Raw genomic sequence first — 60,948 nt, forward strand, 5'->3', positions numbered from 1 at the left:
AAATATATTACCACAAGCAACAACTCAAAAATGCCATTTAAACTGAGAAAAAATACATTGCTCAGAACAACAGCAGTTTTGTTATCCTCGGGCCCTGTTTCTAAAAAACTTGTTTCCTTTTGCCATTCCTCTCCTAAGAAGAGAAATGTGCCCCTGTTGAGTAGAAAAGACGAATGTGTTGGAAGAGCAGCTTCAGTGTGTGAGACAGTGGCGCCTTTTTGTTTGTCTCCCCTCTGGAGCCAAGCTTACCCTGGGAGCCCTGCAGGCCAGGGAACAAACAGAGCTTTGTGAGCACTGACCCGCTGTGCCCAGCAGCCAGACTGCAAACCTCCACTCCTGTGCTAATGGGAAACCACAGACGAGGAGTCCACAGCAGCCAAGGGAGGGAAGCTCTGCCCGGTTTTCTCGCATCCACCTGTGCTTTCATCATTGCCCATCAAAACAAGGAGGCAGGCAGGGTGCAGTGGAGCTCTGGTGAATTTGCAAGACCACAAAATCAAAAGGTTTTTCACCAACATTCTCTTGGCACCAGCTCTCACAACACAATACAATACAGATACCTTAGTTGGTGATTTATTTTCAGACATGGAGTTCTGCTAATCAAGCCTCTGCATTCACTGGAGCGCCCTATGAATACATGGATGGCCTGTCAAAATCTGCCCGTTGTTGCCTGGGAGGCATTAGAAGTGTGAAGTGAACCACTCTAGAAAGCACGCCCTACATTTGATTGCATGTTTGCCATTACATTCAGACATGAATCGAATAAGCAGTAGTGACAGTCCGTTTTGCACCTTAACCAGAACACAGAAACCCTTTTAGGCCAGCTCATTATGTTTTTCTGCAAGAGAGCACTGAAATACTTCTATTGTTGCTGGCATCGAGAAAAACCTGTAACCCACTGAGTTTTGCACTGGCAATATCAACACAGGCACCGAACATTTGTCTTTTCTTTTCTCCAGAATGGTCAGAAAGAGCATGGGTGGGGGAGGGGGGGGAGGGGTGTTGGGGGGGTGGGGGGTGGGGGGCTTTGGTACAAGGCTTAAATGCTTTTTAATCCCATGGTTGAGTGACCACTTGCAGCTCTGCCCAGTAGTCTGACTCTGCCTGCTGTTTGCAGGTCTCCCTGCCCGTCTCTCTTGCAGTTTCCCTGCCATAGGCTGGAGTGGCTTCTCTCTCTCTCTCTCTCTCTCTCTCTCTCTCTCTCTCTCTCTCTCTCTCTCTCTCTCTCTCTCTCTCTCTCTTATTTAGTATGCAAGAGCCCCAAATGGCCATTAATTAAATGCCTGCTGGTTTTTGTACAAGGAAGTTTGCCTTGTTTATTTCATTAAGTTAAAACTGTAAATATTTTCTATAGACCTGCTTGCATTCAGCGAAATACACTTATATCTAATGAAACATAGTGCCAATTCTCCTGGGTGTCACTATTATTGCTCTGCATGCACTGCAGGTTGTATGCTACTTTTTCTTTCCTTGTATTGCACTTGGTTGCATAGTGTCCTCATTTCTCTTGAATATGAAACCTGTGTAGGCTGCAGCGTAGGTGAAAACTGGACACAATAGTGGACTTTACAGTATGATTGCTTTCACGGTGACATGCATGTAGAGAGTTACTGTGGTGGGTGTTTCCAAACTGCAGTGGACGCCAGGGAATGCCTCACTAGAGCAGGGCGGTTATCTTTACAACACAGCAGGCATGGATTTTCTTAGAGGACGTTTTGGATAATCACCCTCATGGACAAACATAAATGATACACTACTTCATCCATACCACACATTTCTTACCCTGTTGGTGAAATTTAATTAGGATGCCCATGCCAGCAGGATCAATATGATAAGGTTGTCTATCAAAAGCCTGCATTTGTCAGAACTTCACTCACCATAGCATGCACACCTGAATGTACACATCCTGTAGTGGGGTGTGCCTAAGCAGAGCTATAGATAGCTCATAGCAGAATCAGAATCAAGACTTCACATCTACAAGCTGGGAAAAACTAGCTTCTCCATCGTGCAGAAATGTCAAGAAGCTTGCAACATGAAAGCAGAAGTTGTCCAAAGAGTTGCTGGAAGTACTGACAAAGTTTATGGAGAATAAAGTAAATGTGTTTTTAATCCTCAGCAGCACGTGCAACAATGAGGGAGCCTGAGCGCTTAGATATGCCACCCCGGGGGCAGGCTCTATACTTAAGGCTTACAACAGCCTCATTATCTCCCTCAACTCACATCAGATCCTAGCAGCAGTTTGTCACAGGCAGACTCCTCTCTGCCAGTAGGCATCAGACCAATCCTCCTGCAACACTACTGTACATAATTGCCATATGGACAGCATTTTGAGCCAGACTGAAGACTAAAAAGCCCTCCAGGCAGATTCCCCAGATAACTAAATGAATATTTTATCTCATTTCCATCTAATTTGCACCACATTATAATACAGAACTGAAATTTTTAATTAATTGATAGAACAGATCAAACACAGGTTTACACTTTGATTTTCGGGAGCTGTTATTTTGATAATTTGCATGACTTTTTTCCCATGCCAAGCCTTTTAATCTCCCAGAATTTCTGCATCTCTATATAGAATCACACACTATAATAAAACATACAGCAAATTAATAACTGTCAGCACACATGAAATGCTTGTCTTGGTCGTGTGAGCAGTTCCAGTGAAAAGTCCTTTTACCTGCCACCCTACTGATTAATTAATTTCACACTGTTTAATTAAATCCACAGTCTGGGGAGTCTGGGCAGCACCGTGGGGAGCCCTATCTGAGCCTTGTGTGTACAGAGATTACTAAGAAGGTCTCAGACACCCGCTCTCTCACTGATGTTGACACTGACGTCACCCTCTCTAGGGACCAAAGACCATGATTGTCTCAATGTCATCTGCCAGTTGTGAGCACTCACTACAGGGGACATGATAGCACTGCGCCATTTGTTGGTTATCTGCTGGCATTTGCAGTGACAAAAGACAGTCTAGCATTTGACAACATTCGACACAAAACAAATTTCTGTTTGACAGAAACATCTGACAATAGCAGAATGCTGCTGCGGTATGAAAACCTTCCATCTTCAAAAAGGCGGTTTATTGTAAGAATAAAATTTGGTTTTGCCATACAAAGCACCACATGAAATTCAACTTAGAATAAAAAAAAAATGTCCTGAGCTGCCATAACATAGACACACACAAAGAGTAAGACCCGAGTCAAAATGTATCCAACAGCAGAATCCAACAGGATCGGTTCCAAAATATGATGCAATGCTCTTATTAACTGGAGGAATAAGTAACCTTATATATGATCACAACAAAGGTGCACATTTTATATTTTAGGGAATAGATCCATTGTCTGTTTGCATAAGATGCTCTTATCCATGGAGCATGTTCTGCTAGATCAAAAGCACCACAAATTGGCTGTGTTGTAAATGAGCGTATCCAACCCCAGTATCTTGTCCAACCTTGTTGTACCCAACTGTCAAAGCCTTGGAGACACAGCAAAGTGAGAAGAGAGAGAGAGAGGTGCAGGAGTCTGTAGCACAGCAGGCAATAAAATTGTGTGGGCTGGAAAGCACACATTTCACTTCCTCTGTTCTCCTGAAACATATTTTTGGCAACTCTAATCACAAACAAACACGTTTTGAGTGAGATGCTCAATTTGCCTTTACAGTACAAGTAGTAATTGCATGATTGTGAATTAGATGACACACTTAAATGGTACATGATTTACTGACTAAATATACAATTTGGAAGATTACAATGTAAGTATGTACTAATGTTTAAAAGGATTACATTGATACTTGTTTCTTACTCTGTCATAGTAATAAACCTGATTTAACTGTCTTTAGCTCAATCTAATGTTTTATGTCGAGGAAAGCAAAGAGAATTGATTAGGTACATAAAGATGGTAGCTTGCTGGTTTGATGTGATTTTGGATCCTCTCATTCCATTCGATATGGAACCAGAATCTCCTCTCCGATTAAAATGGCAAGAGCAGTTACTGATATGGACACTTTACACAGTGGCATTGCTATGAAAAATGTCACGATGCAAAACAATCTTGGCCATGCATGTGTACTCATTTCATGCAGTGTGAAAAGAATATCTGAGTGCTATACTAGAAAATTAAATTAGTTTAAGAAAATATTGTGGTCATGCCCTCTCATTCTGTGTAATTATCTCTTCTACATCGAACGTAACAACCAGTCATAATACAATTGACGTGAGTGTTCCAACACTGACATTACAATATATAACCGACTCTTGGTAGAAAGTTGTATTCTTTATTTAGACAAGAGAAACTTTTAATAAGCATTCCAACATACAGCATTAAGACAGTTTTGCCGACTGATACAGCTTGAGCTGGAGAAACAGCGCTCTATTTGTGCTTGCCTTGTCCTGTGACAGGAAGACCTATCAGGTGCTCATCTCTCCCCCCTCCCGTCCCTCTCTCCTCCTGACCTCATTCTGTCATCTTCGTTTTCCTTCTTTCCCACTCTCAGGTCTTTTATAAAGTGTCTCCATGCATTACACATTTAACAATGCATTAAAAATAGGCCACCATCAATCAGTCATTCAGTGGTGGAGACAGAATCTACTTGTGGCTCCAATTTGCTATGTTTCTCAAGGTTCAAGAACGAAAGGAACGCTATAAACACTTTGGTTGCTGTGTGTGGGGAACTTAACAGAGATGAAAACACACGTTTATGTTCTAATAATATGCCGTACCCCTTAAAACCACCGTAATAAATTCAAATTCCAATTTGCTTGATTTCCTGCGGCGGAGTATCTTTCCAGAATCCAGAAACAGAATCAAAATAATAGATTTGCAGGCGGTAAACCATGATGAGATTTGTGCTGATGTGTGCCAGGTTAACATTGTGCCCAAAACAGTGATTTGAGAACTGTGATGCATGATACAGGATAGGTAGTAGGTAAAATCTGATGTAATGGTTGGGAGTGAGTCAAGCCCTGGGGGCAAGTAGTCTGAACAGTCTGACTCTCCAGGTTGCTCATGCCAAAGCAGATGTTCGACTGACGACAATAGTACAATAGACAGTGCCGCATGTTATTCACAAGGTATTCCATATTATTAGGAACGGCTGCCAAGTCTGGTGGGGTCAGACTTTGCTGAGCTACCAAGAGTGCTACTTTGATAGCTAAATCCCATATACTACGCATAATAAATCACAATCTACAGTCTATTATTTTCACAGTTCAGTCCACATCTGTTTTATTAACGTAGTTAGGTGTCCTCCTGCTCAGGTAGAGGTGTGGAAGTGTGTTTATGAGCTTTGATGTTGCTGTGCTCTGAGGCTTGCTCCTGCATTTTGGACTTCAAAACAGACTGTACCTCATCATGGGCAACAGCTTGAAGAGGTAGACACCAACTGCACAGACATGCCTGAAGGACCACACACAAAGACATTTGGTCAGAAGACAAAAACACCCACCATCCCCTTCACATGGAAAAAATGGCTACTAAGAAGGTTTATTTAGCTGACCGGTGATAATGTTATAATCCCAGTGGATACGCAGTCTTGCCTGTGTAGTATTTCTTTGAATAATTACCTACAGTGAAAGATTAATACTGAATTCTTAGTTTGGAGAGGAGAGAATAGAGGGTGCTTCTATTCAATTTGTGTGTGTGTGTATGTGTGTGTGTGTGTGTGTGTGTGTGGAGACATGTGTTGAAGGTGATCTTTGGTTTGAGGTTGCTGCTTTTCATGAAAAAGGAATTCCAAGCACTCTTGAAGCAAAAAAGAAAAAAGAAAAAAAAGAAACATGAACATTAAAAGCCTTTACTGCCGAGGAACAGGAAGAACAGAATAGTTCTTCATGCAGTTTGGTGTGCAACTCTAACGATGACGGCCATGGCACGGCAGAAACACAGTGGAGTATTTTTTGAGCTGTTCTTTTGAACTAGCCATGCAATTAAGGCTTTTGTAATTTTTTTTGCTTGAAGAGTGCCTTGAAACTCCTTTTTCATTAGACTGAATCATTGCCTGACTTCACTCTGATTCAGTGATGAACTTTCTGGTAGATTGTCTGGTGTCTGACTATGCTTTCGCAGACCATTCTCACTATTCACCACCTCAGGTTATTGCTTGCTGCGGGCCATTTTAAAGACAAATGACTCCGACATGACCTTGATGACACAGTATGGTTCATCCAACATGGATCAAGGTGTTTTCTGTCCCTGTATCCCATCAGCTTTCTCTTAAAAGGGATTGCATCATGTATAAGAACAAACAGTAAAAAAAATAAGTATATCTTACCTTGAAACATCTCTTGAATCTTTTGCTGACTATGTACAATGCAATAGGGTTGATGCACGAGTTGAGTGATGCCATATTAATGCCAAAATAGTCCAGGACCAGAAAGACACTAAGAAAGGAGGTAAAGAGTAGGTTAAGTCACACAAAGGCAAGTGGAACAGATACAGAACAATGCAGGTCCTGTATTCTCCAGGCTTACCTGAGCAGCTGGCACCTGTTAGGATCTTTCTCATCATATATGGTTGATTTCAAGATTCTGCTGAGGTAAAGAGGCAGCCAGCAGAGTGCGAACACAATCACCAAACAGAAGACGGTTTTTGCCACTTCTCGTCTCTAGTATGAAAAGAAGAGATAGGATAAATAGTACAGTTGATGTTAAACTCGAAATAGGACACATGGTAGCAAGTGATTAAATATCACAAAATGTCCTTAAGCAAATGGACTGGGTAATTAATAACCTGTTTGGTGTGGTCGCTTAATGTATTCTCAGTATTCCTCAGCATCTTCCTGGTCATTAGTGTGTAGAAGACAGCAGTCCAAGCCAGCGGCATGCAAAAGTAGAAGCCAAAGAGCCACCAGTCTTTCACTGATTTATAAAACTGTTGATTAAACATGACAAAGATGCACAATCAGTCACTGTTGCAGATGACATTATGTTCAATGGCTGCTATGATATAGCATCCTGTGCATATAACAATGGTTTATAGTAAGATCCATGTCTACGTTAACAAGGACATTTTTTATGAGATGATATTGTATAAGCATGTGTTCAACATCAGTTATTGGACCAAACACATGATATAACATGAGAGGTTTTCTTTGTTATGCGTCCTATCAGCAGTTACATATTTTATATTTGACATGAAAAGAGAATCAAATCAAAGACATGTTGATCTGTTTGTTTTATCCTGTTGCATTGTGTGGGGGCTATTACATTACCTGCATGAACTGTGTTGTTTGCATGGGATGAAGTAGGCATATTCTCAGATGCTTTTCTTTATAGTCCATTGTTATCATATCAAAGCCAACAACTTCAGGCACAGCCAGCATGGTGGAAATAACCCATATCAAAGTTATTTCGATTGCTGTCCACATTGACACTCCGATGCCTTTGATTCGATTCCAGGATACAACAGCTCGATATCTGAAAAATCAATGGGGAAATGATATGGCTTGGGGGACTTTTGTCCATAACAATGAAACATTCCTTGATTAAAGAACATTTCAAGGGCTGATACAAAACAAATCTATCTGCTTGATGAAATATAGATAGTAGCCAACAGACACCATTACTTTTAGAGCACAGGACAGTATTGCTTATCAGAGCAGTGAAAAGATTCAGTGTTCGGGGAAATGAGATGTTCCTTTGACATTCCCTTACCTGTCAACACTCAAGGCACATAAACTCAGCACAGTAATTCCAACAGAGGTTTTCTGTATGAAGGGGACTAGTTTACACAATACCAAACCAAATGGCCAATCTTCTGCCATGAGCTGCAAAGAAAACAGAGGGATGTTTTGTAACTAGCAGCATTAAAAAAGGCCCACAGTCGATTCAAGGCAGAATTATAAGATTGAAGTTCTACAATGGATAGAAACAGCAGAGTAACAGGATAAGGCGACACATTATTTTCTCATTGTAATTGCACACCTTGTGGCAAATAACTCACCCTGTACGCGTTGATTGGAATGTCTATCACAATATGTATTAGATCCCCCAAAGCAAGGCTGGCAATAAGAATGTTAGGTCCGCTTCTCATGCATTTGTTTACATATATGATTTTCAACAAGGCTGAATTCCCCACTATTCCAGCGACGAACACGAGGAGAGAGACGACAGTATTGATATATTTGAACGTGTCTCTGATCCCAGCTGACTCTAAGCACATGGGAGGGGGTGGTGTTTTTGGTTCTGATACTCGGGGTGGATGAATTGAGCTGTTGGATTTGTGCTTCTCCAGTATCAAAAGACCAGGGGACGCCGTTTCGGAGAGTTCAATTACAGGGAATGGCTCTGAATGCTGATCACTGGTCTCTGCGCTGACTGGAATATTTCCCTCCAGCAGTAGGCAAAGAACAAGAGCCACGAGCCACATGGTTGATGATTTCCTCAAAAGGCCCTGAAATGTTTTGGCTGGCATTTGGCTGAAAAACAAGAATGAAAATCATTACCACACCATCCTAGCCTTGAGGTTTACTACAAACTGATCAAGGTATAGTGCTTCAGTTATTGATCACAACAAAAGGCAAAACATGTGTGTCTATATAACATTGATATAATACAGTGAATTATGCCAGTTTACCTTCAGATGTACACATGCACACTCTGCATCAAAGGAGTCTCTGTAATCCCCACAAAACAGGCTGTATGTTCAACACACAGGACGTCTATATGCTGATGTGCCTGCTATAAATGTTAAAACCCAGCAGAGGAAAATCAGGGTTTTATAGTCTAAGGTATCACTGTCAACATTAGTCATCAGTCTGTCACTACTGTTACTTACCTTGATGCATCACCCTGAGTGGATAGTGTTGAGGTTTATTGTCTGTTAGTGCAGAATTAGATCATTCTAGGCTACATGTTTCAGCAGGGATAGTATGTCACATTTTCCCCTTTTTGTTTTACATTTAGAAAGTTTGCTATTTGCCTGTTCCACATAAAAGTTGAACAAATCTCAAAATCTGAATAACTGTAGCCAAATGTCTATCTTACTTTTGATGATTTTATTTTAATTTAAGCAGATAGGTTCTCTCATGTAACCTCTATCACTGAACTTATAATCATCATTAATGATTGTAATGGGAATAGAAATATTTTCTTGTACAATGGTGTAGTGAGTATAGAGATAAAACAACAACAGACAACAACAACAAAACAACAAACAAACTGTCATATCTCTATGGTAGTGAGGTCCATAAATAGAGATAAAACAATTATCTATATCTTTATATTTATGTATCTTTATCTATATATCTATCTATATATCTCTATGGGCCCATATGTCATTTGTCGCTATGGCATTCTGGATGGACCTGATGCAAAACTATTGCCATATAACTGACGAAGAACCCCACTTGAACAATAACAAAAAATAATACAAATGGAACCGTGCCATGTTCAGTGAGTCGTGCCCCTCCAGAGGGTTTGCTTCAGTTGTCATATCGTTTTCAAAATGAGTCAGTCTCCGTCATACGGGAGATGTACTGCCTCTGCATCCTCAGAGAGTCCTAAAGAAGGTGACTTTTCCCCTCGACAGCTTCATGACAACCTGCAGAGCCTGGAGGAGCAGCAGACACGTGACGAGCAGAGAGATCTCATTGTTAATATTGTGCCCGACGAGCATCGCGCGTCTCCTTTGAACGCTGAAATTTGCGCTCCGCTGGCGACAAATGACCTTGGGAAAGTATGCGCTGCCAAACATCCACGAGAACAACCGGTAAAGAAAAGTGAGTTGGCTGAGATGGATCGTGGAAAAGTATGACAACTGTTCAAATGTAACACTAGGTAACGTTAGTCTATAATGCAACTTTTTCTTGTACTATAGGCCATTGGAGACGACCAGGCTGCTTCAGGACTTTGGGCATAAATGAAACGGCAGTAAGAAATTATTATTAGCTTTTCATTTTTTTTAGCCTAGCTTAAATTGCAAAAGTTGACCTACAACATCCCCATAGTAATCCCCATAGCAACAGTAGCTAGCCTACTAGCTAGTTCGTTCCTGTTTGTTCCTTACTATTCCTTTGTAACTACTCAGGATTTGTTTACCATATTGTAAAGTGTTAGCGGATTTTCTTTGGTATACTTTTTACCTGTATTTCTGCATCGTTCTGATATTTCTAAAAATGTATGACAGTATAGTTCTTTTTTTGTAAGGCAATACAGGCCTATTTGAGTCAGTACACGAACAATAAGGACTTTAGATAAATAAAGCTGTTCTGGCAGAATCATACTAGACTTCTCTGTCCCATCAGGAGCGGTTTGGTCTCACCAGAGCTGACAGAGGTGCATGCGTTGGACGGAGGAGTCATCACTGTGGTGAGCGCTCAGACCCAGACAGACTGGGAGTGGGTGGAGCACATCCTCCTCTTCTTCAGCTGTCAAGGTAGCCTACGTCAGACAGTCGGGGTGCGAAGGGGTCACCTCTTCCTGCCTCCTCTCCCCTCTCATGACTCAAACATCTGTCAAACTCCTAATTATTTCTCTCTTGTGCAGTTCAAAAGGAAATGGAAGACCCGAGTCTTTGCAGGCAGATGTGGTGAGCATGGTCACTGTCCCTGGTTTGTCAGAGGTAGCGTGTGGCAAAATTGTGTGTTATCTAATTTGTATTAATCAGGTAATGTGTATAAGTCTTGGTTCCTTTTATAAAACCGAGGAGACAGAGGATGAAAAGACATCAAAGGAGGATTATGGTATACCTCGTGTGGGCCCACCCACTCTCTTCGCGTACAAGCCAGAGTCAAAACAAACTCCTGCTCTTGTTGAAAAGGTACCTTTGACTTGAACCAATATCTCTATACTGCCTGTAGTGCCTGAAAATGACAGTGATGGCCTTTTTCATCTTCTCACAATAATAGCAGCATGTGGAGGCTATAATATCAGAGGTGGAGAGGTGATTGTGAATCTGTTTTTGCTGCACTGTAGGTTCCAGAGGTTGAGTCCAAATGGGATACACATCTTGCTGAGTGTGAGTACTGCCAGCAGCCCTGTAAGCCCTTCATACGCACTGAGCTATTGGAAAATGAAACAGACCTTGAGATGGTGAGAGTGGCTTGTTTACTTCCAGCAAGAAATTGAAAACAAATTCATTAAGAAATAATGACTGCTCAGATAACCTTTCTAGAGTGACTGAATGATCTTCATTTGTGGTAAATACAGTGGGGAAGGGTTCGTAGGAGAAGAGCTCTCCAACAGCTACACATTTTTTTAACACTGAGATTTTCTCTTTTTATTCAGCTCTTTTGCTGTGAGCAAGCGGAAAAAATGAGAGAGTTTCTTGTGGAAGTGGAGCAGAAATTGGCACAGGAAGAGTTAGATAGAAAGATTGATGTGAACCCTCACCCACCCCTCATGAACAAGGAGGAGAAGAAAGTTGCAAAAGAGCAGGCAAAGGAGAGGTGAGTAGACGTAACTGATGCCTGTCCGTTTGACAACAAGCTATTAGAAAACCGCCCTGCATTCATTCGTTCTTATACGTTGAAAGGATTGTGTGTCTCAGTTGCTGCTGACCACATATATGCAATTGGTTGTCCTGCATTGCCTGTATTAATATCGGTTGCATTGTATCGCATGTCATGGAAGAGCTCCAATTCAGTTAGTGTTTAAGTTGAATGTACAGTAACAAAAATGCGAGGTGGCACCGGAATTCGATTTTCTGTTAGATGCCTTTCAAGTCTTGGTATTGTATTGTCGGTCACTTTTTCCGCTGCTGGAGAAATCAACTTACATTTCATCAATTTCCAATATAGGTTGAGACAGTTGCAACTCCAGAGAGAACAGTACACAGCTAACCAGAAAAAATCCTCAGGTAAGCGTGCAACTTGAGGGCTTCAATGAAGAATGGGTAACCTAGAATAAATACTATAAATGATGAAGATATTGAGCATGCAGCCTTTCATGCTTCTCACTGACAAAATGTCAATAAAGAGATATATTCCTTTGTCTGTTCAGGCAGATTGCAGATCAAAAAAATCTCCTACAGGCTGTCAAGTGAGATTTACATTATCAAAGATGAACCTCACTTCCCTCAGATGGATATCAAAGATACCAGTGGCATGTTTACACTGCAGGAGGAGGCAGATGGCCAACACAAGGTATGTTCATGCATTTCATGTTGATATTGCTGCTGTCCTTGCCCCTCCTAAACCAGAATAGGCTTTTATTTTCAGTATACTGACAACTAATAACTTGTTTGATTGTTTTTACAGCAAAATGATGTCATTAAGAAGTTCTACGCAAGTGGGAAATGTTTTCTCACCATATATCCAGATAAAACGGGGAATGTTTTGTATCCTTTTACGCAACGCACAAAGTCAAGGAAGAGCTAAGACTAGGTCACAGAATTTAATAAGGGAGTACAAATTGGTTCCCTATGTTAAAAGGTTTGCACAATGTTAATGATCCTTAATAGATAAAGTTATCCTTCTGGGAATGCAGCCATTGTAATATCCTCTGCAGAAGCTGGTGACTTCACTTACATAATCATGGAGGACAAGGACGTTGAGCCCGGCATTAGAGCCATTTTCACAAATAAGGGCCACTCTACATGCTTCCATCCCAATGGAGTGATATGGTAATTGTTTCTCCGCGATAATTGTTATCATCCCTGGTAAAAGTTGCAGTGATTGGCCGGGAAACAAACCAAATAATAACTGAAATAATACTCAATGAGTCATTTAGGAATCCAATAAAAATTTCATAAGATTGGTTCCAAAAAGAATCCAAACAGTCTCTTGTGGGTTTTGGAAACCAGTCCTTTAGGATCCTGTTGGGCAGCCTAGTAGGCTTGTTGGAGTCCTCTAGGATTTTCCTGAAGGCTTCTTAAATGACTTCTTGACCAGGGGCAGCATGTTGATTAACCTGCGCTTATGCTACAGGTTGTGAGAAGTGTATTGCTAATCTCTGTGTTGTGTCTGAAGGGTGAATCTGACCCCTATTGGAGGTCTCTGCTTCAGTGAGACAGGAGCTTTGAGAAGGCGCTGGAGCTGGCTGGATGTTGATCCGCATATCCGCACCCTTCCCTTCAAGCCTCTCACCCTTGCCCTGGGCCCATACATCAGTGTGCGCATCCACACACAAGAACGCATGTACCTCACCTTTGCACATCGTCAAAACAACGTGCGCTTCAACGTGGGGTCAAAGCTCAAGGTGGGTAATGATGGATGTATTGTAAATTGTGCATACAGTGATATAATAGTCTCCTTTCCCTTTGCATTATACATAACAGGTATAGAAAAATAAACCTCCGTGTCAGACTGCCTTCAGCAAATGACTGGTCATTAATGTTTTGGTGCTACTGATGATGTTCATCACAATTTTGCAAAACATTGGGATTAATGGCTGTGTGTCTGTGCATATAATACACAGATGAAATTAATTCATTCGAAAATAGACAACATGTTATTTTTCTTTTAATCCAGCTCATTTGTCCAGAGAGCCATGAGAAGCTGGGGCCAGGCGTTCTGGAGCGATATCTCCAAATGACGAGCTTAGAGATTTACTCTCTGCTTGGCCGGATGCAGACCTGCATGTCCTACCACTCTGCAAATCCGCACAACATTAAGCCCCATTACAGTTTCATTGCCCAGACGCAGCGACTTAGGAGGCAAATGGAAAAGGAGAAGTCACCCAAAAAGATAAAGGCACAAATGATTTAACAGAGAAATGAATAATTGTCATAAACTGATGTCATTGTCAGTGGTGTCACTGTGTACAGCCTTACATTATTTTAAATGACTAAATGAATTTTTGGTGCTTATTGAGGTATTCACAATTATGGAATTTGCAACTTCATTCAGATCACAACCCGCCTGAGCTTTATAGAAAAAGATTTAGGACAGATTGTCTCAATTAGTGTGATAATGCAGCCTATTCAGCTAGCAGCAAAATAGTCTGTGGTCAAGTTAGTTTATATGGGACATTCAGATATATAATTTAACTTAATTAGCAATTGAATGGAACATACTGTATTTGGAGTGCAATCCGAAATAACATGTAATCAGGGAAAGACAGAGAGCAATCTGCAATGTTTTTAGTGTTAAAAACTTCAGTGAATATAACTTTGAAAAACTTACCAATGCAAAGACTTAGAAATCTGAAACCTATTTCAATGGGTGCTATCCTTCTCCAATCTGTTGTAACTGTAAATTTTCACCACGATTTCATTAAAAATAACAATACATTTTCTTTATTATAGTTTAATATGCAGCGTTCCCTATCAATATATGACAAATTGTACCTGTTTTTGCTTACATTATAATGTTTTTAAGGTGTCATAAGCATGTCACTGTGTCAAAAGTTACCCATGTTGCATTGCAGCACAACAACTTAAAGGTTTAGAAAGGACTCTAACTTAATCAGTGGGGTCTTCCCTCTATTTTCTTTCCAATTCAATTTTAACTGATAGCATCACTCTTCTAATCTCTTGTAACTATTTATTAGGATTCAAACTGCCATTATCTAGTTTCTAGCCTACTGGAAGAAGGCTGTCAATTCATTTAGAGTTATTTCCAGACCTCTAAATTATTGGGCTTAGAAATGCCTACCGAATGTGGGAATATTATTATTACTTTGATAGGACCCTGAGAGTAAGAGGGGTTTCTCTTGATTGGTAGTTTAATTTTTATGTTTTAGAGACCAGCATGTGATATGCACATTGTAGATAGACCTTATATTAAACAAAACAAAAGTTGAATATACAGTATATAACTCAAATGGGGGGGGGTCTATTTGTGTGTTTTAGAGGTAATTTCCTAATGCCAAAGAAATGTTGAATGTGAGTTTCAAAGTCTTGTCTATCCTCAACATAGTGTAAGTTTTATCTTGTTGAAGATGGTATGGCATGGTATCCAGAGATATGGAGTTTCGTGGTTTTGACTTATTCATGAAGCACAAGTTAAAGACCTCAAAGAGAATTTAATAAATTATGAACTGTCTTTGTTTTCTCTCCTCAGAGCCCTCCTAAAAACATGAAGTCTGAGCTGGAGACATCCCCAGATAATGAAGTGTTAGATTCACTCAGCAAGGAAACTCCCCAAACTCCCGTAGCTTGCCAAGGAGAAACTAAGGAGTCTTTAACTAATCTGGACAAGGTATGGAGGAAAACACCACATTTAAACTGCTCTCTCTCCACATGAAGTATGAATAAGAATTCATTTATGGAACTTACAATTATTTGTCAAGTATTACAATTTGCTGCCATTACTTGAATATTCTGCTGATGCTTGTTTTAAAGCATGCCAGGCTGCAACATGATTTTCAGATACCTCATTAACTGGATTTTTTTTTCCACTATGTATTCGAGAAAGAAAGAAAGAAAGATGAGAGGCTCCTATAGCACAGTGGCATGCTCATGTTGAAGAGAAAATGGAGTGAAAATATATAAAAACAAAGTGTAATTTTGGTCATTTTGTCATCTGTTGAATGCAAGTCTCATTATTGCTTACATAGACTCGCAGTGGGGTTTGGTTGGGGGTGGGGAGGTTAAATTTAACAGTACAAAAACAAAAACATACCAGAGAGAAAATGTACAGTTGTTTGGAGATTTCTTTCCAATATGTAAAGTAGAAATTATTCATTTAAAAATGTGGTCAAATTATAATTGTAAATTTGAAAATCATTACAGAGCATTGATTCAGAATTCTGTTCCATAGATACACACATCACACATTTTTCAGCTTCTCACATGTTGCTCTGTTTTATTTTATATTTTTTTGTCTGTCAGTCTTTCTGCTGTGAGAGGGCATGGAAGTTACCAGATTTTTGGCTGGAGGGTGCAGTGGCTATCACTGAAGAAACCATGACTGATAGGGACCCAGCGGTGCGGAAAGATCAAAGGTCAGGATCAGCCTTGTCCGTTATTGGTTTCCACTATTAAATGCTTCTCAGATTAAATTCTTTGCCATTGAAACTCTCATGCCGCATTTTCCGTGCCACACCGCAGGTTGAAAGATTTGGCATTTCAAAGGAGCTCAAAACGTCAGAACTTTGAAGCAGGTTACGTGTGCTGCCCCACCACAATCTGTATTAAGCTTTGCATCTACCGAGGAGATGACAGTAGAAGAGACACGTCTGAGGCGGATGTACTTTACTGATCTTTCCCCTTCATTCATCCGTGCCTTGATGCCTTTAACATTACAGGACCTGAAGAACAAGTATCTGACACCATACGCTATCGACTCTCAAATGATGTTTGGACTGCCAAGAAGGAAATTTTACTCCCAGAAATGGAGATCATGGATTCTTATAACACTGGACTAAAGGTGTTTTCATATGCCAAACTCACATGACCAATTGTTTCTTTTCACCAGGCTTTCACATTATAGTTACCCATCACAGAATACCCCAATCAGTGACTATGGATGCAGAGTATACAATCCTACATGTCAATTGATGAAACCATGTTTGGCTTGACAGGGGAAGAACCCACTTATCACACACTACGACAGTGGTCAAACATTTACCATAATATTTCCAGATGGAACTGGGCAGGTGTAGTATCCTTTTTTGGTGAATGTGAATGAGATCACACAATATGTCTATGCCAATATTCCTCTGGTATCTATTATATTTTAAAGATATGACTCCATAAATAATTATTCACCGTTGATTGTTTCCCTTAATGATTTAAAAGCTATCCATCAGGAAGACTTGCTATTCTTATATCTGTTGCATATTCAGCTGATTTCTCCTATGTGATCCTGGAAGACAAAGAGCTCCAGCCTGGCGTTCAGGCAATTTTCACAACCAGGGGCCGGGGTACCTGTTATCACCAAAATGGCCTTATTTGGTATGATTAGTTGTTTATTCATTGCAACATAATGTTATTTCATAGCATAAATATTATTGATAATACAATATAAGTAATACATTATTTCATAATCAGAGCTTCTGCTTTTAATATCTGCTGCTCTACAGGAGAGCAATTTAGGTTTAGTTCATTTTCACAAATGATAATAATAGAAGCAGAGAGAACACGACAAACCCAGAGGGGCTTACAAGTATGATTGTTTTCCTATTCTTCACAAGCAGCTTCTCTCCATCAGGGTGAACCTGACTCCAGTGGGAGGCTGCTACTGCAGCGACACAGGGGCTCTGAAAAAGCGTTGGCGTTGGCTGGACCATGAGCATCATGTTCATGCTCCGCCCTACCAGCCCCTCTGTCTGACCCTGAGCCCCAACCTCAACGTCCGCATTCAAACCCAGGAGCGCATCTACCTCACCTTTACCTCTGGCAAGCACAGCGTACGCCTCAATGTAGGGGCAAAGGTCAAAGTGAGTTACTGTGGCTCATGGTCTTAATGTTACTAGATGTAGCAATGGGAGAAATAAGGGATACAAATGGTGGACCCAGTTTTTGTAGGCCAAAGTACTGACTTTTCCTTTATTTTAATATTTTCTTGCTGTCGCAGCTGAATCAAGCCAAAGGTCTGATGCTGCCAGGGCCTGACATGGTCCAGAGGTATCTGCAGCTGAAGAGTGCAGAGATCAATGCCCTGCTCCAGAACATCCAGTCCCTCATCATCACCTATCAAAAGACTGTCAGCCCATGGAAGGTCAAGCCCCAGCACAGCCTCATCTCACAGATGGAGAGACAGAGGCTGCCAATGAAAAAGCAACAGTCTGCCAAGAAGACCCCCTGAAGGGTTTGTGTGGCCATTTAATTCAACAGATTATGCCCTTGAATGACAGTTTCTCATTTGTAACTGTATAAAATGACTCGTAGTATCCATTTGTTGAGTTTGAATTCAATGGCATAGAGGTTTGTGGATAAAAAAATAAAAAACAAAAAAACTATGTTAACGGATATCATTAACTTTTTTTAATCAGAATGTTCATAAATAGTTTACCTATACACATCATTTTACATAGGAGACACCAAAGCAAATGCTGCAATTGACAGTGTCATATTACCCTTGTTACTCTGTAGGAACCATTGGCAAACATACCCATGATCATATCTCAGCTCATATACAGTGCAAAACCGCTGAAGTCAAAGGTCCATTATTTTGCACAGACTAAAATTAGTAGTTTTAAGCATCCTAGGTACAAAAGAAAAGGTATAAAACATAAGATTTAATTGTCTTTCATGTCTTTTTTACATATTTGCAACACGCCAAGTCAGTTGACGAAAACATTCACAAGGAGCATATGGAAGAATTTTTAGGAAAACATTTGACAAGTAAAGAACAAAAGTTTGGAATTCACTGCCATCAAAGGGGAAAACCTGTTGAACCTGAGAGCCCTGTAGCACAGGCCATCATAGAAATCTACTGAATGTTACAAAGAAAAGGCTAAAATAGAGGAATTACATATTGTGCAGCATTTTTTTTCTTTTTATCCTTCTAAATCCATTAAAGGAATCCAGGCATCTGAATGCTAGTCCCTTATTGCCCATTAGCTACCTGGCTGATGAACAACCCTTAGTGCCTCTATTAGCGTGGCTCAAGTGTCCTTGTCTGAACACTCCAACATGATTCACCCTGCTAACCCTCCACCCTCGCTTAGTATGCAAACTCTTTTTATTCAAAATATTGTGATGATGTTAAGAGAAATGCAATTGTAATCTAAAACCAACCCCTTGTCCAAGTGAATCTCTCCTACATGAAAGCAAGCCCAGCTTCAATTTAAGTCACACAAATTGATCAAACTCAGTACTAAAAACAAGTAACCTCCACTTCCCTGTTTGTTATGGACTACAAGTATGCATAACTGAACCTCAGCATGCTTGTAGCTATCCGAGCCTCCGTTGGGGAATCTTTGGCCTTGTGTAGGATTTCGCTGCCGTCAGTGCTCCCGGTCCGCCTCGCGGGCCAGGCGCAGTCCTCTGGTCACCTCTCCAACTCTGCTCACGACTCCCGGTCAAGGCCGGAGTCACAGCGTCGCTCTGCTACCCAGAGGGTGTTCACCGCCACTGCCACACCGTGCCTGGAGATTACTTATTCACAGACAGCAGTAGGTTAATCTGAAAGAGAAGCGGGAAAACTGGGAATGAGTGCTCACCGTGTTTCGCATGCATGTCTAATGTTCCTCCACTGAAACCGTTCTCAGGACTTGAGAGTTTTAGTGTATTTATAAACCTATGACAGATGCCTTTTGGGTGTGCTCTGCCACTACAGCTCACCTGCTCCATAGACGGACATGCGATGATTTGAAGGTCTTCTCCGCTGTATTCCTCCTGAAGCAAGGCGTGCAGTCTCTGGAATACCTGCTGGATGTTATTCTGTGGAAAAGGCATTCTGTTATTGAGTGCTGGAAGGAAATGAGTACTACATTTCCATCTGGCCTAAGTCCCCTCACTATCTTGTTTCCATGTCAACCGCAGTATTTTGTTTCTCCCTCATTCAGCTTCACTTAGCCTGGCACTTTGATGAACAGTAGGCAGAGAGCACAAAGTTTTCTCTATTAGAGATAATTAAACTGAAAATTTATAGTTAATTGCAAACATGTGGTATTCTTGCCTTGGAGGTATGAAAAGATTTACTGAGAGATTTAACAAAGAGATCGACTCATACAATCCATACTCGACCCTTGTGTTTGTGCCACCCACCCGGACAGGCTTGAAAAGGATGAACTCTGTGTCTCTGTTAGCCAAGTACAAGGACATGCTCTGTAAAGTGCTTGGCAGCTTGCTCTTCATCACCCGGTAGGTAGCCATCACTATATCGTTGATCTTTGCTAAAAGGAGAATAGAGGCACAGGGAAAAAAAACAGTGACATGCCCTCTAGCATGCGCTATAGAAGCTTTGATGAATTATGATGCCATTGGCATTTCCTGAGACAAATCTTACCTGGCTGTGCCCAAGGTTGCTGGGAGAGATTGTACGTGGGACCACCTTGGATAGCCATAGTTTTAAGAGCTGCCACCTGAGTGCGGACACAGAGCCACAGCAAAACATGACAGATTGAACCGACTTAATTATGCTAGTGTTACTAAGTGTCATCCATGCAAACAAGCACTAGAACTATCTTTTGGGATGAGTGTTTTCCAGGCGTGAATCCAAGGGTCTTGTGTCTATCACCATGATAGACAGCTGTGCTACCAATTGAGCCAATCTGAAAATATGCCCTTGAATTAGACAAAGGATATTTCTAGCAGAAAAATGAGTATGGTGCACTGGATAGAAAGGACTGGCAACAAGTCACTGCAGCAGAATTGCTGAATTGAAATTGAATTGAAATCCACACAATTACAACTGGATGAAGAGCACAATTGGATATCAAACACATTCATGCATGTGCACACAAACAAGTACCTAGCAATATTTCCTAGCTGAAAAATTTACATTTTATCTTGCGTTTTGTCAGTAAAATACTGTGACCTTCTGTGATCAGTGAATAAGCAAACTAAGGTTTTAAAAAGGTAAAAGGAAAAAAAAAAAAAAAAAAAAATGAAGGTCAGAATATGCAGTCGGTGCCTGAGGCTAAGTCTGCCTTCGCTCTAACAGTTACAGTTACCTTGGTGAGAAACTCCTCAAGGTTCCCCACAAAGATCTGAGTCTGCTGCTGGATGAACTGCTCACAGCTGAACTTCAGGTGTCGGTCCACATCCTTCTTAGAGTCAATGTAGTGCTCCTTTATCTCCGGTGTTCCCTGGGGGCCATGGAAAAAAAGGGTTTAGTACTATCAAGTGGCGTTTCCCTAGGCAGGGTGCTATCAAAGTATATAAAGTGTATGATATGTTTTTTTTAAAAAAAGCACTTTACCTCTAACAGGAATTCAAGTATGGCGTTGTGACTGTTAAGTCGGAAGAATTTGGGAACAGCCTTGGGGTTCAGGATTTTGAAGGCGGCATCTTAACACAAAGCACGGAGATTAGATCTTGGCTGGTGTAGAATTAGAGTGCCCTCTAGTGCTACAAATTAAATATGACCTTGACTGAGATGAGGGTGATAGGAGGAGCGAATCTGCCCTCTGAGCCGTCGGTTAATGTACATTATGGTGTTGGATTACACTGTAATTTCCACATTAATTGTTGCCATTGGTGCATGTGATGGGCACAAGTTACTTAATGAGCATGAGAATGTAATGACTGGCTTTATGGAGCCGAACACCACTGTTCCCTCCACCTTTAATTATCTCACCTCGAGTTTTCTTCAGGTCCAGCGAGATTTCTTTGATGGCAAAATCGGTATGGAAGGGGGCAATCTGTTCGCGCATTATCAGCAGGTGCTTGATCAGGAAGAGCTGCCCGTCTATTTGTGTCTACAGAAGATGAAACCATACTGTTAAATCCACTGCAGGCAGTCGCCACTAAAGGGCATGTGCTGACTAACTGAGCAACAGAGAACATAAAAAGCACAGGCTTTGAGATGATAAGGGAATACGTCTAATTAATAACTGTTGATTAACCATAGCTGGAAAGGGACATATTAATGTGAGGAAATAGGCGGCTGAACACATTTATTGCTCAGCTAGTGACTAAAATGTTGGAAAAAGACATCATCAACATGGGGCGGAAACATGTCCTCCGAGATTGATGTTGCCGCATTAATTTGAAGTGTTAGGTTGAAACGGGCCAGTTACCACAGATATTGACAGCAAGTTTGAAGGTGAGAGAAGCCAATAAATAAAGGATGGTCTGCTGAACACTCTGTAGAGCGTGATATAGCACCTATTAAAATAAACTTTAAATGACATCCCAGCTGCTTTAGTTAAGGAACCTCCAGCCTGAAGGAATCTGAATAAAATAGAACACATTTTATCAAACGGGACTGATCTTATTTACTACATTGAAAGAAAGGGCACTTTCCCAGTTATGTTTCCAATAGAAATAATCTTAAAAGTTCTGTAAAAAAAAAATACAAAGCAGTGCTTTACTCTTTAAAACATCTGTGCCAACCTTGTTTTTAAGGATGATATCAGAAGCTTTAAGCAGGGACTGGATACAGGCAGATAAGGCTTCTTGAGATAAACCCTGGAAGACTGCTCTCTGGAAAAACACCAAGTCACAGTCAGCAACACAGAGGAAAAAGAGATGCAGTGGTGGGATAAAGATGCACGACATATCCTGCCATATCTTGGGATAGGACGTCATAAAATACAAATAGATGTATGCATAATGGGAAGCGAAGACTCACATCTATGCATCTGTAGAGCTTGGACAGACAAACCAGCGTTCGCCTGACAGTAGGGTACCACATGCCATGCAGATCAGCGGGAGAGATGGATGTCTGTAGGCGTGATGCCTCTGCACTCCCTGTATTCATGGTGCAAAGGGGGAAGAGCCGTCAAGCAAATGACAATCACACCAAAAGTTGCGAGAGAAGAGTTCCACAATCTGGTAACACAGACCGGCATTACTGTTTCTCCTGGCATCAGGATCCTCAAGCTGTACATCAGAGAACATGGACTCCTGTGACATCAGCTTCATCTGCTCTTCCTTCAAGCTCTGAGCGATTCGCTATTGACAAAAAAAAAATAGAGAAAAGGGAGGGTGAGAGTTGGAGACCGGGAGACAGAAAATGTTAAAGACATTGGAAAGTCCCCTTTTTCATTTGTTTTGATAGGAGGACTACAGGTTTCTACAAGTTACATTTACAGTTTTTAAGACATTTGTAATGCCAAATTAAATCAAATTTCACCAACAAAATAAGCTTGAAGAGTAAGAAAGAAAGAAAAAACTAACAATATCAGAGTATGTGCCTGCCCTACCAAGGAGATTTCTCACTTTAATGCACTGAGAAAAAGCAACACATTTAAGGCCTCTGAAACCATATTTAAGACTCAAAGGAAAATTTAACTGCATGTACAGGCAAGACCTTCCACGGCCATGAATTTAGATCATTCAACTTACAACATTTTAAGACTTTTCAAGGACCTGCAGAAAACCCTGCAAGCTTTACACAAATTTCACTCATCAAGATAAAACTAAAGCTATTCATGTTTGCTTTTTCATCGCCACAATAATAAGTAAAAAAGCAAAAGGATGTTTGAATGATGAAAGGCAGTTCCTGTAGGTAGTGGAATAAATCATGAATATTGAGTAAAATCCTGGTGAATGTTGCCGCTGTTTGGTGCCTGTTGGATTGATGTGAAAGGAACCTTAACATGGCAATTATTAAATCCTAGAAGACAAAGCACTTGTTTCACCGGGGCTGGTCCTGAACTACTTAATGCTTGGGATGAGAATGTGAATAGGGGGTTTGGGTGGGATGGGTTTTTGGGTGATGGATGGGATGGGGGGGGTTAGACTGTTTTTGTACTTTATGTGTTTGCGTGTGTGTGTATTGATGTGTTAAATTGACTTGCTAAGAAAAAAATACAAAAAAATTATAAAAATACGAGGGTAAATTCTCAAAAAAAAAAAATCACCTGTTGACTCTGTTTCAACAGAAATAAAAATTGTGAAAGTGAAACAATTCATAATATGTCCTGAAGAAAATTAATTAATAATCATAAAGTAATACAATTTATTACAATTGATGGATATTCTGATGACATTAAAACATAAAGCTATGTCCCTTTCGGCACACAAGACTTGCCTCCATCATCTCCAGTTTCTCTGGGTAGGCCAGGTCGCCTGGAGCTGGGTTGTAGCCGGTGATATCAGTCTGGATATAGATGTGAGTCCTGTAGACCAGCCTCTCCTGGACATCCTCCAGCATCTGCTTCACCACCGCATCGAAGGCGCCCAACTGACCAGCTACACACACACACACACGCATGCACACACACACACACACACACACACACACGCATGCACACACACACACACACACACACACAGACTTTAGTTTACACTTCAACCAATCTCTAGATTACAGCAGCCTTCTTTACGTTTCCAACATTTTGATGTGATTAGATACATGTCCTTTAGGGTCTATAGTGATGTCTGATGCGGTGCGGTGATGGTGGTCTAATGATGAGACAAGTGACCTCGTAACCAGAACAATTCCCCAACTGGCTAGGAAAATTGGAATGGGGAAAGTGAATGAGAGCCAATGTGTGAGTGACTCTAGACTCCTTCCTATTCCAAGGTGAGTACCAGTTTCTGCAAGTTAAATGTATTTCTGAAGACCTTTATAATGGCATTTAAAATAAAATTTAAAACTGTTTTCACAGCAAAAATTACCCATGTATGCACAAATTTCTCACTAAAAAAGCAGTGCATAGGGAAAAAGCAGCATTTTTAAAACTTCGGAACAGTACTTAACAAACACATTATTATATTTACAACCGTTTCAGGCCTTGAATTTAGATAACTCCATTTCAAACAGCCTGTACTCCTCCACGGCATAAATTAGAGCGTGTTCCTAGTCAAGCTCACAGGTTAAAAAAAGCTTTAAGGAGAAAAAGAAAAGCTGACATACCGTTGTTATGAACGTGGTCTTCCAGCATCTCATTTTTGAGGATGCCGCAGAGCTCAGACAGGGTTTCCAGGTGGATAATGTGGATGATTAGCGGCCGGAGGACATCATACAGCGACAAACACAACTTCTCTAGCAACTCGCTGTTAGGGATAAAACACAGTTTATAGTCCAAAACTATGATATGTGTTCAAGGTAAAATGTGTAGCATTCTCTGAGAAATAGTGGCATGAGATGAGTTATGGGATGGCTAATAATTATGCAAGCCGATATAAAGCTTTTTTGCTTTTACATGGCCAAACAAAATGTCTACACATACTGTATATGTATAAATTGGTATTTAAAACAATATGTGTGTCTGGCACAACTGAGTACTAAAGACAACCATCATGCATTTTAGCCAAACGCCCTAAACAAACATAGTGCCTGTATGTGTGCTGTCAGACAATGGTTCTCTGTGTACTCAGTGATCATGTTACCACTGAGGCAGGTTCTACTCACTCTAGTTTGGGTGAAGGTTTAGAGAAGAACTCATTGTAGAGCTGGTGTTCATCCTGGCAGACATGAACCATGAAGGCACAGCCGCTGCGGACCTACAGGAACACACATAATCAACACCTGCAGCAGGTAAACACATTGTTCCCCACGAATGATGCAGGCAGCCCTCGAGCCAATCAGTAACAAGATGCTCAAGATCAACCCTCCACGTTTCCTCAAAATCGGACTGGTGGTGTAGGTAGGTAGGTATTGCCATTCAAAATGTGAAATTTTGATCTTTAATTATATAGTCTCCATCAGGCCAATCAGTATAATTTTTTAAATGCCAGAACACGGTGCCAAAATGCATCATTCCTCCAAATTTTATCAAAATCGGACCAGTGGTGAATGAAATACCACATTTGAGTTAAAGTTTCATGTCAATTGGACTTACAGTGTAGGAGTTAGGGCCTTTCAAAGTTAGAAATGTTGACCTTTAATTATAGTGCCCCATCAGGCTAATTACCTCCGCCAAGGAGGTTATGTTTTCGGTGCTGTTTGTTTGTTTGTCTGTTTGTCAGCAGGATTACGGAAAAACTACTGGCCCGATTTTCATGAAACTTCGTGGAAGGGTGTAGCATGGGCCAAGGAAGAACCCATTACATTTTGGAGCGGATCCGGATCCGACTCACGAACAAGCAATAATAGCACGAACCTTGGCGGAGGTCTGCGCTCTCCGAGTGCAATTCTAGTTTGTGTAATGTTTTTGAAGGCCAGAGCACAGTGCCAAAATGCATCAACCCTCAAAGTTTCATCGAAATTGGACCAGTGCTGTCTGAGATATCACAATTGAGTACGAAATTTTGTAATAATTATAGTGCCCCCATTAGGACAATCGGTGTAATCTTTAAAACGCTGCAGGAACACAGTGCAACGATGCATAACCTTTTATATGAGGTAGGACTGAGGGTATTAGAAACAACATATAAAGGCTCTGCAGACCAGTTGCACTTGTGACCAAAGCAGGAATAAGCCCTGGATGCCTGCTATAGGCAATGTCAGGTTACACACATCCAGCGTGTGCAGAGCTTAGTGTCCATAGAAAAAAAAAATAATAATAACAAAAAAAAAATATTATATATATATATATATATATATATATATATATATTGTATATTCTTTGCCAGCTCAAATGTCACCTGACTTTGTCCAAAGGGGAGCTCCACTTGGAAGCAGTCATGCCTTACCAGTGCACAGTGGTCCTTGCTGTTTTGGTTGGTCAGGTCAGTAATGGTGGATGTGATGCTGGGGCTGAGGAGCTGCTCTCTCTGGTCCAGGTAGCACTGGTGGATCTCATCTAGAAGCTGATGATATCTGGTCACATCAGAACATGGAGGGATGAGTTCATTTAGCACAGGTACAGCACAAAGGTAATATAATAACCCGGCTGACACTGCTGTTTTCTCATGCAGAGATCCCGATACTTACTCTGGAATCTTCTCAGCCCGCTGCTCTATCTGTTCAATCAGAGACTGAAAGAAAAAAAAAATGTGAATCTTGTGCTAATCCATCATTTTGATATTACTTAAAAATAATCTATGCAAAATGATGTGCTGTATGAATTTAGAGGATAACAATAAAACAATATTATACTCACTCTGACTTTGGGTGCAGCTGCTCTAAACTTGACATAGTACAGTGTAAAGGCATTGTCTGCATTGGCCAAGCCCAAGGGATCCTGAAAAAAGCCAAGTGGTGTTTCAACATCTTGGACCAGACATATGAGTCTGTATATAGCTGTTGACTGTGTTATGTAAATATTGATTCCTAAAGGTAATATACGTTTCCCTTACCCTTTTTGTTAACTGGCTTGTGAGATTCTGCATAGTGTTCACAATGTGGCTCTTCATGAAGTGCATAGCTTTGGAAAGACATTGTCTAAACTTGGCCAGATAAACTGGGTAGTCCTTGAAATTGGGCTGCAATCAACAGGGATAAACAAGTGTGAGATAGTGATCACAGATATTCCAATGCATATTCCAATGCACAGACCACAAGGGCAGCACCATTCTGTAATTACTACAATTCAACAGTATACTGTGAAGGTCTTGTTTTGATTTTACCACTGAAAACATCAAGTTATTAGTCTTAGGGCACTCTCAAAATACGTTAAAAATTATGAAATCAAATGTAGATAGAAGAAGCCTTTCTTAACTTTGTTAGGATGTGTTTTAAATAACATACAACTCAATGTTCATCAATTTAAAAGCTAGGTTGAGATCTTCACACAGAAATAACATTTTGGCAAGAGAGACTGCAAGCTACTTACATGGGAAGAAACATACTCAATACAGTCATCCAACTTTGACAGCATTGGTATAAAGCCTTCACTATTTACAGACAAGGTGGGCGAGTTCAATTTCTGCAAAGACACAGGGAGAAAGCAAGCCTTGAAATTGTTTCGTATTATTTTCAGTTTCAGGTCGGTTTCACACAGAAACAACTATAATGTTCCTGTTCTTGTGTTCCACTCTCAAGAATTTTTTTTTTTTCATTTATTTGGCAAAGTTACCACTGGCAAGATATGAATGTGTCTATATTTGAGAAGCTTGCGGTTGAGGTCAGACAAAAGCATTCTTGTGTCACATTCAGGGACAGATGAACAGGAGTGAAAGAGAACAAGGACGAGCCATTGAGTACTGCATTTGTGTCACTTTGGTATCTGTGTCTTTGAGTTCATTTTTAGACTGTCTTTGGAGAGAACTAAATAGGAACAGCGGGAAATTAACTGACATCTGATTTCTTCAGAATAATGTCTTCATTCTGGGACATAATTGCTGATTACATTCTCCTTTCTCTTTTTTTTTAATAATAATTCTGTTCATATCTAGTTTTCATTTTCATTCCTTGACCATTTCCCCTCAGAAACAATAAAGTGATGCAACATTTTAAATATAGACATTTGGTTATTGAACGTTCTAAGATACAGACACACAAGAGCAAGAGCAATGGATGAAAAAAAAAAAATCAAGCATACCGTGTTTATGTTTTCTAACTCATTAAAATACGACAGTTTCTGCTGTATGCTCTCTGCCAGGTCAACCAGCTCTGACTGCAAAAAGAGAAAACAAGAAGCTATGGTTGATGACAATTTCATTTCAGTTAAAGAAGAATACCACTCAATTTACAAATTCATCAGCTTATTACATTGGTCTAGAATAGTCCAATCTATGTTTGTGAACATGAGCAGCTCTCCGCCAGAGCAAAAAAGCAGAGAACTAAGAATGACACATGCAGTGTCAACAAGATGTAAAATCATGCTACTAAGAGAATGAATAGGAGACTGATTTTGTTGACCCACAGAATGCTTGTTTGCAGTTTTATATTCAAACAAGCTTTCATCTGTATAGTAGAAAGTGTATTTTCCCTCATCTCCAGTAAATCTTTCCCAATCCATTCTCTATAGAACAGTTCAAGAGTTACATCTTATTGACATCATAGGTTATCGTCTTAATTCTGTGGTTTCTGTGGTCTTAATGTTCACAAATACTGATCAGTCTGTCCCAGACTATAACAATACAATTAACTGTTAAAGGAAATGCACTACAATTTGAATAGTTATGTACTGACAAATTCTTTCAGTGGGTTAACACATCAACTTAACATATCAATACAGCATGGGTTTACTGACAGCTGGGGCAGCATGGGCTTACCTGCTCCTTTAGGAGTTGTTCACAGGCTTCATGAAGGGTGCCTGTCTTATTGGACACAAACAGGTACTGCTTCTTAAGGGAGTCCAAGTGCTCAAGAGCTGCACTCACATCTGTCAGAATAGCATCACATTGTTCCTGGTAGCAATTTAGATGGTCTCTGGTTTTCCTAAAGGAGAAGCACACATATGATCTATTAGCTTACCCAAAGACAGGCAATGCAATAAAGCTACCTACTGGTTTGTATAGACCGCAGTTAGACAACACAATAAACCACAGATTAACTTGTAAATAAACCTGCCTGTCCTTCATACCAGCAAGGCTTAGGGTGAGGAACTTGTCAAAATAAAAGCACCTGTATTTTGCGCTCTCATCCTGGTCCATGGTTGTCTGTAACTTGGCAAACCAGGAAAAAAACTGCAAAACAAATGGACCATCAATTATTATCACGCATCTGATCGTTTGCAGTATGTAGCTGGCTACAGTAAGTTACACGCACTGTGCTAAAACAAATCACCTGTTGTGCGGTTTCTATCCTGTCGCTCTCCATATCAAGCATCTGGAAACCCTTGAGCAGGACGTCCTCTGTTGAGGCGGGGACTGTTGTTGTGAATGGAGACTGCAAGGACCGCGACGACAGGCTGCACAAGTCCTCAATGGGCAACTGAAAAACAAAGCAGGGCTCACTGTTTTTCCTGCATATTTGAATACGAGCCTTCATTTCATTCTGTCAGGCTGGCTTGACGTGGCGGAGTCCAGACCAGAGCAAGTCTCTCCACCAAACTAGCCTAACTAGCTAGCATCCCGTGATATGACTTCAGCGTTCACGTCAGTATCCTACTCACAGCCGGGGAGTAATTGAATAATACATAACGTTAGCCCGCAGCTATCAAGTAGTAAACCCTGACTGGTATTAGAAAAGTAGCCAGCTTGTTAGCTAGCTAGCTGTCTTCGGTGTCACATCTCACCTCTGAAGGGACGGAAAGAGTTTCAGCGGCGGCTCGGATCTCCAGAACAGAGTCCGTTTGCTTGTCTGTGAGCGGGGCCATGGCATCGGTGCGGCGGTCCCATAACGAAAGTTTCTCACGCGTTTCTTTATCTGTTAGGTCCAGAAGAGACTGATCTGTAGACGCCATCATCAGTTTGGACAGCACCAACAACGTCAGCAACACACACACACACTTCCTGTTCCGGGAAAGGGGGCGGAGCTTGGTGAAGTACCTCGAGGCGTTTGTTTTTGCCTCATAAAACCTCCTTGCTCGTACCGTGCATGCATTGTATAGAGATTAGTAGGCACTATTATTCATCCGCCTTACACGTCTTAATTCAATACTATTTTTAAAAACAGTAGCCTTTGCATTTTATAGCTAATACACTGTGTACATATCATATACTGTAGTATATGTACAAATTTATATGACCATCAAGATTGTGTGGGATTTACAGACATTCCTCTTGATCCATCTATATCAAAAGGCAGTTCTCTGTTACTTTAGTGTTATATCTTCCTCAGCTCAGTTTGGAGAACCTCAATATTCCCTCATTCAGACGATGTTGGTGATACACAGCTGAATTTGCCCGCTAAGCCCAGTGATATAAGTAGCTTTGGTACTCATGGTGATTATCTTGCAGAGTCAGACATGGATATCTCAGAACTTTATGTTTCTCTTTAACTTAATGATAACAACTCTGAGATTGTAGTGTAGTGTCAGTGTAGTGTAGATCATGTAGGTCTGATGGGTGCTGAGTGTTGGTATAAGAAGGTAGAAAGGTGGTTCTGAAACACCAGAGTTAACTGTTGAGCCTTTTAGACACGTTGTGGCCCTTATTCCACAAAACATATAATCCATTGCACCATGGGAGTGCTTTTTTCACAAGATATATTTATTACCACTGGATTCATACAAAGAATTATGGGAGAACCTTGGGGAGGGTGTGTTCAGTATGGTCTAAGGTTAACATAAAGAATACAGCACCACTAGGTGGAGCCCTGGGTCATATTTTAATATGCTAAAAGGAGATTACATTTATTCTTATTTTAGTAGCTTTTAATTATAGCTGTAAATTACTTTCTTGAAGGATGTTCATACCGTCAAGTGCAGCATTCAGAATGAACCACCCGATCAAATTGTTAAAGGTAAGTGGTGATAAAGATGCAGTGCTGCCTGTGTCAAGTTGGGAGCAGTAGTTCACTTTTGGATCATGTGCTTTATGGTGATTTCACCTCCAAAGCACTTGAGGTGGATCCACATTGTATGGACATGCTCATCAACCAAGTTGGCAACATTTTCTTCACTCCACACATCCAGAACCTTAACTGTAATCTTGCACTCCCCCAACAACAAATTGGGACACATTTATACATTTATACCACTTATTTACCAGGTGACAGGTGCTTCTTCAGTGAAATAATGCAGCCCTACATACTGTAGTGTGTTTCAGGTCAGTATACGATGCCAACTAAGTGAGGTGAATGGGGCTCTTTGAATTCTGAGGCCTGCAACAAATTAAGAAAATGTTCTATTATCTGGTAGTTACACTTCATAGTATACTGTAGGAGTTGTATGCTAGAAAAGAAAAGATGCATATAGGTTTCTTTTTCTTTTTCTTTTTTGGCAACATAGTATACTGATAACACAACTAACCCCCGGAAACTAAATCAACTTAACCTTTGTGTGTGTGAGTTGAGCCATAAAATAGCATCTTATGGTTGGCTAACAGCAATTTTAGAATTGCAGGATCCTGAGGAAACCCATTAGTTTTATAGATGTACAAGACAATAAACTGTAAGATCCCTGAGTGAGACTGCTGCATTTCCCTGTCTACAATAATACAGAATGGTAAATAGTGGCTCAATTACTCAACTCTTCCTGGATGTTACAATTGGCCATAGCTTTGTAAACTCTGCAAGCAGTCTGTCTTTGTTTAGTCGCATGTGTATAAGATAAAGCGGTGAAAGAACAAAGGATTTGTCGTTACAAAGGAACAATTAAAATTTCTGTTTAAGCAGATATGTTCTTTTGATACAGTGTTCTATGTTGTGATGGAAGAGGAGCTCATCTGCACAAATACACTACAATTACAATTTCCATGTTTAGACATTGCTGATAGTGCCAAAACATTTAAAGACAGATTTCACCATCTGCAACATATTATATGTGATCAAATAATACTGACAAAAAATCTAATTAATGCTAATATGCCCTTAAGGCATATCTTATTAACCCAGTTCTGTATTAGCATGCATGCAAAGCCTACTGTTCCCTACATTATGATGATGATAATAGCATGTGATTATATTAATTTAATTTAATGAAACTGCATTTTTGCCCAAACCACTTTGAAAAATTGATTATATTACATATTTCATTTACAGAGCCAGAAGTCAAAACCAGAATTGTGTACACTAATACATTCCCAAATGACATAGATGGTTTCCAGTGTTTGTCCATACACAAACTTGCACACCTCCCAAACCAACAGCAAGCGTCTTGGTGGCATCATATGATGCAGGCAGTGTTCGTGTACTAAAGCTCTGCCATGATCCATGTCTGCAGGGTGTCTGATGGGGAGGTCACAGTGAGTTCAGATTTTTTTTCTGGTCTACTTTAGTTGAAAGGAAGCCGTGCGATATTCAAGCCATGTTACTCAAGTACAAAAAGAGATGTCAGAGCAAATCTTGTCAGAATTTGTACATTGTTCAGTATGGTGCCGAAGTAACCTTTTAGAGCAACACTGACACTTTTCTCACACTGTGGTGCTGTGAAGGCTTATGTTCAAGTAGATGAAACATCTTTAAGTGTGAGATCTATTAAATCATCATCATCTTAAGACAAGTTTTAAGCATACTGTTCTTCTTAAAACAAGGGGGGGAATCACATTGATAATCAAATGAAGTCACTTTTATTACATCTTGCTCACAGAGAAACTTACATGTGAAAATGTTTGTGCAGATGATGACAAGTTGGACTCTCTACTTTTCAAACTGAACTGGTATGAGGCCGGCATGACGAAAAGGATGATCTCAATGCTGAAACTGTCTGTTATTTACAAAATAAACTGCACTATTGCCTTTACAAATAATAAATATTTGAAAATTTATTTAAGATTGATTTCAGATTTACATTTCTAAGAGAAATTATGTTATCTAAACTATTTCTTTACACTATTGCATGTTTTTTTTTCCTTAGAAAAAGATGACAAAGAAACTTTCAATATGGTATGTGTACTGTAGCTAGGCATTAGTTTTATAGTGACAGGCTTTGTGTGATCAAAGTGCTATGACATAAAAAAATACCTTTCAAAAACATTTGAAAATAGTCTATAAATATTTTTTTTAATTATATATACCCCCAAAATACTAAAAGTATCAGAGCCTTCAACAAGCATTACAGGGCAGATGACTTAGTCCACTTATGCTAGAGTCCACTCCTGTCATGACACGTCAATATCATCACTTGCACTCAAAGGTTTATCATCACTCAACACATGCATGAAAAGCTGTGAAACATGAATTTCTAAATAAAACAATCTTGAACCTGCATGAAAATAACTCCATCAATAACTCCATCCAATTTTGAAATATTACCCATGATTTCCTGTAAGCAAACCCTCAAAACCAACTAGCAGAGTAATGTACATGAATGTGCAAAGCAAGAAACAGATCTACAAATGTCTGTAAATCATTTCTTAAATAATTCTAAAAAGATCAATTAACTTCAACAAAAGCTTGATTAGAAATGTAGGCCTGGGAAGCCTCCGGAGCCGTCAGTTTTGTCTTGTCCGGCTATTGCTGTCATCTTGCCACAGTGTGTGGGGACCACAGTCAGACAGGTGTGGTCGTTCTGGTCTGGTTGTGGGTACACAATGAATATCCAGCAGGACAGGTTTTGCTAATTGCGGCAGTCTGTCCCCTCTAAGTGATCTGGGATGGGCAGTCCGGTGAGGACGGTTAAACACTTGTTCCACACATTGAACACAGGGCAGACTGGCTGAGCGAAGGCGATGTCGAAGGTGTACAGGTGCTGAGAGCCGACCGCGTCGTAGAACGACAGAGAGCCGGAGTCGTAGTCCAACAACACCCCGACCCGCCGCAGGTGGGGGGAGGGCTCGATGGGCATGTCCTTACTGTTGTGACGCGCCACCCAGGAGTTGTTACAGCGGGACAGCACCCACGAGGCCGAGTTTTTGCCTACCCACTCATGTTTCGGCGCTGACTTGTAAGCGATGCCCACCGCAAACCTGAAGACCATCAGAGAAAGACACAACGTTTAATAAACAGTTTGAATCCAAGATCAGTTTAACAGTTTGAATCCGAGATCAGTGACTGAAACGTGATTTTCCATAATGAAAAACTCTGGTTAATATCTTTACCAGGTGCTTCCTCCTATCAGAGCCTCCCAGTAATGGCGTCCGCTGTCGATGTAGACGTTGCCCGTGACGCCGTAGCTGCTCTGGCTGCTGAAGCGCTCCTGAGCGTGGCTCTTCTTGGACGACGTCTCGTCCCTCTCCACTGTCAGGTTGTCATGGGACACTTTCAGCTTCCGGTGAGCAGACTTTGGGTCCAGCTTGAATGGCTGACCTACAAAAAGGCAGACATTTGAAACTTCTTCTTTGTTGGCTTGTAAGATGCATTATAATTTTCAGCGACAATCATATCAGTAATGCTGTATAGATGCTGAACTTCACATACTATTGGTCTTTAGCTTCCCAGGTTCGCTGCTGCGGGTCCCAGCCTGGTTTATGGCCTTGACTATGAACATGTACTTGGTGCCACACTGGAGCCCATGCACAGTGTAGTGGTTCTGCTTGATGTTCGGTACTATCATCCAGCTATCAGCAGAGTTACACAAACCTGCAGCCCAGACAGACACAGATGTTCAGTGAGAAAGGACAAACCAGTGAATCGTTACACTTTTGTTGAGTTAGGGCCCCCTTCAGTGTTTGAAATCAATAACTGAGACAATACAGAGTGATTGTATATATTGTTTCAACCTCCTATAGCTGCTGTTTTTGGGGGAATGCATGACCCATCAAGTACAATAGCATTACCACTCCACCAAAGTATGCTTGGGCACTGAAGCAGACGAGAGTAAATTGCTTGATTGAGCATGCTGTGACCTTGTTAGGGCGATCAATTCAAACAGTCTGCCGCTCACTTCAACCAAGAGATGATATCGAGCTTGTAATGTGCATCTGGATGTGTATCCAGTCTGACTGAGCCTTTATTCTGTTCCCGTTCTCTGTCCTAGATGAATCTGTGCAAAAATTACAATGTGTATTTTTCTAACATCTCATTACTCTCAAAGACTTTGGACAGAAGACTTCTGCTCCCCTGCTGCCAGGATAAATACTATGTTATATCTGGATGATGTAACGAAGCCCTCCAATGAAATCCCTTTCAAATCCCTCCTTCATGGTCATTGATGTTTTCCACAACAAACATTATACTCCTATGAGGAGAGCTGCTATGCAACTTACTGACAACATTAGCCTGGCTGGTGAAGATGGCGTACTGAAGTTCATATGATACGACACAGAACTCATCGTCGGACGTCCAGTGAACAGTGATAGTGTCATATGAAGCTGTACATAATTCCTCGCGGATTACTGGTGGATTTGGTGCTGCAATAGGAAAACAAAGTCAAAAGTTGTTCTAGGACAGCAATCACAGTTGAGTGTATTGTGTTCCTCGTAGAAGGAAAACAAACAAAAATACCCACAATCAGTTGCAGAGACCTGTTTTGGCGAATGGGGCCATTTCTTTTTTATGACAACTTTATGTCCTATAATTGAGTTTGGTTGCAGTCCCTCAGGCTACCCACACAGCCACAGCCCCCATGCAGAGCTAAATACTCTACGCACAATACGCTGTAAGCCTGAACAATCAAAACCAATTTCATTCATCTGGAAAAGAAACCTAAACTGCAGCCTAAAATTTTAGAGCATTGTACTTTTCTTTCACTTAAAAGTAATAGGCACATGGTTGAAATATAAGCACTATGGTGGCCACACATGCTTAAAATGAAAAATAATATGCATTCATGATACTGTAATGACAATGTTTAAGTGTACTGTTTGGATAAAAGCCTCCACCAAAGCATCTGAAATCATAGGTTTGAAGAGGCACAATGTTGTGTCTAATTGGCTAAACCAAACTCATGCGGCAGTCACACTGCAGAGAGATAAAACATGGTGATTCACAGAGAGACTTTGTGATAAACAATAAAATATCACATGCTCAACTTGCAAGACCTCACTCACTCACCTGTGAGGTAATCCAAGCTTTCTAGCATTTTCTTCTCTCTTGTGAAGTCCAAAGCAAAAGTATCAAAGGTATCATTCAGGTTGATTTCTGGTATCAGGATTTGGGAGGACGCTGTTGCCATGGACACTCTGTAATACACGAGTCCAGCATGAGACGTTGTCAGTTTTATATATTGCATCAATCCATTGTTGATACGGTTACAATTCGCCGCAGCTGTTCCCTCACCTCTCACAGATGCTTTTGGCTGTCTGAAGGAAGCGAGCATGGTCTGACTCCTTGAGGGTGTGGTCGGCCTGAGTGATGAGGGAGGAGGACCTCTCGATGCACTGCTTGCAGCTGGCTATCTGCTGGGCGAGTTTCCTCAACCGCACAGACTGGAAAGTAATAAGGAAGGACATGCTGAATAGCCTGGCAGGTAACCTAGGTAACCAACCAACGAACCTCGCAACCTGTCAGATGCTAGATTCAATTTTGCCTTGCCAATTAGAAGGAAACACTGAAAAAAGACGTCCAGATTTACCTATTTGTCAATTATATTTTGCAGTTTTGTAATGCTCACAATCTACTATTAGACGATTAGCTTGGGGCTGCAGTGTTTCTGGGATTAGAATGGAATACCCCAGAGTTTTCCGCTGACCTAAGATGTGCATTTCTGACAGAGCCCCCATGACATTACCATGGTAACTAGACCCTCCTATCCACCCCCTTGGGAAGCAGCCTGCCCCCCGTTGGCCCAGAGGCAGAATGCAGGCTCTGAACCTGACAAGAGGCACGGGGCGAGGAAGGAAGCGGTCCTCCTCCTGAGAGGGGGATCACAGGAAGCGGGGCTGATCTTACCCTGACACTGAACATGGCACAGCATGTCACAACCTCTCTAATGGCATCTAATGGGGGGAAAGGGAAGGGAAACGATTCAAGAGGCAAAGCACATTCGCTTCAGATGCACGGACTCTGTGCCAAAAGCACTCCATAACAGTGAGCAAGACGACTGACACTGAGCACAGGACAAAACAAACCAATCGGCTCTACAGTCCTTCAAAAACAATCAGCTGACATCAGTGATATCTTGAAACAAATATACCAAAGCAAATAAAATCATGCATCTCAGGTATATATTTGCCCCTGGAGCTGTACAGTAATATAGAAACATGAACACAATGTTTTTCAGGCAGCTGCAATGCGGTAGCTATAGTACAGTACAATGTAGTCCACTTTCTGAGCCTCAGGGCCAGAAAGAGAGGATGAGCGAGTCTGAGCGGGCCCAGTCTGAGGTCAGACAGCCTGCTCTCTTCACTAAATCATCAAAAACCATTAATGCAGTGTACATTTTCCCAAGCAGCCTAGGCTACACTGGGCAACAAAGGTACAAACAAACAACTAGAACTCGCTATGCTTCACAAACTGAAGGTGTTGCTTTGTATTTTCTATTAAAGATAGATTATATCAACAACATAAAGTATACTGTTCTAATAAGAATGCAGTAATAACAAACTACATTTAAAAACTATTGAGTTGTAAACAAGCTAGTTAACTGTATGGAGAAGGGAAGTTACCAAGAGGAAAGAGGTGATAAACAATACCTTTCCCTCCTTTATCTTGGCAGCTATGATTTGTCTCCTCTGCTGTATGATATCAATTAGCAGGTCACATTCTTCAAGAAGCTTGTTTTCTTGTCTCGATGCATTTACCTAGGGAAAACAGTTAAGGATAGTTAAGAGACAGTCGATAATGGTGGTGTTTGGTCATGAATTTGCTTTGACAATATGGTATGCTGCACAATTGCATGTTCATTTGAGCAGATCATGGCTGCCTATGTTATTAACTGCATAATTTAATTTGTACAAGCCCCAGGTGTCAGAGAAAACTGCATTTCCTATCTCGGGGTATAATTATTTCATCTCACATAGGGCAGATCCCAGGTGGCAATCAGCTGACCTTGTTCATAGTTGTTCATCTGTTTTGCCATGTACGTTCACAGCTACAGTCTCTCACATCTCATGGGTTTTACACACACAGGAATACTGTGACATTTAAAATGTTGGTATTACTTCACACCATGTGTCATGTGATAGATTTTTTTGGAAGAGACATTTAAGTTAACCAACAATATGTTTGATATCATTTTTAGTGTCCTAAAATAAACCCAGTGGTATCAGCTAGTGACAAGCTAATAAGCATGCTTTCTTCCTGTTACAATTTTCTATCAATGTTAACAATGTTTATCTGTGTCAAGCAAGTGTCAGGATAGATCTTTTTTCCTTTTTCCTATAGAACAAGTGCCTGCTGAGGTGAAATAATGAACAGAACTTAACACACCATGATAATCCTTCAGTTTCGTAACGTGATAGGCCTTTTAGGGAGGGGGGGCCATGCCGCAGAAGGAAGGAAATGCCACAGAAAGCGAGAGCCATCACCTGCAAGGGAACAGATAAACATCCTTACCTCCACATGCTGGCAGGTCTGGATCAGTTTGCCCATCAGAGTTTCCAACTCGCTGGTCCTCTTGATCAGACTACTGAGGTTGGAATCCAAGGCTTGCTGCAAAACAAAAATTGACAAGCAATATTTCATTACACATTGTCCCTCGTCAAATTGTCAACAGCTGAATAAATCTTGGAAGACGGTGAAGGGAATGGGATCACAAGGACCATATTGGCCCCAGTGGAACAAGCGAAGAGGAAGCAGAGCTAACAGACAACACTGTCACTGGATAATGATTTGCCACATTTGGTCTCAGATCAGTCCGTAACCCCCAATCCTCCCTATGGTCCAAAGATCCCATCATGCTGCCTGCTGAGGCCACAAAGCTCACAGTGAAACAGCAGAGCATCTGCCAGAGATTTGGGCAGCTAAACCCTGGCTGCTTTAATTATCCACCAATGACTCGGATCAAAAGCTCATGTTTGGAACTTAATATCTTATTGTAACTGGGTGGCAAGATGTCTCTATGTTGTACTAGCACTATATATAAAGGATTAGTCTTTTAGGATTAAAGTGTGCTATCCCGGGAATGAGTGAGTGAAACATACACATAGGCATAAGGATGATGGCAATGATTAGGTATCTGAGAGGTTTATACGGTAAATGTTATGTAATCCTAGATGGACTTAATATTCCATTCCACTCCATTTATTGAATAAGTGATGCCACAAAACAATACAAACATGACCTTTGCATTACAGAAAAGTTTCCCCCTCAAAACAGCTAAATTTAATAGTATAATATCCCAAATTCTATCTTTTTGAATGTCATGCCTCTTTTCAAATTTCTGTTGATCAAAACAAATAATGCAAATAGTTTGAATCCCACTGGTAAAGAAGTGAACAAACGGGTAAGAGAGAGTTGTTCAGATCTCAAGGTATCTCTGAAATCAGTTTAGCAAATAGCGGGGAGAGCTTTCTCGGGTTAGATCTTTCACATTGCGATTTCATAAGGTGTATGCGTCAGCGTGCGCGGAAATAGCTGGGTTTTTATTTAACTGCTCTCACAAGTATGATTTATTTATGTGGAAGAGGAGGTGATGAAAGCCATTTGAACTGCTCAGTACAAGGGGCAGGGCAGCAGCACGCCAGGCTTAGACTTCCTGACAACTGAGAGCAACATTTGAAAACTGCTGCAGTGTGTCCCATGAGACTTTGCACAGCAACATCTATTTGACACAATAATGAATTAAAGTCAATCAGATTAAAACTTCCCAAGAATTCTATTGCTCAAGACAAGACAAGATATCACATGAGTTTAATGTTCCCCAAAAACCAAAAGTCCTAGACGATGTAATAAATGTTGACTGGTCTAAACAACAGTACACTATGTTTCCAAGGCAACTGACCTGCAGGATTGGCATGTCAGTTTGCATTTCAGATCCTCCTTGAATTATAAAGATTCCACTTTATCTGTGATACAACCTATCCTGTAAATTTGAGGTGCTACTTTAGGAAAACTTTACAGTCAAGACAGGCAGGCTGCTCCTTGTTTTATGCATTTCACAACATATAGCATATTCTACTTTATCAAGAGGTATTAAACATATGACACACATAGGATAGATTATTCAGTGAAGTACATTTGGATTATTGAGTGGATGGATATTAGCCTACATAACAGTGCTAGTATACTAGAGTAACACACTATCATATGTTTTCCGACTAAAGCTTTAACTGTCCCCCAACAATGTGAAAGTAATTGGCAGAACTATAACAGAGCCGCTGGTGCTCAGAGGATAAAATTACAAACACTGACACCGGATAAAGTTTCAAACATTGACACAGGATAAAGTTTCAAACGTTGACACTGGATAAAGTTTCAAACGTTGACGCTGGATAAAGTTTCAAACGACACAGGGTAAAATGCTGACAGTGACCTGCCAGGTCTACGAGAGGAAGGAAGAGAAACTGGCCAAACCAAAGGTGTGGGACCAAAAGCATTCCCATTCAAAAGGAAGCCGCTATTCTTTCCTCTCATCAGTTTTAAATGACTTTAGGAAAAGGGAACTCCATCAGAGAGAACTGTCCAAACACAAGAGGAGCATTAATAATGTAGGAGAAACCATTTTTCAGGTGAAATCCAGTGCACCAAAGATGTTAGCAGAAATAAACTCGCTTTGTATCTCACTCTCTCTGTCTCTGTCTTTCTTTCACATTTGCTCTCTCTCTCTCTCTGTTTGGCTTTATTTATCATGTGGTAATTATAATAAAAAGTGATGTGAACATACAGTGTATCTGCCGTAAATTATACATTTGATTATTGTGAAAGCTTGTACCCTCAGAGATGTTACTAAATAGACCAATGGTAACCAGCTTGGCAATACATCAGTAAAGTCTTTTTTTAACGTAAAGTCTTATGAAAACTTGTAAGTATGTCAGACCTAAAGGGAATGTACCAAATGTAATTAATTTTTCATTGAGCTTTTCTTTTTTGATTTATCGAGGCAATGTGCATCCATCTTTTCACTCTCACTATCAATAGATATCATACTTGACCAGGGATCATTTTACTCTTGTGGCCCAAGCAGTCTGGAGAAATAGCACCGTCTCTTCCACACACACACACACACACACACACACACACACACACATTACTACACCCACTACACAGACACCACACAGCTTGCCTTATAAAATGTCACAAAATCCCTTTGTGTGGGAATTTATGAGAGATGTGAGAGACTGTAGCTGTAAACACATTTTTTGGCAATACCAACAACTATGAAGGAGCTCAGCTGAACGCCACCTGGGTCCTGTCCTGTGTGCCATGAAAACAATCACACGCTAAGATGGGAAATGCTGTTTGCTCTGTCACCTGAGGCTTGTAAGCATTATTAAATTATGCAGCTAACAAGATACGCAATCACAACGTGCTTAAATAAAGATGAATTTTGGGAGTACATCCTACTGTCAAATTAAATCAATCACGAAGATGCTTGAGGAATGTGAGCTGCTAATTGATACCAGACATCAGAGAAGACAAATCATAGCTAATGACAATCTACAACCAGATAAAGGAGGGAAAAGTATTGATTTATCACCTCTTGCAAAAACACTGCAAGTCAATGGGAACAAACAAAGGCCATACAGTAGCTGATTCTATTCATCTGGATCTGCTGAAGAGAGTTGATATCCCAATGTTATTTAATCAACTCTAACCCTAACTTGAAAAACCTGAGGAACAATGGAAGTACATGAATTAACTACATCTAGTGAATGAAAACACAATAGACTCCCAGAGTAGAATGCAGAACTGGACACATAAATTACCACGAAGACTACATTACCTACTCTGTGTCTCATTACCTACTCCTCTATTTGGCTAACCATTTCCAATCAGTGAGGAATGTATTTGCTCCTAACAAAATGAGCAAGAAAAGCCCCTTGAAAAATAACATTCAGATGTTAGGCTGCTCTTTTAAATAAATCTGTCCCTGGATGTGGAATTGAAGAAATGATGCTGTAAGATCACCTGGTCTGCCTCCTGGTCTGAATGATCACTCCACTCACTGAGATAGCGGCCAGGAGATTTCTGCACAATGACAGCATGATCAAACAAAGGAGACAGGTTAAGACTGATGCTCTGACCTAAATTACCAAAGTGTTGCAAAAGATTACTGCATCCCAGTTTCTCTGTGACCAGGCATTGTGAAAGAAAGGAACAAAGGGGTTTTGAATGTCATTTGTGGTACAGTAAACCCCCTTTTGTGAGTCATGCGTGAACATTGTGGGTATTTGTGAAAATAAGGATGGGCCAAATTTCAATTCCATGCAGTGGATGCCATGCAATTCTCAGAATATACCTTGGGCACACTTAATAGTGGAATGATCCTGAACAGCTCAATCCAGTATATGGAGTTATAGACATATTCCTAAAAAATAGTAAATCGTTTTGATGATTTGAAAGAATTCTGCCTTGCTTGCCTTGTGTTAAACGGGTTACAGCTAAGCAGCGATTTCCATGAGAAAGGCTTAACAATAAAAGTCAGCTGCACGGTTGCCTTGTAATAGACCATTAAATGGTCCCATGAGATTTCTGGAGCCATGATAAGAGTCCCATGGCGTGTGCTGGCAAAATACTGACCCTCCAAAGACAAAATCTCACTCTTATGACAGGAGCTCATTCAAGTCTAAAATGGAAGGAATGCATAGCCACCTTTTTGTATGTTCCAGCTAACAGCATCTTCTCGTGCCTTATTAATGTGCACCCATGTGGTGAGAGGGAGCAGTTCCACTTAACCTAAATCCCTGAAAGCAATCTTTTTCATTGGCTGTAATTACATTTAAGACCCTCTAAGAGTCTCCAACTGTTTCAAAAAGCTTTTACTTCTATTGTATGTTATTGTATGTATTTAATACTGATGCATTCCTTACTATAAATTCTAACTGAATGAGGGAGTCCCTTTGATTGCTATAATTTAATACCACAAGATTGCTTTTGAAGGTAAGTGTCTATATTACACACAACTGTGCAATGACTAGGAAGTCTATTATGTAGAATGCCATTGTAGCTTTACTATTAGCCTATAGATAAACCTTGCTTCACCCTTTCAGTCTGTTACAGCTGACTATAACACAGACTTTAACACAGATGCATCTAACTTTCCATGAAATTCTTCAGTACTTACTTACTTGTACTTACAAGCAACATAAAATTGTATTAATTAATGTCCAGATCATCTGCATAAATAAGGATTTGATCTTCCATGAAGGGCCCGGATAAATAAAGGTTTAATAAAATAAAGTCAACAGTTTTGACAGTATTGTGGGTTTTACACAAATTGCTCGTAAAACATCTGGTTCAGCTAAGTTGCATAGTGAAAAGCAATCAGGGACTTCTAGTCTAATGTTGCACTGTTATTACAACAAAGCTGATTTGCAATGCATGTCATCACCAATAAATTCGATTGCTGCAATGTATAATTTATGTTGTTAAAATTGTATTTAATTTCAGTTTGTATTCATTAAAATCGAATCCCACCTTGTTATAATTTGGTGATAATTTGTTATTTCTCTTAATGTGTAACAACATCTGCATTGTGAAACCCAAGCAGCTGAGTATCAAGCCGGTTTGAAATATTTGTCATACAGTGGACACAAAACCAAATCATTATCATCTTACACAGCTGTGATACGGGATATAAGTGAATAGAAATCTAGAACGAATGCAGAAATCAGTATTGCACTTTGTGGGGCTGAGACTGATATAGGAACAGGTTTTCCAGTGTATCATAGTGAATAATTAACCTCAAGCTCCCCAAGCATTCCTCTAACCATGAACAGATCAGCTCTTACCTTGAGTTTCTCATATCGGTCGCTGAGGGCTGCTACTTGGTGGTCCCGGTGACGACCAACCAGTTTGCACAAGGCACAGATCAACTGTTCATCTGTTACACAGTACATGTTGACCTTCTCATCCTCGTGCTCCAGGCACATGAGCCCTCTCAGGTGGGAGTCCGGCAGGGGCTCGATGAGACGGTGGCCCGTGAAGGGCTTCTTGTTGGGGTGGGTGGCCTTGAGACACTCGTCGCAGTAGGACACCTCGCAGGTGACACAGGTCTTCACGGCGTCCTGCGGAGGGTCCTGCTCGCAGAACTGGCACTGCACCCTGTCACTGGGAGACGTCATGGCTTTGCCGTCGGGATTGGCTCGCTCTCGGCGAGTCTCGTTGGGAGAGTTAGGTCCGCTTAAAGAAGCCTTCTGGTAGCGGTCGATGATGTTCTGCAGCGTAACGTTGCGTTTGAGTCCCTCTAGGCCCCTCTGGTTGAGGGTGATGACATAGCGACAGGTCGGGCACTGGAAGGCGCTGATGGACTGGATTGGCTCGCTGGGGGTGCAGTGGGAGACTAGGATACGGTGGGCACAGTTGAAACACAGGCTGTGAGCGCAGGGCAAGAGCAGCGGGTCCTCAAAGAGCTCCAGACAGATTGGGCAGGTCAGCTCCGACTCCAGTGTTTCCATCTTCAGGCAAAACAAAGCGGTGTTGTCAGCGAAATCCAGGGAAGCTGATCAGCTATCTGCAAAGATGACACAGAAATGAATTAGAAAAGGGGGGACAGTTATGAAAAGGGTTAAACTGTGGGGGGTTGTCAGCTTTCCCTGAATGGAAATTAATGAGTGGCCCTGCAACATGTCCAGTGTTGGAACTGAAGCTGATTTGGTTAACTTGAGAAGGAAGAGTGAATAGAACACATACCATGCATATTCTGTCTTTATTATCAAATGTTTTATGATAATAAAGACAGAAAAATATTCATCTCCATCTTGAGTTCCATTTTCATTGCAAACTCAAAATATTCATATTTATAAATATTATGTAAATATTTGTAAGAGATCACTTATTATGGAAATGAAGCAAATATATGGCAGAAATAAAGCAAGCAGGCAAGAAGATACACAAACAAACACGAGAACATGCTCCTGCATATCATATCTCATAATCCTGTATGGGCTATTTTGACAATGCAACTCACAAAATGCAGCAGTGACTCATTTTTGTTTGGCATAAGAATAGTCTAGCCTGTCTCCATGTGTTTCTCTCTGTAGCGTAGTGCGTAGGCCAGCAGGCCAGTGAGGACTGACAGCTCAGTCAAGCAGAAGTCTATTGGCCTGCCTACTCATGGCTGGGGCTCCACACTATCACAGACACTAAGCCTTTGTTCCAGGCCAGTCAGACACCCCAGCTGCGAGTGGACGCGCTGTGCCCACAGCGTCTCCCTATGTGAACTCTCTACCTCCACTCATTATGTGTGAAGAAGGCAAAAGCTCATTATCAGGCCAGTCGGGCACAAGTAGCCTTTTGAAGTTGCGAGGATACAGCAATTACCTCTGGGCTACAGACCTGGGTTTGTTCTTTCTATTCTATTCAAATCCGCAGAGGCATTCGACTTTCCCACTGTACTGTACAAGACAAGAGACAATTGTTGCACTTGTCTCCAGTGTCTGTGATGCATCTGTGGGCCTTTGTTTCTACACTGTTGTGTTCTTCGCAGACAAAGCGCCAAATGCAGGTGTCCAGAAGTTATTAATGGGCATCAAAAACATAATCTCTGCTATACAAGCCTTTCAGTTTGGAGTTCTGAACAAAATCTATGTTGGATAACATAAAGGCTTTTGCCACTGATATGATCATTTTATAGCTAATATTTTATTTTTCATCAATGTAGTCCCTGCACAATTTCAGGTATTGCAGTTTCATCCAGTTCAGTTTACTGAGCAGTTGTCTAAGCATCTACTTAGAAATCTGAACTGTATTGTTATTCTAAATTCTGTATACTGTACTCTGTACTGGAGAAAACTTAACTGCTTCATGCATATGCAAGTAGCCTACAATCAACCTCAGTTCTACAGACTAAGAAAACGGCGGTGCATTTTAGTGGAGAGGCTTCCAAATTTTCACTTCATTCTGAAGCTATTAAATTATTTGTCCAACTTTTTTATGTATTCTTTTTTTTTTCTTTTTTTACAGTTTTTTTTAGCTTATGAACCACAAACATATATCACACAAACATATATCATGTTTAGTAATGGGCTTCTATATAGCAGTCACTGTACTTGCACAGGTCTTGTCATGTGAAAAACAGGCCAGGTAAATCATTAGGACCTGATTCAGGCAGGCTGAGTAATAGTTCCTACAAAATACAAAAAGAATAAAGAGCTTTGTATGAAGATCACAATGCAAAGGTACAAAAGAAACTAATCCTGAGCTCTGATGTCATCATCTACTGTTAGAAAAAGCCCCGAAGTTACAAAAAGCTTGTAAAGTAACACTGTGGCAAAGAGCCACAGCAAACTGCTTTACAGTCGCAGCTGTAAAGCTGCACCTTACAGTACATCCTGAAAGCCGTCCCATTCATACACAGTTTACTTTACCCACCGATGGATTTCGCCCCACTTTGCACTGCCGAGACATTTTGGTTGAGGGAAAACTTCTGACCCGAATCATGAAAGTATATTTATGACAACAAATGCAACAGCCATAAACACCAGCATGCTGTACGGACAGAGGATCCAGATGGCACGAGTCTTCATAACCCAGTAATCCTGCAGCAGAGCTGTCATTAACCAAGAGATTGAGCAAGAGGTAGCAAGCACAACAGGAAAAGCTGCCCGACAATTCCAGGAAAGCCAGCTCCACCTACAGTTGGAGAGCTGGCCAGTACTGGAAGTAGAGAGAGAGAGAGAGAGAGAGGAGAAAACAGAGAGAGAGAGAGACAGTGAGTAAGAGCGCGCACATAAGCAGAGGCGATATAACTTCGCCCATGCCCTCACAGGCAGGTTAGTGTCCTCTCAGCCCTGCCCATTCAGATTTTCAAAGCGTCAGGATCAGTTTCCAGTTTCCCTGTGTGACCGTCCCTCTGCCTCCCTAGCAGCACAATGCTGCCCTGTACGCTGGAACTTTTTCTTGGCTATGTCACCAGGGATTAAAAAAAAAAAAAAAAAAAAACGAAGAGAAAAGGCTGAAGACACAAAATGCACACACAGCTGAGAGTGACCCGACTGGCAGCAGGACTCATCTGTAACATGGGACAGAGATCTCTGATTCCCTCAGCTCCCAACCAACAAGCTGACGTGGAACGGCCAGATTACATCACAGTCTGTTGTCTGTCCCTCCACAGACTTGTGGTGTCTAACATGTCTGCCTCAGGAGGGCAACTATTCAGTTCAAACACACCAGAGTAGCTGCACATGGTAAAATAAACTTTTTTTTTTTGTTTTTTTGGGGGGTTTAGACCATTCCCATCAATCTCCTGAAAGCTTGAAAAAACGAAAGCACTCTCGCTGACAGAAGAGAATACAAATGAGGATAAACTCGACATGTCTCTCCCAGTTTTCCCTCATGTGGGACTCACAGAGGTACCATCTGCTTAGCATGTGCCTCTACTTCCAGCCACACCCCCGCTGTGCTCCATTTGATTTCTCCTGTCATTCAAAGGAGCGCTCAGAGTGAATATCCTCCCTGACAGACAGAAACACACTGTAGATATTAAAGACATGCCCGAGTTCAGACAAAGCGGCGGGTGTGAGCTACATCGCTCGGTAGATGAGCATGGGAATGTGAATGGCATTCTCCAGGCTCCTTCTAAAGGCTCCAACTGGGAAGGAATGCCCTCTTTAGTGTCAGGGGAGCGGCGAGGGGCTCATCAGCATGAGTAGGCTTTTGAGGAGAGCCAGAAAAGGGGAAGCTAATGGAAAAACCTACAGACCTTGCTTTATTCAAACATCTAACATCCGTGCCTACTCTTCTTCTCTTCTGTTTTTTTTCACATTAGAACACAAAGTGCTTGCAAGCCCAGTAGATTGCAAAATTCGAACTTGTCAGGCTAGTTTTTTTGTGTTGCTGTTTGAAGTGAAAGTAGGCTGCTTGGCTCATGTTCATATATTCATGGAACAATAAAAAAAAAAATCACATGCACGGCCTTGCCATATTGTGTGTATCAGGTTGTATTACTTTCACAGCCAGGTGGGCACCAACAATAGTCAGCCAAAGCCGGGAATGTACACTGTCTAGTAACTGTCATCTGCTATGGTCAAAGACATTTTCAAGAGTATGATTCCTTTCAAACATCTACTTATATTCCTTGCTCTTGGAATAAGTACTACATGTAAATTAATTCACAGTGTGGCTCACACATGATTGCTGAACTGCAGAACAACAAACAAAGGTGTTTAACAGTGAGCATTGACAGGAAAGAAAGGTGCGATAACTTTCCTTAAGCCATACACACTTATCTGTGTGGGGCTTTGTCAATCGAAAAATGTGATTACCAATTTATTTTTATTTGATAAGCAAGTAATTGGTCATTTAGGGATTAAAAAATTACAATGTCACAGATAGGAAGACAATTTCCTGTTCAAACACTTTCTAATCCTTTTGGTTGCACTCTTTTATCACCCTTAATGATGGCTGTGATCCATGTATTCATCAATTGAGGAAGTGTGGTTGCTCTTTTTCTTCTTTCCTGGGGCAGACACCTAACATGTTTATCTGTAATCCTGTCTTCACAGCGTAGCTGTGACCAATGTGTGGCCTGTTGCTGCTCCCTAAAGCAGCCAGCTCAATGCAGCGGCCCACTCAGACCTAATGTGATTTACAGCTGTGGCAGCACAAGCCAGATGATTAGACAGCCTTTAATCTGCTTGATCTGCAACTGCACACATTATCAGCTGGAGCCTGGTCCTGACCAACAACTCACTATTACTAAAATGTAAATTGTTATTGAGTACAAGTTCATTACAAACCTAAACATTTACTTACTACTTACGACTTACTAACCCTAACCCAACATCTGTCAAATGGGATTGCATGGAAAAGTGAGCCAGTTGTATAAGTTTTTGCTGTGCATTCAATTGGCAAATTAATGTAACAGTGTGTTTTCACAAAGCTTGAATGAAGGTAATAGACATGAGTTTCCTCCTGAGTGAACAGGATGAGTTGAGGAAATGCTCTAATAATCTACAATGCGTGCAATGAGATTCCTCGAAGTGAGTAAAGATTGGAAATTGGAGACTTGAGGCCAGTGACTTACTCAGAAGCAAGTTGCATCGATATGAATTAAGCCGAACAAGTTCTCTTTTCTTAGTGTGTGTGTGCTTACTGCAGGGCCGGTGTCTGCTGTGCAGGTCATCCTGGTCAGTAATCAGAACCACCAAACTCTCATTTCCTCTCTGCGGCTTGGCAGGTGGCATCAGCAGGAAAATACTGTATTCTTTCCATAACCACATGAGCTTTTACAGCCTGTGACTTTCCTAGCACGCGGCTGTCACGATGAAAGAAACGGCCTCAGTCTCAGTCAGTGATCTCAAAACGGTACTATTTTAAACACTTTAAATTCTTTATCATTACAGTTCTACAGAAGAAGTCCCGCTCAACATCTAAGACGAGTGGTGGTGCACGCATTCATTAAATCTGTAATATGTAAATTAGTTCATATTCAAACGTCGTAACTGATCTTTGTACATGCCAATTGGGATTTTTTTTTTTTTTTTTTTTCATACAGTGCAAAACATTCAAAGAGCGACATCTTGTGGCTGATATACAAAATACATGTTACCGACAGCCAGGTCCTCATTGAAAGACTTGACAGGATTTACAATCTAAAGTAAAAAATCTCTCTCTCTCTCTCTCTCTCTCTCTCTCTCTCTCTCTCTCTCTCTCTCTCTCTCTCTCTCCCTCTCTCTCTCATTGCATTTTACTGTATATTCTGTTAATTTTCCGATCCTCAGTAGGCCTACAAGTGCCATAGAAATACAAGAAATAATCTTCTTACCTATGCATTGACGGCACTGAACTATTTTACCATCTACCCTCCACAGAATGAGTCTCCATTGATCATTCACCTAATGTGATGACTCTTTTTAAAACTTCCACAAGTGTTTCCATGGTGACGGCTGGATGTCTATTTACCAGACTGGTGATCAAAGGAACCCTGGTCTGGTGGGAAGATGTCTAACATTCCTCCTCACGGGGAAAAGACAAGTTACTAATTAATAAGGGAAACCCCAGACCCAACTGCAGTGTCTCTGTTTTGCACTTAATTAGCCACATATAACATGATTAGTTTATGTTTTAATGTAGGAGCCCTGTCACAAATTGCATGCAGATGTATTGTCAGAGCAGCAGAAGATGTAGCAGCAGAGAAAAGTCTTTACTGCATTGTGTTATCTTATCAGAGGAGTAAATGGTATTTTGTGGGTCACGAGGTTATCAGATTATGGAGAGAAAGGCTGCTTTTATTTCCCTCAGTGCAGTTGTTGATCTCTCAGTTTGAGTCACACTCATAAAAAACGTTTGTAAAAAATAATTGGCAACTAAGAAAAGATGACACTAACACTGTGAATAGGAAAAGAATAGCCTATTTGTATCATGGTGCAGATATCCTACATTGCCAAAACAGAGATTATTTATTTACCAACAATCTGACATTTCAATTAGTGTTGACATTTCGCTGTAGGGACGCGATGAGGGACACTCTATTTTACTCCTGATTGCTCATACAAGTTTACATTATAATCCCTGGGACAGAGCCCCTCTATATACAATATAGCAACTACAATGAATACACTGAATAGCTGCTTTTACACTGAAAAGCTGCTTTTACTACTCTCACTATCTCTGATTGCCTTCTTTAACAACTATCATTTTCATCATGGCAGTCCTCTTGGCCCTCTTACTTAGTCATCTTGCTTCTCACTTCAGTATTATTCACTTAAAAACATGATGGAATCTGTGAATACAACAAGGCGAAACAGCTGCAGCACTTTGGGCAGAGTCCTGCCTGGAGGCTTAGAAACGTGGGATGACTCAATGTTTTGGTTGCTAAACATGGAGACACAGTAATACAAAATGCTTACTGCATGCACATTAACCCCTCCAAGTTAAGAATCATCTTCTGTCTTACCTGCCACATGATTACATCCATAAACAGGCAGGAGAAGAAGGAGCGGTCTTTAAAGTTAGTCAGTGTTGATACTAGGACTCTGCGAAGCTGATCCACTGCAGTGGTCTGGACTGTGAGCAGAGTGACTCTTCGTGTGTTTCTCTTATGTGAGTTCCTGACCCGGTAAACCTGCACTCTCAGCCTATTGAAAGTCAGCAGGAGGGTTGTAACTGTCCACCCTTTCTCTCCTTTCACTGAGAATTGTACCTAGCCCATCTAGCCACAGTGGGCTGCAAATTGTTGCATTAGCCAATCATGTGGAGGGGGCAGGACTTCTGCTGGGCAGGTCTGTCAGTGAAAGGACTATCAGAGCATGGAGCATTGCCATAACTCTCTACAAAGCCTTTTTGTGATCATGAAATAAACATCCTCCAATGGCACGCCTCCACAAGAATGAACGAACGTTAAATGCATTAACAACATATTCCTTTCAAGTTTTTACTGAATAGGTATAATTATATTTACAGCTGCAACAGATAATAACCCCATTCAGTCAAAATATTTACTGCTATTTTATCCTCACCCAATTTACTGCAGATTATTGCAGTTGCATGTTTGTCCCATGCCGAAGGCAAAACTCAATACTGCCAAATGAAATAGTGCAGAAAACAAACACAGTAATCAATGATGTCATTATGCTCTCCAGAACGAGACAAGTGTGACCTCCTGTCCGAGTCAACAGCCCAGTGCTAATGCTAGCATGGATGAACAAGCTGCAGCAACAGACTGACAAATCCATTAGCGAATGTAGAACCATGTTATTCCAAAAAACAACAATTTTCTATTGCCAGAACACATGTTCATTAGCACCGGTGTTGATCAAGCAATCCATAATGGGGAGCTTATGTTTAACTCTCATCCAACTCCACAGCAACCTTATTTCTCAATGCGATCACACCCTTTTGTTTTTCCATGTGAATGCTTTCACTGACATGGAAACACACAGGAATTTATTGTGGTTGAAACAGTTGACTTAGATAGTGTTGAAAGTTGTCTCAGATTTTTGGCATCTGTTCACCGCTCTGTGGCCATGTGGAAAAATGTTGCCTACACAAACATGCGCTGCCTGACAAGTCTGGCAGCAGCACAATGATGCTGATCACATAAAGTTTGATCAATCCCAAGCTTTGGATTTGAGCCCGCTCTCATTGCTAAATTATGAGGTATGAAGTCTGTCTTAGGCCATTACCTGAGATGACCTTTGTCAGTGACATCATGTCAATGGTTTTAATGGTCGTATCTCCCTCTGTAAAAGCAAGTGTTTATCTTATGTGGTAAAACAACAGCACAATATCCTGGCAGCAGGACTCCAGTAAGGATTGATTTGGATTTATAGTAACCCAGAGCCTTTGCCAGGACTCCTTGTGTTTCAGTTTAGCCTGCAGGCTTCAAGTATGAAAAGAAATGTGAGAGCAATGAAAATAACTTGGTTTCCAAGGTATGTTGAGGATGATAATGGGTTGAAAAAATATTACGTATAATAACAAGAACAGTTTATAATTGCATCAGAATATTTGCAATGGTAATTGCACTAGGCACATAATGTATAATCTGAGAACACATGCAAAAGAAACATCAAAAATCATACAATTCCACTGCAGAGAAAATGAGTGTTATTGGTGATGAGTTTTACGATCAATTTCAGTGTTTAAGAAGGATACATCTCTATTTTAAAATCTCAAAATGCTTCCAGGTCAAAAAAGGAATCCTTCTTATTAACAGTTGTTATGCATTAAGTAAATTAAAAGATCACTGACAGAATATTTCAATAAAACAGACAAATTATGTAGTTCATGCAGATCAAGAAAGCAGACCATGGTGATCTAAAATATTTGACTTCAACTTTTGTTAAATAAACTATGTTCACTGTTGTAATCTCCATCTTTCTGTATATCTAGGAATAAATTGCAAATATCTAGATATATAGCATGCAGAATGCAAAACAAAATGCACAGAGGTTTCCCAATGCCTGATTGTAATATTACTGCTCAATATGTCCCTTTCTCTGCAAACAAAGGCCTTTGTAAGCGGAGACCAGACTAACACACAGAGACTTCAAATCAGAGAACAGCGCTGAATGTCACCTATTGGAAATACAGAGCCATGGGATCATCCCTTACCATGCAGTCCGTTAGTTAGTCAGTCAGCCAGTCAGTCCATAGTCTGGGTGACAGATGAGCACAGAACTAACGCCTGGAAAGAGAGTTTGCAGAAAACACCGGCTCGTCTCAGAAGCCTCTCTTTAGCTCCCACTCTCTGCTGCTGCTTCTGTCTCACCGCTATCTCTGAAATTCTCCTCACACAGCCACTTCTTCTCTAATCCCTGTCTAAAGGAAGCCGAGTCTGCTCCAAATGGCTCAAGCAGGCACCGACTTCTCAGGCTTTTCCTCTTTGTGTTGTTTCGTTGGCTGGGATCATTAACTTAGTCCCATGAGAACATGGGAGGTAAATAACCCCCCTTCTTCCCGTGGGAGGCTGTCAATCAAATCTGATGATGAGGTGGTGAGGGGGTGCTTTTAGCTGCCAAGGAGACACCCCTGATTGGTCATTAGGGAACAGAGGTGCCCTGCATGACGAATGGGAGCATTGGGACGGATGGGCCTGTAGAGATGCTCAGCTGAGATTTACTTGCACATTGATAATAGACTTTTATGCAGCTCACTCATTTGCATGGCATTCAAAAGAAAATGAAGCCATGAGAATGGTTGAGTAATCAAAGTTGACATAGTAAATAGCTATTTAAGGCAGCTGAATTCATTAAAATGTAGTTTATATTGTTCATGACAAAATAGGTAAATGTTTAGTGTCAGCTTGGATGGTTACAACATCTTTACATGTGTGGCTGGTACCGTTTGGACACTCAGGAGGGGGAGTGGGAGGCAAGTCTAAAGCCTCCGTTGCCATGGCGGTGTGCAGGAGCAATGGTGCATCTTGGCACTTGAGCCAAATGCCACTCTAATCTTTTCATGGCCAATCCTTCAGCTCTCTCTTCACAGCCTGCTTGTTTCTCAGTCTGGCCTACTGCTGTCTGTCACTCTCCAACTCCTGCCAACATCCTATGCCTATCTGAATTCTGGTGCATTTTTTTTTAAGGCAAAGCAATTTGTAAACAAAAGACACTGTGAATAAGACAACAATACCTGAGAAGGGTCTGAGAAGGGTCATTCTGCTCCCAGTGACCCTGACTAAACTCTGACAAGTTAGCACAGGGGGAGACAATAGACAAATTAAGTGTGACATCCAGTGTGGTTCCACTTCCTGACTCATTCTACACACGTTGCTGTGGAACACCTTCACAGCACTGTGCATTGATACACAGCACAGCATGCAAACATTTCCCTTGCCTGAGAAAAATAGACACTGTAGGACACACCAACACACACACACACACACACACACGCACGCACACACACACACACACGCACACACACACACACACACACATACACACACAAGCAGCATTACCAGATTATTCTCACTTCACTTCTCAACAGAAGTATGCCCCCTCACCAGTGTCTCACTGTGTATATTACTATAATTTACAACAGCAAGGAATTCTAAGAGGAAGTGTAGCTTTGGATGTGTTCCTATGCTGCTACAGCACCAGGCCATATACTGTATTATTGCAAATTTCCATTAATTGTCTCTCAACAGAATCCTCATTGAAATAATGATTTGCTGGTGTGTGCTCTCACACCGAGATTCATTCCCATTCAATAAAATCCCATAAAATATCAGATAAAATTTATATTGCGTTGCGTAGTCACAAGGTCATTTGAGGCCCCGTGCTTTTAACTGGTGGAAATGGTTTGCTACACTCAGGTCAAATCCAAAGTCACACCCCTTCTGAGCTGTAATAAACATTAAGAGGAAACTGAACCACTCCAAAAGAACATGTCTGGGCTGTGGTTTTAGAAACTGTCTCCACCTCGCCCACTGGAAACCCAACCTGATCCATGATCCTGACTAACACACAAAGCTGGTACTGCTTGCTGACACAAAAAACCAACACACACACACAAAGTATTTTTGTGCATACCTGTTTGTCAGTAGCAATTCCATAAATAAATCAGATGTGTCCTCTAAAATCACAACAAAATATCTGACTTCTGCCATGTCATTCTGTATCAGCTTTAACAAAGGAGGAATTGACTTCAGCATTATAGCCAACGTAGTTGATAAAGTAGGGCTAAAAGCTGCAATAAATGCAATCCAAACGTTGGAAAGCTGACAATACAAAATTAATTTTTTCATTGTGTATGTATTGTGTCATTTCTATAAGTGGCAATCAAGAAGTTGATGTTCTAAATGTAATCCTAAAATTACTTCCAGAAAATTTGCTGTATACTGTACATATATTCCCTTATCAATCACTAACAGCACACAGTATACTGTCGAAAATAATTATTCCAAACAAATGAATATTCATCCCCACTAAATAAGGGCATTTGTTGCCAGAAGCAATCCTATTGGTGTTGCTTGGCACATCAAGCTGCATTAATTGGAAAAGGAACTGAAAAGGCCCAGAAAGGCCCTCCTGAAGGAGCAGATAAGAAGTTGGAACACAAAAAGGCTCTGAAATCTGATGTTACATAAACTTCCATCCACATGGGTAAGGCAGAAACAGGATTTGTCTAAGGGACCAGACTAACAGACATTCACAGGCTACGTCATCATGTTACAGGGTTTGGCTTGCTCTTGGTACTCAGCCATTAGCAAGTGCAAATTCGTTTTTGCTTTAAACAAAGAAATCCTGAAATTTACATCTAAAGTGTTCAATTTTTGGGTGAATTGGTTTGTCATGATGCTCCACAATTGAATTGCGGCATCACTAAGTCATGCTATATCATATGTAATTTTGAGTTGCATTATTTTTATGAAAGAAGCCAAACAAACTAGAGAATCAAAATTGGCATTGCGCAGCAAAAAAAGTATTAGGAAACACTTTCAGTTCAAACTGGACTTTACCACATGAGTCACATTTGATCAGCATGAGGACAGACTGGATAAAGTCAAAACAACCTCACAAGAAATGCCCAGTAACACAGATCATTAAAATTTTTCCACTAGATTCGGCAGCCACAGAATAAGCAGTGGGCCTTTACTTACATGCTGTGGTCCAGGGTGATCCTTCTCAAACACAGGAGCAAGATGCAACTCCCACTGACGGCTCAGCACTCACTGTCAGTACCACATGGATGAGAGTCTAAACAAAACATAGCATCCTAGCTAGTCTCTTTCTGCACTCCCTCCCTCATTTCCAGGGCTCCCCGCCCTGCCACAGCCCCAGCCCCAGCCCCAGCCGTATGCTCATGCGAGCGTAAAACATGCCCAGGAAGCGTCACTTCCACTGGGTCATTTCATGGATGTTGCCTCCATTAATGCTGGGGCTGTGCTGTTGGGCCAGGCAACCCCCTCTCTAGGGTTGTGCTCTTGCCCCTGGCTCCCCCCCTCTCTACAATAAGACAAAGGGGTAGCAAATGGGGAGACAAAGGGGGATGCAGAAACCTTGGGGACCACATTTTGATGAGTCTCCGACTACATAACCAGGCTGGGAACAGATGGGGTCAGTCTCCAGGGCTCTGCTGCATCATTGCCTGCAATACACCGCCCCATACATCCTCACAATAGATGTTGCAGTCTCAACTGCTCTGCAAACACTAGGAAGTATGATAGCTTTCTCGTGTTATGTTTGCCAGTAAGCTTTCAGAAACTAATAAAAGTAAAAGTCTAAGTTTGCATGTCTCCTTCAGTTAGGATGCTCTTTGGCTGTACTGAATGCATTTTATTTATTATTTATTAAATTTATCCACAGAGGATGCAGTGTGACAAGAACATCTTGTTGAGTGCAAACACTGATCTAAAGAGTGCAAACATCGTTTTCCCATTTATCTAACTAGCATGTTCCCAGAAAGCCACTCCTTATTTTGGCAATGCACATTAGCATAAAAACCGGGTGCACAGCCGCGCCATGGCAAAGGTTCAAGATTTTAATTACTTTGCCGCCCTATCAGTATGATAATCTTCCCCAAGGCAAACATAACCAACATACAACCAATCCAAACATAAACCAAATAAATCAATACATTAACAACCACATAAGTCAATCAATAGCTAATTCTACATCTTTAACTTTCAACAGAAGCATAGATATGATTTAAGATAGTGTTCCAGAGCAATCTCTCTTAGCTGTTATCTGTTTAGCACTGGCTTCCTGAACAGAAACATGTGAGAGTAGAGAATACGTACACAACAACACCACATGAGCCAATATCCACATGCATCAGCTTGCTTTATGATTAGCTGGCATAACATATAGGAGGCCTTGACCTGGAAATGATTCTTTTCCTCTGAGTATACTGCAGCTTTATTGATGCTGTGGTTATGGCTTTGCCAGCAAAACAGCATCCTGTGCCAGCCCAGCTCTCCCCTCTCACGAGATTTAGCAACCAAACAACAGCCATGATGTCTAACTGGTATACTTGAATTTATCAGAAAAGACTCATAGGGATACTATCTCACATTCACATTTTTATAAAAGTTTAGGTGGAGATTTCCACAGTTCAGGAAAGGGGCATTCCCTGTGTGACAGAATTCCAAATTTAACTCTGCTAAAAGACACTTTGACAATGCTTGACTGATATACTATTATACTTTATGTATAAAACAACAACTGTTCATTGAATGGAAGTGTGGAGTGAACCGGAGCTACAGTAACTACTGTCTATGACAAAAGGTCACAAAACAAAACAAAGCAAAAAGCAAAAGCAAACATCCATAAATCATTTACTAAGAAGAACAGTTGCAGTTTGCGGTTGGAAGCAACACAGTGAGATACTATATTGTCTGACATCTTTTTTTTTTTTTACTTAAACGAAAGAGTGAAGGAGTTTCGGGAAAGTCAGGTCATGTGTTATGTTTAGTCCCCCACCACAGCCCATAGCCTGAAAGTCTTGGCTTTTATTTTTTTCTTGAAAAAAAATGTATCCTTCTTTTGAAAGTCTGTGGTGAGAGCCTGCCACATTCTTTGCTGCTTGGAGAAGCCTGTAATTGCTTCCAGCTTCTGAGGGATCCAGTAGGTCTCGTAGAATACTAGTTTTACATCTTCATCAAGAATCGCCCCTCCGCAAAGCTGAATTTTGCTAATCAGATGGCGCTGTAGTGAAGTGCTGCTCACCCACGTGCCCTTCTGCTAACTCCACCTCACACCCGACCCTCCCAAATACATTGTCTTATTTACAACTAGCAGCAGTATTTAAAGACACTGCAACGTCCAACGCAGAGGAAGCTATAAATGATTCGTTTTCATATCTATACCGCCAGACAGACCGAGACACTGCGCAAACCGAGGCTTGCTGGGGGGGCGTCTGAACATCTGTTGTGGTGCGCTACGTTCTTGGGTCCAAGGAGACTGTTGGAGCCCAAGGCAGGAGGCCAGCTGTTCGGATCTCGGTTGGCTGCATGCAGGCTGAGGCACCTTCTCAAAACACTATGTGCTCAGGACAAGTCCCCCACTTTTGGAATTGTTGTCAGTCTGTAGCAGTTTGAACTGTAACTGATAAACACTAGTGTATAAAACATACAGATTAGAGCAGGTCCTGCCTCTGCCATGTTAACAGGGAGTCGAACAGGTTAACGGACAGTCAGGATGATCAGTTTTCTGCCTTGTTGCTCTGGCGCAGCTTAGCTCTGCACAGTGTCCTCACTTTCACTTCATCTCCATGTCAACCAAACATTCCTTCAAGGCGGTGTGGGACACATTCCTCAAACTTGGCCTCTGAAGTAGATTCTCTAGAGTTTGAAATGGATTATACAGTTGCCTTTGTAAAGGATGTTGTCTCCTAGGAAGTGATACAGCAGAGGTATCTCCGACAAAACAATACTATTCAACCGCACAATGTGGTGAGTGACTCTTTCTCTCTCACACACATAAACACACACACACACCAGTTCTTTCCACAGTTCCTAGCTCCGACACTGAGATTCAACCAGCTCAGACTCTTTCCCTGTCACAACAACCAGGCCCAGAGAACTCACAGCTGCTGATGGAGCTGGCACTGCTGACCTGGGACGGAGACTGCTTTGTTTATCATTAGGAAGAGAGCACAGAAGAAACAGAGCTATGTAAGGGGCGAGAGAGTGCAGCCAATCCATGATTCACACTCTTTAATGTAGATAAAAAGTCACCAGACATCACCAGACATCCACAGCACTCAGGAGAGTAATAACATATTCAAATGAAATGTCCTCACTGGCCAGTTTATTATATAAAAAAAGGAATGTTGAATGAATGGAATTCAATACCAGGGGCACAAAAGATTAATATTGAGAGAAAATACTTTAGTTCAGTCTCTTAAAACTGAAGCAAGGAAAGCGTCTCAGAGCAAGAGCACAACCAGATGCTTGCTGAGCATGAGGGAAAGTACTGAAAACCAAAATGAATTCACCAGAGTTCCCTATCCACAGTTATTTGGCACAATTACACATTCTGTCCTTTCTTAGAATAACATGGCATTGCTTCAGTTCCCACCAAAACAAAAGTTAAGAGGAAAGCAATGGAGCTTACTGAAAACTATAAGCTTTTGCGTAAAAAATCATAAAATGGAAAGCCTCTGTCATTTAAAGTATTAAAACAAATTGCTTGTTATGCGCTGAAAAGGTTACATTGATTTTTTGCCAATTCAATATTTTCACCAAGCTAACAAGCTGTTGTTCCATTTTGGTAGTTGATATCTCTGAGCTGTATTTCACTGCTCCTGTCAGCAGATATGATGCATCTGCAAACAAGACTGAACTTGTTTTTTAGAGGACATTTCCTGCTCCTCCTCTAAATTAAATTTCTCACTGAGAAACACAAACACACAACCCCCTTCATATAATTGCATTACACATTACACAGTGTTTTCTTGTCTATGCCTATGTTTGTGCACAAACAAGTGTGCATGGTGTGTGTATGTATGTAAGCTATGTACAGCATTGATGCCCTTGCAGGAGTAATTTGAATCCAAGTATTACAATATATGGTTATGAACAGAGTAAAATCTATTTCAAGAAGATTTAAACTGTGACTGTAAAGGCCTGATTTTATACAGAGGATTTATGTCATCTGCAGTCACTATATCTGACTCGGCACAAAAGTGCTGCTACGCTCAAGACTGTAAAAAGAGGCTGCTCTGGGATGATTATCATGGCCACTTTGTAGTTTAGAGATTACATTTTAAGATCTAGTGCAGATTAAACTCAGTCAGCACAGTGCCACAAACTGTTTCTTTATAATTTACGCTCTTATCTATGTGTCTTACCTGCTTCCCCATGGCTGCAGTGGCGAGCGTCTCTCCCTGGTGAATAGTAGGCTAATGCAGAATGTGATTGTCAGGCAGTTGATCATTCCCCTGGGGAAAAACAGACAGGAGACAGGAGGTTGAAGGTGTTCTGTCTGCCTGTACACTCCCCTGCATCGGGGTGTGTACACACACATACCTCATTGACACACACTCTGCTTCTCATCTGCCCTACAGGTTCACACAGGAGCATGGTAAGCTGAGAAGAATACTTAACCCTGGGGGAGCTGGAGCTGAATAGAAAGCTGTGAGAGGACATACATTATCCCCGCAAATTACCATGAAAATCAACCGACAATGGTGGAATGTCACTTTTCTCGTACCGGTATCAGTGGTTCTGGTACTGGCACTGGCACTGTTACCGAGTAGCTTTCCAATTTGTCGGCAGTGCTAAACTCAAGTATAACAGGTAGAGAAAAAGTGTGTGTCTCAGGCTGGATCTGGTTGTGATATATTGAAAGTCAGCATCTGATAATGGGGATAAATGGTTTCTCTTCCTGAGAGTTTTTTCCACTTGGCCCTGGGCAGCTTTTGGGTTGCAGAAGCTTGGGAGAGAAAAATAAGGCTCAAGCTTAAGGACACACAGCAGCCAGCAGGGAGAAAGCAGCAAAAAGCATTGCTATTAAACAAGGGAGAATTGGATTTCTCCACCTTAATGAGAGTTCACCCTGTGAGATAGATGAGTCAGTCTGAAAACACAATTCCATCCTTGCAATGGTGAGATCATATTCGAGGGACTGGGTGTGCATCCCGTAAGTGGAAAGAAGTCAAGGTTACCACGGATTTCTGCCAGACCTAACCTAATCTTGAGGAATTTCCCTCCGTTTTAACTCCTCTAATAAAATAAAATGACTGCTTATTATCTAGGTAGATCTTTCTGCTTAATTATTAACTGCTTGCACTTTCTTTGATGCATAAAACACATGATTATATGGTTGG

At 41.0% G+C, this 60,948-nt stretch overlaps 3 protein-coding genes across 7 annotated transcripts; all 3 read right to left on the reverse strand.

The window, feature by feature from the left end:
* Positions 1-5,234: 5,234 nt before the first annotated feature.
* On the reverse strand, positions 5,235-8,363 carry LOC139933037 (endothelin receptor type B-like). The gene is made up of 7 exons (XM_071927023.1): positions 7,938-8,363; positions 7,649-7,761; positions 7,207-7,411; positions 6,726-6,866; positions 6,467-6,600; positions 6,268-6,376; positions 5,235-5,393 (listed from the first exon to the last, which is right to left on the reverse strand). The coding sequence occupies exons 1-7, from the start codon at positions 8,361-8,363 to the stop codon at positions 5,235-5,237; spliced, it is 1,287 nt and encodes a 428-aa protein (XP_071783124.1).
* Positions 8,364-16,908: 8,545 nt separating this feature from the next.
* On the reverse strand, positions 16,909-29,617 carry cog3 (component of oligomeric golgi complex 3). Its single transcript, XM_071927012.2, has 23 exons — positions 29,447-29,617; positions 28,996-29,142; positions 28,834-28,895; positions 28,482-28,647; positions 27,806-27,880; positions 27,098-27,190; positions 26,622-26,747; positions 26,426-26,506; positions 26,257-26,300; positions 26,016-26,142; positions 24,793-24,884; positions 24,295-24,434; positions 23,467-23,627; positions 22,277-22,385; positions 22,063-22,181; positions 21,825-21,914; positions 21,067-21,187; positions 20,689-20,777; positions 20,441-20,575; positions 19,774-19,849; positions 19,533-19,660; positions 19,107-19,205; positions 16,909-18,947 (listed from the first exon to the last, which is right to left on the reverse strand). The coding sequence occupies exons 1-23, from the start codon at positions 29,615-29,617 to the stop codon at positions 18,918-18,920; spliced, it is 2,481 nt and encodes an 826-aa protein (XP_071783113.2). The 3' UTR covers positions 16,909-18,917.
* A 2,748-nt stretch (positions 29,618-32,365) lies between these two features.
* mid1 (midline 1) lies at positions 32,366-60,058 on the reverse strand. 5 transcript variants are annotated; one of them, XM_078285978.1, is made up of 11 exons: positions 46,105-46,252; positions 43,524-44,245; positions 41,701-41,760; positions 38,188-38,283; positions 37,326-37,433; positions 35,971-36,119; positions 35,746-35,873; positions 34,959-35,102; positions 34,171-34,332; positions 33,852-34,059; positions 32,366-33,719 (listed from the first exon to the last, which is right to left on the reverse strand). In XM_078285978.1, the coding sequence occupies exons 2-11, from the start codon at positions 44,187-44,189 to the stop codon at positions 33,371-33,373; spliced, it is 2,070 nt and encodes a 689-aa protein (XP_078142104.1). In that variant the 5' UTR covers positions 44,190-44,245; positions 46,105-46,252; the 3' UTR covers positions 32,366-33,370. The 5 variants fall into 5 exon arrangements, with proteins under 5 accessions (XP_078142104.1, XP_071783115.1, XP_078142103.1 ...); XM_071927014.2 differs by lacking the exons at positions 41,701-41,760; positions 46,105-46,252 and adding an exon at positions 59,971-60,058; XM_078285977.1 differs by lacking the exons at positions 41,701-41,760; positions 46,105-46,252 and adding an exon at positions 50,630-50,728 and having other exon boundaries at positions 43,524-44,241.
* Between the last annotated feature and the right edge of the window lie 890 nt (positions 60,059-60,948).

This window comes from Centroberyx gerrardi, chromosome 10 (genome assembly GCF_048128805.1).
Source record: "Centroberyx gerrardi isolate f3 chromosome 10, fCenGer3.hap1.cur.20231027, whole genome shotgun sequence".
In the NCBI taxonomy this organism is placed as follows: Eukaryota; Metazoa; Chordata; class Actinopteri; order Beryciformes; family Berycidae; genus Centroberyx; species Centroberyx gerrardi.

Excerpts from the sequence above, each read along its gene's own strand:
- LOC139933037 (XM_071927023.1), bottom strand. The coding sequence starts at position 8,363 with ATGTGGCTCGTGGCTCTTGTTCTTTGCCTACTGCTGGAGGGAAATATT. Across the intron at positions 6,867-7,206 it reads AAACAACACAGTTCATGCAG|TTTTATAAATCAGTGAAAGA; the intron begins GTAATGTAATAG and ends TTTAATCAACAG. Across the intron at positions 6,601-6,725 it reads TAAGCGACCACACCAAACAG|AGACGAGAAGTGGCAAAAAC; the intron begins GTTATTAATTAC and ends TTTTCATACTAG.
- cog3 (XM_071927012.2), bottom strand. The coding sequence starts at position 29,617 with ATGATGGCGTCTACAGATCAGTCTCTTCTGGACCTAACAGATAAAGAA. Across the intron at positions 28,896-28,995 it reads GGATAGAAACCGCACAACAG|TTTTTTTCCTGGTTTGCCAA; the intron begins GTGATTTGTTTT and ends TTTGTTTTGCAG. Across the intron at positions 24,885-26,015 it reads GCAAGGACCACTGTGCACTG|GTCCGCAGCGGCTGTGCCTT; the intron begins GTAAGGCATGAC and ends GTGTTCCTGTAG.
- mid1 (XM_078285978.1), bottom strand. The coding sequence starts at position 44,189 with ATGGAAACACTGGAGTCGGAGCTGACCTGCCCAATCTGTCTGGAGCTC. Across the intron at positions 41,761-43,523 it reads ACCGATATGAGAAACTCAAG|AAATCTCCTGGCCGCTATCT; the intron begins GTAAGAGCTGAT and ends GTCATTGTGCAG. Across the intron at positions 34,060-34,170 it reads TGGGAAGCTAAAGACCAATA|GTCAGCCATTCAAGCTGGAC; the intron begins GTATGTGAAGTT and ends GCCTTTTTGTAG.